This window comes from Aegilops tauschii, chromosome 5 (assembly GCF_002575655.3).
Source record: "Aegilops tauschii subsp. strangulata cultivar AL8/78 chromosome 5, Aet v6.0, whole genome shotgun sequence".
NCBI classification, from domain to species: Eukaryota; Viridiplantae; Streptophyta; class Magnoliopsida; order Poales; family Poaceae; genus Aegilops; species Aegilops tauschii.
In genome coordinates, this window is record NC_053039.3 from 357753508 (window position 1) to 357825596 (window position 72089).

At 47.2% G+C, this 72089-nt stretch overlaps 1 long non-coding RNA gene across 1 annotated transcript; it reads left to right on the forward strand.

Moving 5' to 3' along the window:
• Positions 1–32238: 32238 nt before the first annotated feature.
• On the forward strand, positions 32239–44413 carry LOC120963976 (uncharacterized). The gene is made up of 4 exons (XR_005755663.3): positions 32239–32844; positions 32927–33281; positions 34102–34173; positions 44146–44413. It is a non-coding gene; the product is annotated as an uncharacterized lncRNA (long non-coding RNA).
• The last annotated feature ends 27676 nt before the right edge of the window (positions 44414–72089 follow it).

Sequence of the window (72089 nt, forward strand, 5' to 3'; positions counted from 1 at the left end):
AGATAAGTTGGAATACAGTAGGTTTAACACAAATATAAATAAAGAATGATTTCATTACAGTACCTTGAAGTGGTCTTTTGTTTTCTTTCGCTAACGGAGCTCACGAGATTTTCTGCTGAGTTTTGTGTTGTGAAGTTTTCAAGTTTTGGGTGAAAGATTTGATGGATTATGGAACAAGAAGTGGCAAGAGCCTAAGATTGGGGATGCCCAAGGCACCCCCAATATAATCTAAGGACACCTAAAAGCCAAAGCTTGGGGACGCCCCGGAAGGCATCCCCTCTTTCGTCTACTTCCATCGGTAACTTTACTTGGAGCTATATTTTTATTCACCACATGATATGTGTTTTGCTTGGAGCGTCTTGTATGATTTGAGTCCTTGCTTTTTAGTTTACCCCAATCATATTTTCTATAAACACCTTTTGAGAGACACACACATGATTCGTAAATTATTAGAATACTCTTTGTGCTTCACTTATATCTTTTGAGTTATATAGTTTTTGCTCTAGTACTTCACTTATATCTTTTAGAGCACGATGGTGGATTTTATAAAACTATTGTTCTCTCATGCTTCACTTATATTATTTTGAGAGTCGTAAATAGCATGGTAATTTTCTTAAATAATCCTAATATGCTAGGTATTCAAGAATAGTAAAAACTTTCTTATGAGTGTTTTGAATAATATGAGAAGTTTGATGCTTGATGATTGTTTTGAGATATGGAGGTAGTGATATTAAAGTTGTGCTAGTTGAGTAGTTGTGAATTTGATAAATACCTGTATTGAAGTTTGCAAGTCCCGTAGCATGCACGTATGGTAAACGTTATGTAACAAATTTGAAACATGAGGTGTTCTTTGATTGTCCTCCTTATGAGTGGCGGTCGGGGACGAGCGATGGTCTTTTCCTACCAATCTATCCCCCTAGGAGCATGCGCGTAGTGCTTGGTTTTTGATGACTTGTAGATTTTTGCAATAAGTATGTGAGTTCTTTATGACTAATGTTGAGTCCATGGATTATACGCACTCTCACCTTTCCATCATTGCTAGCCTCTTTGGTACCGTGCATTGCCCTTTCTCACATTGAGAGTTGGTGCAAACTTCGCCGGTGCATCCAAACCCCGTGATATGATACGCTCTTTCACACATAAACCTCCTTATATCTTCCTCAAAACAGCCACCATACCTACCTATTAAGGCATTTCCATAGCCATTCTGAGATATATTGCCATGCAACTTTCCACCGTTCCGTTTATCATGACACGTTCATCATTGTCATATTGCTTTGCATGATCATGTAGTTGACATAGTATTTGTGGCAAAGCCACCGTTCATAATTCTTTCATACATGTCACTCTTGGTTCATTGCATATCCCGGTACACCGCCGGAGGCATTCATATAGAGTCATTCATATAGAATATCAAACGGAGTCCAAACGGAATGAAACCTTCGGGAACGTGATTTTTGGAACGAACATGATCCAGAGGACTTGGACCCTACGTCAAGAAAGCTACCAGGAAGCCACGAGGTAGGGGGGCGCGCCCTCCACCCTCGTGGGCCCCACGTTGCTCCACCGACGTACCCCTTCCTCCTATATATACCTACGTATCCCCAAACGATCAGAGACGGAGCCAAAAACCTAATTCCACCGCCGCAACCTTCTTTACCCGTGAGATCCCATCTTGGGGCCTGTTCCGGAGCTCCGCCGGAGGGGGCATCAATCACGGAGGGCTTCTACATCAACACCATAGCCTCTCCGATGAAGTGTGAGTAGTTTACCTCTGACGTTTGGGTCCATAGTTATTAGCTAGATGGACTCTTCTCTCTTTTTGGATCTCAATACAATGTTCTCCCCCTCTCTAGTGGAGATCTATTTGATGTAATCTTCTTTTGCGGTGTGTTTGTTGAGACCGATGAATTGTGGGTTTATGATCTAGTTTATCTATGAACAATATTTGAATCTTCTGGATTCTTTTATGTATGATTGGTTATTTTTGAAAGTCTCCTCGAATTATCAGTTTGGTTTGGCCTACTAGATTGATCTTTCTTGAAATGGGAGAAGTGCTTAGCTTTGGGTTCAATATTGCGGTGTCCTTTCCCAGTGACAGTAGGGGCAGCAAGGCACGTATTGTATTGTTGCCATCGAGGATAACAAGATGGGGTTTATATCATATTGCATGAGTTTATCCCTCTACATCATGTCATCTTGCTTAAAGCGTTACTCTGTTCTTATGAACTTAATACTCTAGATGCATGCTGGATAGCGGTCGATGTGTGGAGTAATAGTAGTAGATGCAGGCAGGAGTCGGTCTACTTGTTTCGGACGTGATGCCTATATACATGATCATACCTAGATATTCTCATAACTATGCTCAATTCTGTCAATTGCTCAACAGTAATTTGTTCACCCACCGTAAATACTTATGCTCTTGAGAGAACCACTAGTGAAACCTATGGCCCCCGGGTCTATTTTCCATCATATTAATCTTCCAACACTTAGCTATTTCCGTTGCCTTTTATTTTACTTTTATTTTACATTGCATCTTTATCATAAAAATACCAAAAATATTATCTTATCATATCTATCAGATCTCACTCTCGTAAGTGACCGTGTAGGGATTGACAACCCCTTATCGCGTTGGTTGTGAGGATTTATTTGTTTGTGTAGGTGCGAGGGACTCGTGTGTAGCCTCCACTGGATTGATACCTTGGTTCTCAAAAACTGAGGGAAATACTTACGCTACTTTGCTGCATCACCCTTTCCTCTTCAAGGGAAAACCAACGCAGTGCTCAAGAGGTACCATTCATCCAGCCTCCACCGCGCGCTACTCCACCGGTTACTGTTCAACCAGCCCTCTCCACGGGCTCCTATTCAACCACCCCTCTACGGGCTACTATTCATCCAGCCCTCCACCGTCTACTGTTCATCCTGCCCTCCACGGGGTGGTCCTGTTCATCCAGCCCTCCACGGGGTCCTATTCAACCAGCCGCAACCGGCTCGATCTATCGAGGTCCTGTTCATCCAGAGGCAACACCACGAGGTCCTGTTCATCCACCCCAACCGGGAACTGTTCATCCAACCCCCCCCCCCCCGCCCCCACAATGCTCACTGTTCATCCAGAGGCAGCATCGATCGGCTTCAGTTAGCAATAGTAGTGAAGGAATCGCTCGATCGGGTTCAGTTAACAGCCATCGATCGATCGCTCGGGTTCAGTAACACGTAGCCTGCACTGCAATCGCTCGGGTTCAGTTAGAGACCAACGCCTCGCTCGGGTTCAGTTAGAGCCCAATGCCTCGCACACACGCGCCTACGTACGAGAGAAACGCACATCGCTCGGCTCCCGACCACCCACCGTAACCGGGGACTCCCCGATATTTTCCGTGCCCTCGCTTCTACCACGGTTTTTTCCGTCATGGACGGCCCAAAGAATGTCATGCAGCTGCGTCTCCGGCCCGCCCAGGACGAAAAGCCCATTTTTTGTCATGATTTTTTGTCATAGAAGTAGGACCCTACCACATCTATGATGATACCGGGTTTGTCACAATTATCATCACAGAAGTGTCATAAGTATGACAGAAAAGATTTTCGTTCGGCCCAAAATGTCACGGGTGTGTCTTTTTTTTGTAGTGACTCTCAGCTGGAAGATCAGTTCCCAACCGAGTCAAGCGGTTGTGGTACCCAGACATTCCTAGTATGTGTTCACTGACAGAACTGTTCTCCTCCATCTTACAACTAAAGAACTTGTTGGAGACTTCATATCTCTCAACCCAGGCATTTGCGTGAAATATTAACTTCGGCTCTTGGAACATCTCATATGCTCCATGGCGTTCAAGACGCTTTTGAAGTCCTGGTTCTAGGCCGTAAAGCATGGCACACTTAACTATCGAGTAGTCATCAGATCGAGCTTGCCAGACGTTCACAATGTCTGCGTCAGCTCCTGCAGCAGGTCTGTCACCTAGCGGTGCATCAAGGACAAAATTCTTCTATGCAGCAATGAGGATAACCCTAAAAGTACGGACCCAGTCCATGCTGATGCAGACGTTGTGAATGCCTGGCAAACACGGCTTGATGACTACTCAATAGTTCAGTGTTGCATGCTTTACGGCTTAGAACCGGGGCTCCAAAAGCATTTTGAGCACCACGGAGCATATGATATGTTTCAAGAGCTGAAATTGATATTTCAAGCTAATGCCCAGGTTGAGAGATATGAAGTCTCCAAAAAGTTCTTTAGGTGTAAGATGGAGGAGAATAGTTTTGTCAGTGAACACATACTCAAAATGTCTGGGTACCACAACCACTTGACTCAGCTGGGAATTGAGCTCCCAGATGAGTGTGTTATTGATAGAGTTCTTCAGTCACTGCCACCAAGCTATAAAGGCTTCCTGATGAACTATAATATGCAAGGAATGACTAAATCAATTTCCGAGCTCTTCGCGGTGCTGAAATCGGCGGAGGTAGAAATGAAGAAAGAGCATCAAGTGTTGATGGTTAATAAGACAACTAGTTTCAAGAAAAAGGGCAAGGGGAAGAAAGGGAACTTCAAGAAGAACGGCAAGCAAGTTGCCGCTCCCATGAACAAGCCCAAAGCTGGACCCAAGCCTGAAACTAAGTGCTTCTACTTCAACGTAAATGGTCACTAGAAGCGGAACTGCCCCAAGTACTTGGCGGATAAGAAGGATTGCGAAGTGAACAAAGGTATATTTGATATACATGTTATTGATGTGTTCCTTACTAATGCTCATAGTAGCACCTGGGTATTTGATACTACTTCGGTTGGTCATAAATTTAACTAAAAACAGGACTACGGAATATACGAGGATTGCCTAAGGACGAGGTGACAATGCGCGTCGGAAATGGTTCCAAGGTTGACGTGATCGCTGTCGGCATGCTACCTCTACATCTACCTTCGAGATTAGTTTTAGACCTCAATAATTGCTATTTGGTGCCAGCGTTGAGCATGAACATTATATCTAGATCTTGTTTAGTGTGAGACGGTTATTCATTTAAGTCAGAGAATAATGGTTGTTCTATTTATATGAGTAATATCTTTTATGGACATGCACCTTTGATGAATGGTCTATTCTTGTTGAATCTCGACCGTAGTGATACACATATTCATAATATTGATGCCAAAAGATGCAAAGTTAATAATGATAGTGCAACATACTTGTGACACTGCCATTTAGGTCATATTGGTGTAAAACGCATGAAGAAACTCCATGCAGATGGACTTTTGGAATCACTTGATTATGAATCATTTGATACTTGCGAACCATGCCTCATGGGTAAGATGACTAAGACTCCCTTCTCCGAAACAATGGAGCGAGCTAATGACTTTTTGGAAATAATACATACCGATGTATGCGGTCCGATGAGTGTTGAGGCATGCGGTGGGTATCGTTATTTTCTGACCTTCACAGATGATTTGAGTAGGTATGAGTATATCTACTTGATGAAGCACAAATCTGAAACATTTGAAAAGTTTAAAGAATTTTAGAGTGAAGTGAAGAATCATTGTAACATGAAAATAAAGTTTCTACGATCTGATCGTGGAGGCGAATATTTGAGTTACGAGTTTGGCCTTCATTTAAGACAATGTGTAATTGTTTCACAACTCACGCCACCTGGAACACCACAGCGTAATGGTGTTTCCGAACGTCATAGCCGTACTTTATTAGATATGGTGCGTTCTATGATGTCTCTTACCGATTTACCACTATCGTTTTGGGGTTATGCATTAGAGATAGCGGCATTCACGTTAAATAGGGCACCGTCTAAATCCGTTGAGATGACACCGTATGAACTATGGTTTGGCAAGTAACCTAAGCTATCGTTTCTTAAAGTTTGGGGATGCGGCGCTTATGTCAAAAGGCTTCAGCCGGATAAGCTCGAACCCAAAGCGGATAAGTGTGTCTTCATAGGATACCCGAAAGAAACTATTGGGTATACCTTCTACCACAGATGCGAAGGCAAAATCTTTGTTGCGAAGAATTGGTCCTTTCTAGAGAAGGAGTTTCTCTCAAAAGAAGTGAGTGGGAGGAAAGTAGAACTTGATGAGGTAGTTGTACCTGCTCTCAAATTGGAAATTAGTACATCAGAGAAACCTGTTCCCGTGATGCCTAGACCAACCAGAGAGGAAGCAAATGATGATGATCATGAAACCTGAGATCAAGTTACTACTGGACCTCGTAGGTCGTCCAGAACACGTTCTGCACCAGAGTGGTACGGTAATCATGTCCTGGAAGTCATGTTGTTGGACAACGATGAACATACGAACTATGAAGAAGCTATGACAAGCGCAGATTCTGAAAAATGACTCGAGGCCATGAAATCCGAGATAGGATCCACGTATGAGAACAAAGTATGGACTTTCGTGGAGTTGCCCAATGATCGGCAAGCCATTGAGGATAAATGGATCTTTAAGAGGAAGACGGACACTGACGGCAATATCACAGTCTACAAAGCTCGACTTGTTACAAAAAGGTTTTTGACAAGTTCAAGGGGTTGACTACGATGAGACTTTATCACCCTTAGCGATGCTTAAGTCTGTCTGAATCATGTTAGCAATTGCCGCATTTTCTGATTATGAAATCTGGAAAGAGGACGTCAAAACTGCATTCCTTAGCGGGTTTCTTGAGGAAGAGTTGTAGATGATGCAACCGGAAGGTTTTGTTGATCCTAAAGGTGCTAACAAAGTTTGCAAGCTCCAGCAATCCATCTATGGACTGGTACAACCATCTCAGAGTTGGAATAAACGATTTGATGAGGTGATCAAAGCATTTGGTTTTATACAGACTTATGGTGATGCATGTATTTACAAGAAAGTGACTGGGAGCTCTGTAGCATTTCTAATATATGTGGATGACATATTGCTGATTGGAAATGATATAGAATTTCTGGATAGCATAAAAGGATACTTGAATAAGAATTTTTCAATGAAATACCTCGATGAAGCTGCTTATATATTGGGCATCAAGATCTGTAGGGATATATCAAGATGCTTAATAGGGCTTTCACAAAGCACATACCTCGATAAGATATTGAAGAAGTTCAAAATGGATCAGTCCGAGAAAGGGTTCTTGCCTGTTTTGCAAGGTGTGAAATTGAGTAAGACTCAAAGCCCGACCACGGCAGAAAATAGAGAGAGAATGAAAGCCATTCCTTATGCCTCAGGCATATGTTCTATAATTTATGCCATGTTGTGTACCAGACCTGATGTGTGCCTTGCCATAAGTATGGCAGGGAGGTACCAAAGTAATCCAGGAGTGGATCACTGGACAGCGGCCAAGAATATCCTGAAGTATCTGAAAAGGACCAAGGATATGTTTCTCGTTTATGGAGGTGATGAAGAGCTCGTTGTTAAGGGTTACGTCGATGCTAGCTTCGACACAGATCCAGATGACTCTAAGTCGCAAACCGAATATGTGTTTATATTAAATGGTGGAGCTGTTAGTTGGTGCAATTCTAAGTAGAGCGTCGTGGTGGGATCTACGTGTGAAGCAGAGTACATAGCTGCTTTGGAAGCAGCGCATTAAGTAGTCTGGATGAAGGAGTTCATATCTGATATAGGGGTAATACCCAGAACATCAGATCCAATTACAATCTTTTGTGACAACACTGGAGCAATTGACATAGCCAAGGATCCCAGGTTTCACAAGTGAACCAAACACAGCAAGCGACACTCCAACTCCGTTCGCGAATATGTCGAGCATGGAGACATAGAAATTTGTAAAGTACATACGGATCAGAATGTAGCAGACCCGTTAACTAAGCATCTTCCACGAGCAAAACATGATCAACACCAAGACTCCATGGGTGTTAGATTCATTACTATGTAATCTAGATTATTGACTCTAGTGCAAGTGGGAGACCGTTGGAAATATGCCCTAGAGGCAATAATAATGTGGTTATTATTATATTTCCTTAATCATGGTAAAGGTTTATTATTCATGCTAGAATAGTATTGACCGGAAACTTAAATACATGCGTGGATACACAAACAAATATCATGTCCCTAGTGAGCCTCTACTAGACTAGCTCATTGATCAGAGATGGTTAAGGTTTCCCAATCATAGACATGAGTTGTCATTTGATAACAGGATCACATCATTAGGATAATGATGGACAAGACCCAACCGTTAGCATACATATGATTGTTCAGTTTATTGCTACTACTTTCTTAATGTCAAATACATGTTTCTTCGACCATGAGATCATGCAACTCCCGGACTCCGGAGGAATGCCTTGTGTGCCATCAAACGTCACAACGTAACTGGGTGATCATAAAGGCCCTCTACAGGTATCTCTGAAGGTGTTTGTTGGGTTGGCATGGATCGAGACTGGGATTTGCCACTCTGTGTGACGGAGAGGTATCTTTGGGCCCTCTTGGTAATACAACATGAAGAGAAGCTTGCAAGCAAAGTGACTAAGGAGTTAGTTACAGGATGATGTATTACGAAACGAGTAAAGAGACTTGCCAGTAACGAGATTGAACTAGGTATGGAGATACCGATGATCGAATCTCGCGCAAGTAACATACCGACGGACAAAAGGAACTATGTATGTTGTCCTAAAGGTTCGACCGATAAAGGTCTTTGTAGAATATCTAGGAACCAATATGGGCATCCAGGTCCTGCTATTGGCTATTGACTGGAGAAGCATCTCGGTCATATCTACATCATTCTCGAACCCGTAGGGTCTGCACGCTTAACATTCATTGACGATATAGTATGAGTTATGTATGTTGGTGACCGAATGTTGTTCGTAGTCCTAGATGTTTCCTGAAATGTTCGGGTACGAGAACACTTTATTTGGGCCAAGGGGTAAAGCCCACGGGCTTTAGGAAGGTGCAAAAGGTAGTTTTGCGGAGGCCAATGGGCCAGACGCCAGGGACCCTGGCGTCTCGTCCTGGACTCCGAGAAGGAATATTTCCTTGCAGGCTAAACCGACTTTGAGGAGGCTCTTTCTCCAAGATACGACCCTACGGCTCAACATATAAATAGAGGGGCAGGGCTAGCACCCGAAACACATCAAGGTTCACGAAGCCGTGTGCCAGCAACCCCGCTCCCTCTAGTTTATCCACCGTCATAGTTCCGTTGTGCTTTGCGAAGCCCTGCGAAGATTGTTCTTCACCACCACCATCACCATGCCGTCAGGCTGCCGGAACTCATCTACTACTTCGCCCCTCTTGCTGGATCAAGAAGGCGAGGACGTCATCGGGCTAAACGTGTGCTGAACGCGGAGGTGCCGTACGTTCGGTACTTGATCGCGACCGATCGTGAAGGTGTACGACTACATCAACCGTGTTGATAAATGCTTCCGCTTAGCGATCTTCAAGGATATGAAGATGTTCTCCCCCTCTCTTAGCTATGCATCTCAATAGATAGATCTTGCGTGTGCGTAGAAATTTTTTGTTTTCCATGCAACGTTCCCCTTCATCTAGGCTCGTCAAGTTTAACCCAAGTATTCTGCATGTGCAAAACTGGCTTACACCCATTGAATGTGAACGTAGAGTCTATCACACCCGATCATCATGTGGTGCTTCGAAACGATGAACTTTAGCAACGGTGCATACTCAGGGAGAACACTTTTATCTTGAAATTAAGTGAAGGGATCATCTTATAATGCTACCATCGTTCTAAGTAAAATAAGATGCATAAAGGATAAACATCACAGGCAAGCAAAAATATGTGACATGATATGGCCATCATCATCTTGTTCTTTTGATCTCCATCTCCAAAGCAATGGCATGATCTCCACAATCACCGGCGCGACACCTTGATCTCCATTGTTACGGCGGGGTCGTCTCACCAAATATTGCTTCTACAACTATTGCTAACGCATAGCGATAAAGTCAAGCAACTACATGGTGCTTGATTGACACGCAGGTCATACAATAAATTAAAGACAACCCTAAGGCTCATGCCGGTTGTTGTACTCATCGACATGCAAGTCGTGAACTTATTACAAAACCTGATCATCTCATACATCAACATATATCATATCACGTCTTGACCATATCACATCACATCATACCCTGCAAAAACAAGTTAGACGTCCTCTACTTTGTTGTTGCAAGTTTTACGTGGCTGCTACGGGCAACTAGCAAGAACCATTCTTACCTACGAAAAACCACAACGGTAATTATCAAGTTGTTGTTTTAACCTTCTTCAAGGACTGTCGTAGTCATATTCGATTCAACTAAAGTGGGAGAGAAAGACACCCGCCAGCCACCTTTATGCAAAACAAGTTGCATGTTAGTCGGTGGAACCGGTCTCATGTACGTGGACATGTAAGGTTGGTCTGAGCCACTTCATCCCACAATACTGCAGAATCAAAATAAGACATTGGTGGTAAGCAATATGAACATCACCGCCCACAACTCCTTTGTGTTCTACTCGTCCATATCATCTACGCATAGACCTGGCTCTAATGCCACAGTTGGGGAATGTTGCATCAAAAACACAAAAAATTCTACGCACACGCAAGATATATCCATGGAGATGCATAGCTACGAGAAGGGGAGATCATCTACTACCCTTGTAGATCACTAAGCGAAAGCGTTTACAACGAAGTTGATGTAGTCGTACACCTTCATGATCTGTTCCGATCAAGCATTGAACGGACGGCACTTCCGCGTTCACCACATGTTCAGCTCGATGATGTCCTCACCTTCTTGATCCAGTAAGAGGGGCGAAGTAGTAGATGAGTTCCGGCAGCACGACTACATGATGACGGTGGTGGTGAAACTATTTCTGCAGGGCTACGCCAAGCACAATGATTTTGGACGGAGGATGAACTAGAGGGAGAGGGGGCGCCGCACACGGCTTGGGGATTCATGGTGTGTGGCGCCCCCTGTCGGTGTCAAAACCGGCGGATCTCGGGTAGGGGGTCCCAAACTGTGCGTCTAAGGTTGATGGTAATAGGAGACGGGGGACACGATGTTTACCCAGGTTCGAGCCCTCTTGATGGAGGTAATACCCTACTTCCTGCTTGATTGATCTTGATGAATATGAGGATTACAAGAGTTGATCTACCACGAGATCATAATGGCTAAACCCTAGAAGTCTAGCTTGTATGATTATGATTATCTCTATGGACTAAACCCTCCGGTTTATATAAACACCGGAAGGGCCTAGGGTTGTACAGATTCGGTTTACAGAGGAAGGAATCTTCATATTCGAACGCCAAGCTTGCCATCCACGCAAAGGAGAGTCCCATCCGGACACGGGAGGAAGTCTTCTATCTTGTATCTTCATGGCCCATCAGTCTGGCCCACGTCACATAGCCCGGACGCCCGGGGACCCCTTAGTCCAAGACTCCCTCAGTAGCCCCTGAACAAGGCTTCAATGACAATGTGTCCGGCGCGCAGATTGTCTTCGGCATTGCAAGGCGGGTTCCTCCTCCGAATACTTCAAAGTAATCCTCGAACACAGAAAACGTGTCCAGCTCTGCAAAACAAACTCCACATACAGCCGCGAAGAGTATAATATTTAACAAGTCCCATCTACTAAAATCTTTTGTAGTGAGGCGCCAAGTCTCTGCACGGTCATTATGTCGAACCGTTTTCTAGCCTTCCGCTCCGTGTTTTGAGGTGCGGTTTGTCGGATTTCGGGTTCCGGCAAAACCCTTGAGGTTCGAACACTGGGGTGCGCATGAAGATATGTCCCTCCCCCTAGCTCACTCTCGCCACGATCACCAGGCCTAGCACGACGAACCCAGAGAACAAAGGGACACAAGATTTATACTAGTTCGGGCCACCAATGTGGTGTAATACCCTACTCCAGTGTGGTGTGGTGGATTGCCTCTTGGGCTGAGGATGAACAGTTACAAGGGAAGAACAGCCTCCTGAGGAGAGGTGCTCTTGTGCTTGGTGAGCTGGTGTGGTGTCTCTCCAGCTGATCTATATCTGTCCCCGTCTATGGTGGTGGCTAGTCCTATTTAAAGAGGCCCTGGTCCTCTTCCCAAATATTGAGCGGGAAGGGATCCCACAATGGCCAAATTCGAAGGGAGACAACTATTACAAGTTATCCTGACTAAAGGTGGTCTTCGCCTGCAAAAGGCTCTCGTGGTGACGCCGTCTTGGGCTCCACGGTGACCTCCGTCCTGCCGTCCTGCTGGTCTCAGTCTCGTTGCACCGATATGGAAACTTTTCCTGATGCCTCGGGACTCCTCGCCTGCGCTTGCCTCTTTAGCACCAAAGAGGAAACGAGGATACTATGCACGCTGGCGCCCGCCTGGAGCCCTCCTGGTCATGGTCGTCATGGCTTGCGTCACGGGAACCTCGCGAGGTGCCCCTTGCCTTGATCTCTCCACCCCTCGTGAGCCAGCCTGGTGAGGCCGCCCCCGAGGAGGTCTTGCGTCGTCCGCCTCACGAGGCTTGGCCCCTCGCGAGGGACTTGAGTGTTTGCTGGTGAAGATGGGCCGTACAGGGCCGCTAGTGGAGCCACGCCGTGGGCCGCAGCCAGGCAAGTCTGGGGACCCCCGTTCCCAGAACGCCGACAGTAGCCCCCGGGCCCAAGGCGCGCTCGGACTTGGCTTCGAGGCGAAGGCAAGGGGCAAGTGCGGAGTGCCGCGGGCCCCCATAGCGTGCGGCCTTGGTCGACTCGTGGTGATTGATTGGACGTGGGCGTCTCCGCTTCCCCACGCCGCCTCGGCAACTTCCCGACTTGACGAGTCCTTGTTGCATGCAGAGAAAAAGCATTATTACCTGTGATCATCGGGATCGCCGGTTGGTCTTCTCCCGCTATAAATGAGGAGGGGGTAGAGCCCCCATGGCTCATCTCTTCCTGCTCCGCTTGCTCCTTCTCCCTTGCTTCATTGCTAGAAGCGACACCCACGGCGCCGATTCGGAGGTTCTCGGCCGCGGAGAAGGGAAAAAACCCCCACGACGAGCCTGGGCCACTTCCGCCGAAGAAGAGGCCGGCCCACTGCCGCGATGTAGTCGTGAGGCCGGAGGTGTCGATGCCTTGGTGCGAGCGGCCTCCTCCTGGGTACCCACTGCCTCTGTACGCCCAAGCTGAGGGCTCCGGAGGCAGAGGCGGCGAGCGCCGCTGTCCGTGCCGTGGCCGCGGTCGCCGCACCGTGGTGACGCACGCCGTCGCTCCTGGAGCCCACGCCGCGGACTCCTCGCGCGAACTCGTGATGTGGGCGGTGATGCCTCTGTGCGCTTGGATTCGCTTCCCGCAGTTCTTCTCCGCCGAGATGCCACCGAGGGCCCCCCTCGAGCTTTGGCTGCAGCACGCCGACTGCGACGCCCCGGCTATTGGAGCGGAGGTTGAAGCCATTTCCCCAGGCAAGATCTTCATGACCCGCGGCTGGGGTGAGGTTGCTCGAGTCTGCTGTGTGGAAGGCGCCCTCGCCATCCACTTTGAGTACGACGGCGCCTCCACCATGTTCTTCAAGGTATTCGACGAGGAAGGCCGCCGCCTGGAGTGCTGTCCTGGAGGGGGTCATCGGGACGGCGCAGCGACCAGTGCCCAGCCTGACGTCGGCTTCGCCAGCGGCTCTTCCAGCAGCAGCGGTGACGCTTGGGAGTCCAGTGACTCTCCCGAGCCCCACGAGACCCCAGAGGTGAGCGACAACAGCTACGTACCCCCTAGCTCTCACCGGGCCCGGAGCAAGGCCGCAGCATCCGGTCACCGCCGTCGCTGATCTGGATGGGGTTGGCGCCGGCCTCCTATGGCCCATTGTTGATGATGACATCGGCTGCGCTGGCATGTGTAGATAGAGCTCCTAGGAATTCCCTTCTTTTGTTCCCTGCGAGGAATTGAAATGGACCCCGTGGGGGCGTGTAAGGGGTCTGTAATGTCTTCTATTCATATCATCCTTATTATGAAAACTTGCGAACGCATGTCTCGTTTCGGCTCAGTCTCCCCTTTCCAACCCCACGGCAGCCTGGTGCTCTACGCTGACAGGTCCCGGTCCCCAGGCAGGCTGCAGCCGTCGCTGGTATGCCAGGTCGCGATGCCGTGGTCAAGGCCAGGAGGTGAGCGGCCCAAGGTCCAGTAAGATCTCCTGAGGCGCGATGCTCAAGAGGTCCCCTTTAGCGTGCAAGCGGCCACCAAGAGGCAGGAAAGGGCGGCGACATTGCGGTAACAAGGCTGCCACAGGTGAGGATCCTGTGCCGTAGTGCTTGGTCGACCCGGGCGCGAAACTTATCTTGGCAGTCCGGAGCTGGTTCCGTGTGTTGCGCCAGACTTGTGTGTCGGCTGCTGTAGTGCAGCTAGGTTTGGCCCATGCGAGTCTCCTCCTCGCCTCCACGCTCTTCTGTGTGCTCTATGTCCTCAGGTCCTGGCCCTCGAGGGAGCTCAGCCACCGCTGGTATGCCAGGTCGCGATGACGTGGTCAAGGCCAGGGGCTGAGGGCTGGAGAGCCAGTAAGAGCTCCTGAGTCGCGATGCTCAGGAGCCCCCCTTTTAACATGCAAGCAAATCGCGTGGGAGAAGAGGGAGCCCGTGGTACCGCCTGCTGTCATCCTCAGGAAGTCCCTGCAGGTTAGCGCGAAGAGGGACATAGATTGCCACTACGATTACCGGTCTGCCACTGGTCGCTCTGCAAGAGGGTGAAGGCACTGAGGGCCTGGTGAGGTGACGTGCGCGGGGCGTGGCGCAAGTCAGAGCTCGACCGTTCAGATTTGTCGACGTTGCTGGGACGGACTCGGGCACAAGCGTCGTGCCAGCGTGAGTAGCTCCCGTGGTTGGTGATAATCAAGCAGGTGATAACCATAGGTAGATTATGCATGGGAAGCGAAATAGCCTAGGTAAATGCAAGGAAGGTATGCGCCGCCGGGACAGACCCGAGCGGCCTGGGGATGATGCAGCCCGAGGGGCGCCCCCAGCAAGGTAAGCTAAAGATGTAAAAGGATACATGCCGCGGGGACAGGCCCACACGACCTGGGAATGATGCAGCCCGAGGGGCGCTCCCAGCTAAATAAACTCGGGAAATGTCACCTGGTTCTGTTGTTGAAGGGATGTTGGGGTAGCTGAAGATGCGTGGCAAAGGGGTTGCTTCTCACGAGCCACCGGGGCCCTGAGCCTCGGGAGGCTCTGGGGGTCCAGGTTGTTCCTTGAGGACCGTCTCCATCTCCGCCAGGACTGCGTGGTGCCTGGCTTCCTGAGCCGTCAGGAAGCTCCGCAGGTTGCGCTAGAAGGCGGCCGCCATGCTCGGCAGGCCGAATGGCATGCGAACATAGCTATGAGGTGGGCCCTCGCAACATCCCACGCACGAAGGCCAGAAGATCTCGTGAGATGCGGCCCTGTTGAGCCCTGGGATGTCAATGCAGACGCGCAGCCCACCATCCTCGCTTGGATGGGGAGCTGCACCAGGTGGGCGGCAGTCGCCGCGCATAGCTCTTGCTTCTTGAAGCTCTTGGGTAGTCTTGGTGATGAACTCCTAAGCGCCAGGCGCTCCTCACCCGGTACCCTCCTGAGGGAAACGTGTCACAAAGCACGCCTCCACGTCGTGCCCGAGCACCTCCCTCGTGATGTTGGCTAGGTCCGAGGCCCTCCAGAAGAGAGCCCCCGAGCCTCGCTCGAGGATGGCGCGGGCACGCCTTCCTATGTGAGGGAGGGAGGCGCCCTAGGCGCGGGCGCTAATCCTAATGCGGCACCGCTAGAGGCGCCGCTCCCCTGAGGCCCTGTATAGAGTAGCTGCTTCTTCTTCTTGGGGATGACCTCAGGAGGGTACTGCGCACTCTCGTTGTCTGGGTCTTCGATTGCTGCGGCCTGGAAGGCGCGCTCGAGGGAGCACACCGCATCTTTTTCTTCGCAGGGGACTGTGATGATCCCGCCGCTCCCTGGCATCTTGAGGACGTTGTAGCCGTGGTGGGTCACTGCCATGAACTTTGCCAGTGCTGGGTACCCGAGGATGGCATTGTACGGCAGACGGATGTGGGCGACGTCGAAGTCGATGAGCTCGGTGTGGTAGTTGTCGCGCTGTCCGAAGGTGACCAGGAGGCGGACTTGCCCTATCGGGGTGGTGGAGCCATCGGTCACTCCTGAGAAGGGCTTGGTGGGCTGAAGCTGATCGTATGGCACTTGGAGGTTGTCGAATGTCTTGACGGACAGGACGTTAAGCCCTGCACCGCCGTCAACGAGGGTCCTGGTGACTTGTACGTTGCTGATGACGGGTGAACAGAGCATCGGGAGGGCGCCAGCGGTGGCCACGCACTTGAGCTGGTCCGCCGAGTTGAAAGTGATGGCGCACTTGGACCACCTGAGCGAGCGTGTGGCCTCAAGCCTAGGAAGGGCCGCGTTCACCTCGCGAGCAAACTGCTTAAAGATACGCTGGGAGGCTGGGGCCTGAGTTCCGCCCAAGATGCAGGCAATAGCACGCGGTTCCTGGAAGCCCCCAGCCCCCTTCTCGTGAAGGTGATCGTCGTTCCTTCTTGGTGGTGGTGGCAGCGGAGGGAGAAAGCATTGCCCTAAGGGCGGTCCTCGCGGGGTTGATCCCTCCATGCGCCCTCACGAGGCTGATCCTGCCAGCGGTCCTCGCGAGGCCGGCCGTGCAACTCCTGGCGGGGGCTGCGATCGTCCCAGCGTCCTGCGCCTCGTCCCCCTCCTCGGCCGTAGCCCCGGTCGTTGCGCTTGGGGCGTCGACCGAAGCGTCCATCTCGAATGGCTCTGAGCTCTTGACAGTCGTTGGTGTTGTGGCTGTGTACATTGTGGAAGGCGCAGAATGGTCGGCTTCCTTTGGACGACTCGGGTTGGCCGCGAGCACGGCCATTCCCTTACGCTTCACGTCCTTGGCCTTGGTTTTCTTCTCCTCCGGGTCAGTAGCTGGGAGCTCGAGGAGGGAGAGGCGGCCCTCCTCAGCTCTTGCGCACTTGGTCTCCAGGTTGAACAGCTCCAAAGCCATGCATAGCTCCTCGTGGATGGCGAGCTCCTCCTTCATCTTGACGTCATAGACGCCATCAGAAAACGCCAAAATGATGGCCTCGTCCGTCACCTTGGGGTTCTTGAGGCGAACGTTGTTGAAGCGCTGGATGTACTTTTCCAGGGTCTCCTCTGGCTGCTGCCTGACGCATCGTAGGTCGCCCACGGCTGGAGGGCGGTCGCGAGTGCCCTGGAAGTTGGCGATGAAGCGGACGCGCATCTCGTCCCAGGAGGAGATCGAGCCCGGGGGCAGGTTCAGGAGCCACGAGCGAGCGCCATCCTTGAGAGCCATGGGGAACCAGTTTGCCATGAATTTTTTGTCGCCGTTGGCCGCCTCGATGCTCAGCTCGTAGAGCTACAGGAACTCCACAGGGTCGGGGGTGCCGTCGTAGCGAGGAGGATGGTCTGGCTTAAACTTGCCCGGCCAGGCGACGCTACGCAGCTCCGGAGTGATGGCGCAATAGCCTGCTGTGGCCACTGGGGCCCTTTGCAGAGGTGGGGCCTGCCCTTGGTGCCCGCGCACCGCCACAGCAGGCGGCAGGCGGTCTTGTCGTGGTGGCGCTGGGAGCACGGGAGCATTCTCTTGCGGCCGTGGAACTTCTTGGCAGCTTCCTTTTCTCGCGCGGGCGCCCGACGCGGTGGGTCACGCCAGGGGGCCACGCGCCTTGGCGCCAGGGCACCGTCTTCGTGTAGAGGTGGTGGAGGCGCTCCATGAGCCACGTCGCTCATGGCTGGCGGCGGGCGAGGCAGCGAAAGGGAGGGCGCGGGGGAGCCCCCTGCGGCGCTGACAAGCTTGGCGATGCGGTCCAGCCAGTCCTCATAAAGGTCGTCGACGGGGTGCTAGCGCAGGAGCTCGCGCGCCAGGAGCAGCGCGGCCTACGCGTCGGTGGGAGCACGACGAGCATGGGATGATGAGCCGGCTGGGGTCAATGACGGTGTGGCGGTGCAGCAGTCCCACCGCACCGAGGGGTGCAGCGAGGATGCTTGCTGCTCGTTCCCCGCCGGGCCGGTGGCGGCGTTGGCGACGGGTGACGGAGAACGACGGGGAGGCCCGCCGACGGGGGCAGTCTAAGCGACACGGGCTGCGAGGCCGGCCCGGCGCTCAGCGCGGGCTCGGCACGCGTCTGACATGGTCGCGGTGGAACGGTGGAACACGGATTGGCGGAAGGAAAGCTACGGCGCACCCCTACCTGGCGCGCCAAATGTCGGATTTTGGGTTCCGGCAAAACCCTTGAGGTTCGAACACTGGGGTGCGCATGAAGATCTCACCCTCCCCCTAGCTCACTCTCGCCACGATCGCCAGACCTAGCGCGACGAACTCAGAGAACAAAGGGACACAAGATTTATACTGGTTCGGGCCACCAATGTGGTGTAATACCTTACTCCAGTGTGGTGTGGTGGATTGCCTCTTGGGCTGAGGATGAACAGTTACAAGGGAAGAACAGCCTGCTGAGGAGAGGTGCTCTTGTGCTTGGTGAGCTAGTGTGGTGTCTCTCCAGCTGATCTAGATCTGTCCCCCGTCTATGGTGGTGGCTAGTCCTATTTAAAGAGGCCCTGGTCCTCTTCCCAAATATTGAGTCGGAAGAGATCCCACAATGGCCAAATTCGAAGGGAGACAACTAGTACAAGTTATCCTGACTAAAGGTGGTCTTCGCCTACCAAAGGCTCTGGTGGTGACGCCGTCTTGGGCTCCACGGTGACCTTCGTCCTGCCGTCCTGCTGGTCTCGATCTCGGTGCACCGATATGGAAACCTTTGCCTGATGCCTCGGGACTCCTCGCCTACGCTTGCCTCTTTAGCACCAAAGAGGAAACGAGGACACTGCGCACGCTGGCACCCTCCTAGCGCCCGCCTGGTCATGGTCGTCATGGCTTGCGTCACGGGAACCTCGCGAGGTGCCCCTTACCTTGATCTCTCCGCCCCTCACGAGCCAGCCTGGTGAGGCCGCCCCCGAGGAGGTCTTGCATCGTCCGCCTCGCGAGGCTTGGCCCCTCGCGAGGGTCTTGAGTGTTTGCTGGTAAAGATGGGCCGTACAGGGCCGCTGATGGAGCCACGCCATGGGCTGCAGGCACGCAAGTCTGGGGACCCCCGTTCCTAGAACGCCGACACGGTTTCCATTGGCACGTCTTGTCGAAGCAAAGATCGTGTCCCCTTCTCACGAGATCCTCATTAATATGGGCACGGGTAATCCAACCATGTTCGTTGGCGATCCCTTGGGAATAGGCGAACTTTAAGGCCTGTGAGGAGGCGTTCGATATTCCTTTGACTTTATAAAGGGGCACAGATCCGTCTTTCTCCCCCCGCGCCTGCCTCTTTCTCAACCTTCCCAACCCCTAACGCCCAGGATTCAATTTCCTCCATTGTTACCAGGCCCTCTAGTTATGTCCGGATCCATCTCCCCAGGTAGGTGGGCAGCCTCCTCGGTCACTGACTGCGGAAATCCCCCACAGGCTCCCTACTAAAGGGCAGGTCATCCCCACACCAAAATCCGGCTAGAGGGTTGTATTCATCTCCCACTTCCTCCGCGGGCTAAGGTTCGCTCTTCACCCCTTCGTTCGCGGCCTCATGTTCTATTATGGGCTAGATTTTCACGATCTAGCTCCGGACTCTTTTCTTCACATCTCGGCGTTCGTCGTCGTGTGCGAAGCCTTTCTTCGCATCCCCCCACACTTCGGTCTATGGCTCAAGACTTTTAATGTGAAGCCGAAGGTAGCTAACAGGGAACAGGCGGAGTGCAGCGGTGCTATGGTGACCAAGCTTGCCAATACTACCTGGCCAAAAGGTACCTTCGCGCAAACCTCCAACTTATGGCAGCAGGAGTGGTTCTATATCACCGAACCCCGCGGCACTAAATGGGCCGCCGCACTAGTGTTCCGATCTGGCACTCCATTGCGGCTCGCATCATGGATAAATAAGGGGCTAGACTGGGGATCAGCGGATGAAGTACAGACGATGCAAAGTCGTATCCGGAGTATCCTCGAAAGGGATGTTGGTCTTATCAACGTGATCCAAGTGATGCTAGTCCGCCGGATCCTCCCGTGCCAGCGACGACCTCTCCGTATTTGGGAGTTTAATCCAGAAGGACCGCGGACCCTTCAGAAATTCTTAGGCACAACGCACGAAGGGATGTGGAAACTATTCTTCATGACTCGAAAGCAGTGGCCGGACACATCAGAGGACGTCCGTCTCAACTGCAACCATCCGGATACTTCGGTAAGCACCCAATTTCTGACCGCAACTCGGTTGATTATCCCATAGCGATGTACTGAGAGTTTTATCTTTGACCAGAGCTGGATAAAGAAGGCAGAACAGATTAGGTGTTCAGCTCCACTTCCCGAAGACTCGGTCGATCCTGTGTTGATGAGCATGCTGGTCCCCGCGCCGTATCAAGTGCCAGCGCAAGAGGGAAAGAAGAGGAGCGAAGAGGCCGAAAGCGGCCTCCGCTCTGCAGGTATGTCAGACACTATGTCCGGGGAGGCTGAAGCTTCGTCTCCGAAAGACGAAGGGGAAGGAGGAGGTGATATCCCTTCCCCTCATGGGAGGAAAAGGACTACATCCGAAGACTTCGAGGTGGAAGCGCCCAAGAGAGGGAAGGTATCCCTTCCATATGGCTCCGGTTCCGAAGCCGATGTCGTCGCAAGGCACCACTCTAGGGACAAGCCCCTTGCCGAATCATAAGTGAACAAGGACGCTCCAGACATATCCCGTTCTTTTCGGGTTGTAGGGGTAACATTTAAACTATATGCTTGAAGTTCGACCCACAGTCCACCCCGACAGTCCTCCTCATCGGGGGACTTAACTCCTGGGATGATGGAAAGCGAGACGCCTTCTCATGCTTCCTCGCCTCTTAGGGCGGACGACTTCGAGGTGTCATCTCGGAGAATCTCCCCTGACCATCAAGCGGCATGGGGGACGATGAAAACAACGCCCGAGGGTGGTACTTCGATCATCAAGGGTCCAGGGGGCGCAGCCCCTATGGGGGCCAGTAATGAAGGCCCCGATCTATCCGGCTTACGGCCGAAGATGACCCCACGGTCAAGCAGGCGTACCCCTTTGAAGGGAGTGCATATTCCCACAGCAGACTCCAGGAATCCGGAGGTGCCGGATACTTTGATGGGTACATTACAAAGTGTGTCCATCTCAGAGGAACGTCGTACCTTAATGGGTACGGTAGTTGAAAGGGTTCTGTCCGCGAGAAGCGGATTGAATGAAACTTTCATGAGCCTATTGAGAGTCTTCGAGGTATGCAATGTAATAGCTTAACTATTTTTTCATGCACAATGCGCCTGTGTACAGATAGTAGCCCCTGATGCTCTGGTCGGCTTCCACAGGGAGGCGATCAGAGGATCAAAAAAGATATGCTCAGGAAATAACCTAATTAATTTGAACACAGGCTGCTACGTCCATGGCGACCGCCCAAGCTACGGAAGTTGCAGATGTAAAGCAGAAACTGAAGGAAATATGCCCTAGAGGCAATAATAAGGTTATTATTTATTTCCTTATATCATGATAAATGTTTATTATTCATGCTAGAATTGTATTAACCGGAAACATAATACATGTGTGAATACATAGACAAACAGAGTGTCACTAGTATGCCTCTACTTGACTAGCTCGTTGATCAAAGATGGTTATGTTTCCTAGCCATAGACATGAGTTGTCATTTGATTAACGGGATCACATCATTAGGAGAATGATGTGATTGACTTGACCCATTCCGTTAGCTTAGCACTCGATCGTTTAGTATGTTGCTATTGCTTTCTTCATAACTTATACATGTTCCTATGACTATGAGATTATGCAACTCCCGTTTACCGGAGGAACACTTTGTGTGCTACCAAACGTCACAACGTAACTGGGTGATTCTAAAGGTGCTCTACAAGTGTCTCCAATGGTACTTGTTGGGTTGGCGTATTTCGAGATTAGGATTTGTCACTCCGATTGTCGGAGAGGTATCTCTGGGCCCACTCAGTAATACACATCACTATAAGCCTTGCAAGAATTGTGACTAATGAGTTAGTTGCGGGATGATGTATTACGGAACCAGTAAAGAGACTTGCCGGTAATGAGATTGAACTAGGTATCGAGATACCGACGATCGAATCTCGGGCAAGTAACATACCGATGACTAAGGGAACAACGTATGTTGTTATGCGGTCTGACCGATAAAGATCTTTGTAGAATATGTGGGAACCAATATGAGCATCCAGGTTCCGCTATTGGTTATTGACCGGATAGGTGTCTCGGTCATGTCTACATAGTTCTCAAACCCGTAGGGTCCGCACGCTTAACGTTACGATGACAGTTATATTATGAGTTTATATGTTTTGATGTACCGAAGGTTGTTTGGAGTCCCGGATGTGATCACGGACATGACGAGGAGTCTCGAAATGGTCGAGACATAAAGATTGATATATTGGAAGCCTATGTTTGGACATCGGAAGTGTTCCGGGTGAAATCGGGATTTTTCCGGAGTACCGGGAGGTTACCGGAACCCCCCCCCCCCCCCCCCCCGATAACTTAATGGGCCTTATTGGGCCTAGGTGGAAGAGAGGAGAGGAGGCCAGGGCAGGGCCGTGCGCCCCTCCCCCCAGTCCGAATAGGACAAGGAGAGGGGGGCGGCGCCCCCCCTTCCTTCCTCCCCTCCACCTTTTCCCCCTTCCTCTCCTAGTCCAACATGGAAAGGGGGGAGTCCTACTCCCGGTAGGAGTAGGACTCCTCCTGGCGCGCCTCTCCTCCCTTGGCCGACGGCCTCCCCCTTGCTCCTTTATATACGGGGGCAGGGGGCACCTCTCGACACAAAATTGATCAACGATCTTTTAGCCGTGTGCGGTGCCCCCCTCCACCATATTACACCTCGATAATATCGTAGCGGTGCTTAGGCGAATTCCTGCGTCGGTAGAACATCATCATCGTCACCACGCCGTCATGCTGACGAAACTCTCCCTCAACACTCGGCTAGATCGGAGTTCGAGGGACGTCATCGAGCTGAACGTGTGCTGAACTCGGAGGTGCCGTGCGGTCGGTACTTGATCGGTCGGATCGTGAAGATGTACGACTACATCAACCGCGTTGTGTTAACGCTTCCTCTATCGGTCTACGAGGGTACGTGGACAACTCTCTCCCCTCTCGTTGCTATGCATCACCATGATCTTGCATGTGCGTAGGAAATTTTCAAATTACTACGTTCCCCAACAGTGGCATCCGAGCCAGGTTTTATGCGTGGATGTTATGCACGAGTAGAACACAAGTGAGTTGTGGGCGATATAAGTCATACTGCTTACCAGCATGTCATACTTTGGTTCAGCGGTATTGTGAGATGAAGCGGCCCGGACCGACATTACGCGTACGCTTACGCGAGAATGGTTTCACCGTTGCGAGCACTCGTTGCTTAAAGGTGACTGGCGGGTGTCTGTCTCTCTCACTTTAGTTGAACTGAGTGTGGCTACGCCCGGTCCTTGCGAAGGTTAAAACAGCACCAACTTGACAAACTATCGTTGTGGTTTTGATGCGTAGGTAAGAACGGTTCTTGCTAAGCGCGTAGCAGCCACGTAAAACTTGCAACAACAAAGTAGAGGACGTCTAACTTGTTTTTGCAGGGCATGTTGTGATGTGATATGGTCAAGACATGATGCTATATTTTATTGTATGAGATGATCATGTTTTGTAACCGACTTATCGGCAACTGGCAGGAGCCATATGGTTGTCACTTTATTGTATGCAATGCAATCGCCATGTAATTGTTTTACTTTATCACTAAGCGGTAGCGATAGTCGTAAAAGCAATAGTTGGCGAGACGACAACGATACTACGATGGAGATCAAGGTGTCGCGCCGGTGACGATGGTGATCATGACAGTGCTTTGGAGATGGAGATCACAAGCACAAGATGATGATGGCCATATCATATCACTTATATTGATTGCATGTGATGTTTATATTTTATGCATCTTATCTTGCTTTCATTGACGGTAGCATTATAATATGATCTCTCACTAAAATTTCAAGATAAAAGTGTTCTCCCTGAGTATGCACCGTTGCCAAAGTTCGGCGTGCCCAGACACCACGTGATGATCGGGTGTGATAAGCACTATGTCCATCTACAACGGGTGCAAGCCAGTTTTGCACACGCAGAATACTCAGGTTAAACTTGACGAGCCTAGCATATGCAGATATGGCCTCGGAACACTCAGACCGAAAGGTCGAGCGTGAATCATATAGTAGATATGATCAACATAGTGATGTTCACCATTGAAAACTACTCCATTTCTCGTGATGATCGGTTATGGTTTAGTTGATTTGGATCACGTCATCACTTAGATGATTAGAGGGATGTCTATCTAAGTGGGAGTTCTTAAGTAATATGATTAATAGAACTTAAATTTATCATGAACTTAGTACCTGATAGTATCTTGCTTGTCTATGTTAATTGTAGATAGATGGCCCGTGCTGCTGTTCCGTTGAATTTTAATGCGTTCCTTGAGAAGGCAAAGTTGAAAGATGATGGTAGCAATTACACGGACTGGGTCCGTAACTTGAGGATTATCCTCATTGCTACACAGAAGAATTACGTCCTGGAAGCACCGCTGGGTGCCAGGCCTGCTGCAAGAGCAACGCCAGAAGTTATGAACTTCTGGCAGAGCAAAGCTGATGACTGCTCAATAGTTCAGTGTGCCATGCTTTACGGCTTAGAACCGGGTCTTCAACGATGTTTTGAACGTCATGGAGCATATGAGATGTTCCAGGAGTTGAAGTTAATATTTCAAGCAAATGCCCGGATTGAGAGATATGAAGTCTCCAATAAGTTCTACAGCTACAAGATGGAAGAGAATAGTTCTGTCAGTGAGCATATACTCATAATGTCTGGGTATAATAATCACTTGATTCAACTGGGAGTTAATCTTCCGGATGATAGCGTCATTGACAGAATTCTTCAATCACTGCCACCAAGCTACAAGAGCTTCATGATGAACTATAACATGCAAGGAATGAACAAGAAAATTCCCGAGCTCTTCGCAATGCTAAAGGCAGCGGAGGTAGAAATCAAAAAGGAGCATCAAGTGTTGATGGTCAATAAGACCACTAGTTTCAAGAAAAAGGGCAAAGGGAAGAAGAAGGGGAACTTCAAGAAGAACAGCAAGCAAGTTGCTGTTCAGGAGAAGAAACCAAATCTGGACCTAAGCCTGAGACTGAGTGCTTTTACTGCAAGCAGACTGGTCACTGGAAGCGGAACTGCCCCAAGTATTTGGCGGATAAGAAGGATGGCAAGGTGAACAAAGGTATATGTGATATACATGTTATTGATGTGTACCTTACCAGAGCTCGCAGTAGCACCTGGGTATTTGATACTGGTTCTGTTGCTAATATTTGCAACTCGAAATAGGGACTACGGATTAAGCGAACACTGGCCAAGGACGAGGTGACGATGCGCGTGGGAAACGGTTCCAAAGTCGATGTGATCGCCGTCGGCACGCTACCTCTACATCTACCTTCGGGATTAGTATTAGACCTGAATAATTGTTATTTGGTGCCAGCGTTGAGCATGAACATTATATCTGGATCTTGTTTAATGCGAGACGGTTATTCATTTAAATCAGAGAATAATGGTTGTTCTATTTATATGAGTAATATCTTTTATGGTCATGCACCCTTGAAGAGTGGTCTATTTTTAAATGAATCTCGGTAGTAGTGACACACATATTCATAATGTCGAAGCCAAAAGATGCAGAGTTGATAATGATAGTGCAACTTATTTGTGGCACTGCCGTTTAGGTCATATCGGTGTAAAGCGCATGAAGAAACTCCATAATGATGGACTTTTGGAATCACTTGATTATGAATCACTTGGTACTTGCGAACCGTGTCTCATGGGCAAGATGACTAAAACACCGTTCTCCGGAACTATGGAGAGAGCAACTGATTTGTTGGAAATCATACATACAGATGTATGTGGTCCGATGAATATTGAGGCTCGTGGCGGATATCCTTATTTTCTCACCTTCACAGATGATTTAAGCAGATATGGGTATATCTTCTTAATGAAACATAAGTCTGAAACATTTGAAAAGTTCAAAGAATTTTCAGAGCGAAGTTGAAAATCATCGTAACAAGAAAATAAAGTTTCTACGATCAGATCGTGGAGGAGAATATTTGAGTTACGAGTTTGGCCTACATTTGAAACAATGCGGAATAGTTTCGCAACTCACGCCACCCGGAACACCAAAGCGTAATGGTGTGTCCGAATGTCGTAATCGTACTTTACTAGATATGGTGCGATCTATGATGTCTCTTACTGATTTACCGCTATCGTTTTGGGGTTATGCTTTAGAGACGGCTACATTCACTCTAAATAGGGCACCATCGAAATCCGTTGAGACGACGCCTTATGAACTATGGTTTGGCAAGAAACCAAAGTTGTCATTTCTTAAAATTGGGGGTTGCGATGCTTGTGTGAAGAAACTTCAACCTGATAAGCTCGAACCTAAATCGGAGAAATGTGTCTTCATAGGATACCCAAAGGAGACTGTTGGGTACACATTCTATCACAGATCCGAAGGCAAGACATTCGTTGCTAAGAATGAATCCTTTCTAGAGAAGGAGTTTCTCTCGAAAGAAGTGAGTGGGAGGAAAGTAGAACTTGATGAGGTAACTGTACCTGCTCCCTTATTGGAAAGTAGATCATCACAGAAACCAGTTTCTGCGAAACCTACACCAATTAGTGAGGAAGTTAATGATAATGATCATGAAACTTCAGATCAAGTTATTACTGAACCTCGTAGGTCAACCAGATTAAGATCCGCACCAGAGTGGTACGGTAATCGTATTCTGGAGGTTATGTTATTAGACCATGACGAACCTACAAACTATGAAGAAGTGATGGTGAGCCCAGATTCCGCAAAATGGCTTGAGGCCATGAAATCCGAGATGGGATCCATGTATGAGAAGAAAGTATGGACTTTGGTTGACCTGCCCGATGATCGGCAAGCCATTGAAAATAAATGGATCTTCATGAAGAAGACTGACGCTGACGGTAATGTTACTGTCTATAAAGCTCAACTTGTTGCGAAAGGTTTTCGACAAGTTCAAGGGATTGACTACGATGAGACCTTCTCACCCGTAGCGATGTTTAAGTCTGTCCGAATCATGTTAGCAATTGCTGCATTTTATGATTATGAAATTTGGCAAATGGATGTCAAAACTGCATTCCTGAATGGATTTCTGGAAGAAGAGTTGTATATGATGCACCGGAAGGTTTTGTCGATCCAAAGGGAGCTAACAAAGTGTGCAAGCTCCAGCGATCCATTTATGGACTGGTGCAAGCCTCTTGGAGTTGGAATAAACGCTTTGATACTGTGATCAAATCATTTGGTTTTATACAGACTTTTGGAGAAGCCTGTATTTACAAGAAAGTGAGTGGGAGCTCAGTAGCATTTCTGATATTATATGTGGATGACATATTGCTAATTGGAAATGATATGGAATTTCTGGGTAGCATAAAGGGATACTTGAATAAGAGTTTTTCAATGAAAGACCTCGGTGAAGCTGCATATATATTAGGCATCAAGATCTATAGAGATAGATCAAGACGCTTAATTGGACTTTCACAAAGCACATACCTTGACAAAGTTTTGAAGAAGTTCAAAATGGATCAAGCAAAGAAAGGGTTCTTGCCTGTACTACAAGGTGTGAGATTGAGTAAGACTCAATGCCCGACCACTTCAGAAGATGGAGAGAAGATGAAAGATGTTCCCTATGCTTCAGCCATAGGCTCTATCATGTATGCAATGTTGTGTACCAGACCTGATGTGTGCCTTGCTATAAGTTTAGCAGGGAGGTACCAAAGTAATCCAGGAGTGGATCACTGGACAGCGGTCAAGAACATCCTGAAATACCTGAAAAGGACTAAGGATATGTTTCTCGTTTATGGAGGTGACAAAGAGCTCGTCGTAAATGGTTACGTTGATGCAAGCTTTGACACTGATCCGGACGATTCTAAATCGCAAACGGGATACGTGTTTACATTGAACGGCCGAGCTGTCAGTTGGTGCAGTTCTAAGCAAAGTGTCGTGGCGGGATCTACGTGTGAAGCGGAGTACATAGCTGCTTCGGAAGCAGCAAATGAAGGAGTCTGGATGAAGGAGTTCATATCCGATCTAGGTGTCATACCTAGTGCATCGGGACCAATGAAAATATTTTGTGACAATACTGGAGCAATTGCCTTAGCAAAGGAATCCAGATTTCTCAAGAGAACCAAGCACATCAAAAGACGCTTCAATTCCATTCGGGATTTAGTCCAGGTGGGAGACATAGAAATTTGCAAGATACATACGGATCTGAATGTTGCAGACCCATTGACTAAGCCTCTTCCACGAGCAAAACATGATCAGCACCAAGACTCCATGGGTGTAAGAATCATTACTGTGTAATCTAGATTATTGACTCTAGTGCAAGTGGGAGACTGAAGGAAATATGCCCTAGAGGCAATAATAAAGTTATTATTGATTTCCTTATATCATGATAAATGTTTATTATTCATGCTAGAATTGTATTAACCGGAAACATAATACATGTGTGAATACATAGACAAACAGAGTGTCACTAGTATGACTCTACGTGACTAGCTCGTTGATCAAAGATGGTTATGTTTCCTAGCCATAGACATGAGTTGTCATTTGATTAACGGGATCACATCATTAGGATAATGATGTGATTGACTTGACCCATTCCGTTAGCTTAGCACTCGATCGTTTAGTATGTTGCTATTGCTTTCTTCATAACTTATACATGTTCCTATGACTATGAGATTATGCAACTCCCGTTTACCGGATGAACACTTTGTGTGCTACCAAACGTCACAACGTAACTGGGTGATTATAAAGGTGCTCTACAGGTGTCTCCAAAGGTACTTGTTGGGTTGGCGTATTTCGAGATTAGGATTTGTCACTCCGATTGTCGGAGAGGTATCTCTGGGCCCACTCAGTAATACACATCACTATAAGCCTTGCAAGCATTGTGACTAATCAGTTAGTTGCGGGATGATGTATTACGGAACGAGTAAAGAGACTTGCCGGTAACGAGATTGAACTAGGTATCGAGATACCGACGATCGAATCTCGGGCAAGTAACATACCGATGACAAAGGGAACAACATATGTTGTTATGCGGTCTGACCGATAAACATCTTCGTAGAATATGTGGGAACCAATATGAGCATCCAGGTTCCGCTATTGGTTATTGACCGGAGAGGTGTCTCGGTCATGTCTACATAGTTCTCGAACCCGTAGGGTCCGAACGCTTAACGTTACGATGACAGTTATATTATGAGTTTATATGTTTTGATGTACCGAACGTTGTTCGGAGTCCCAGATGTGATCACGGACATGACGAGGAGTCTCGAAATGGTCGAGGCATAAAGATTGATATATTGGAAGCCTATGTTTGGACATCGGAAGTGCTCCGGGTGAAATCGGGATTTTTCCGGAATACCGGGAGGTTACCGGAACCCCCCCCCCCCGGTAACTTAATGGGCCTTATTGGGCCTAGGTGGAAGAGAGGAGAGGAGGCCAGGGCAGGGCCGCACGCCCCTCCCCCCCCCCCCCCCAGTCCGAATAGGACAAGGAGAGGGGGGCGGCGCCCCCCTTCCTTCCTCCCCTCCACCTTTTCCCCCTTCCTCTCCTAGTCCAACATGGAAAGGGGGGAGTCCTACTCCCGGTATGAGTAGGACTCCTCCTGGCGCGCCTCTCCTCCCTTGGCCGGCGGCCTCCCCCTTGCTCCTTTATATACGGGGGCAGGGGGGCACCTCTCGACACACAATTGATCAACGATCTTTTAGCCGTGTGGGGTGCCCCCCTCCACCATATTAGACCTCGATAATATCGTAGCGGTGCTTAGGCGAAGCCCTGCGTCGGTAGAACATCATCATCGTCACCACGCCGTCGTGCTGACGCAACTCTCCCTCAACACTCGGCTGGATCGGAGTTCGAGGGACGTCATCGAGCTGAACGTGTGCTGAACTCGGAGGTGCCGTGCGTTCGGTACTTGATCGGTCGGATCGTAAAGACGTACGACTACATCAACCGCGTTGTGTTAACGCTTCCGCTATCGGTCTACGAGGGTACGTGGACAACTCTCTCCCCTCTCGTTGCTATGCATCACCATGATCTTGCGTGTGCGTAGGAAATTTTTGAAATTACTACGTTCCCCAACAGAAACTTGAGTTAGCGGATGAAGACCTCACTCGTATTAACAGGCGGCTCGACGAGGCGCAAGGTATGTGTTTGGGCAGCTTGTTTATGCATGTATACTAGTATGAGCACGAGGCTGAAAATCATATACTGTGACATGCATAACTGTAGATGATGCTGCCGAAGTTGAGACCCTTCAGGCTGAACTTGCCGGGGCCAAGGAGCAGGCCAGAGTGAGTGACGCAGCTGCCAAGAAGGCGTATGCGGATTTAAAGGCCGAACAAGCCGCTCAGCGCCAACGCCAGGAGAGAATATCTACCATGGAGCGGGAGCTGAAGGATGCCACTAGAAGATGCAAATCCCTCGAGGAGGATAACAAAGCCAAGGCAGCGAAACTCAACAAAGCCTTACTAGAGGCGAAAGAAGCGCGATCCGAATATAGAGCGCCTCGAGAGGAAATCCGACAGGCTGGGGTGATAGCGGCTGGTAAGTCCTTTCTTTTACTAACTAAGTTCGGTGACCCAAAGTATGCTCACCTTAACCAAATGTGGAGTTCTCCAGACGCGTTCTTGGATCTGCCAAAGAGTGTTTCCCATACGGCGCAGTTCTTCCAAGCACAGGAAGGACGTGCTACGGAGAGGCTTTTCTGGTCGCAATTCAACGTGGCTAGGCGTCCGGCGCTGCTGAATGAACAGATGGCCCAGTGGGCCGAGCTACACAAGATGTCCGGAGCAGCCATCAAGGACGTCGTGGTTTGGCTATGGCCAGCCGAACCCAATCCGACTTGCTACTTTGGTTTGGTGCAGCGTCTTGTCGATGCAGTGCCGCGTATTGACGCCGTCAAGCGGTCGGTGTGCATAGAAGGTGCCCGGATGGCCTTCGCCCGTGTCAAGATGTATTGGGAAAAGATGAAGGCCACCGATGTTGCAACCAAGGGTCCGCATGGAGGCAAGGACCATCGCACGCCGGAGCATTATTTGGAGGACGTCCTAGAGGGCGCCCGCTTGATAGAGAATTAGTGCTCGAAGGATATTATATTTGAATAAATGTACCAAAATTGTGAAAACAATATTATGATACGTTAAAGCTGTGTTATATACATTTGCCATTATTTCCTCATGTGCGGTCGTTTCTTATAACCTGAAAGTTTGCCAATCGTCGGCTTCGGCCCCCTCGCATATAATACGGAGGTGTTCGGAATAGCACCTGATCACTCTTAATCCAACGTCTTGGTCTGGAACGGAGGTGTCCATGCGGCGAACTAGGCACTCGGGCAATAGGACTTTAACACCTTCACTTAGACATAGGAGTTTTACGGTAGGTCTACGATGTAGCCCCTGGTATGTACGCAGTTATCCAAATACGACTGCGTTACATAGGTGACCAGAAAAACGGTCCTTCGTGTAATACGGAAGAAATCGCAAAAGATTCTGATAAGTCACCGAGTGGTTGACCAGCTCGCGCCGCATCATGACAGTTAGTTTTCGGCTTTCTCTACTGAGGTGTTTGACCAGGCGAACCGGAAACACAATCGCAGTAGTTCTCCCTTTACTACCCTAGCCGATAAGACGGAACGTAGGGTAGCAAGCACAGGAGCCGGGCAACCCAACTATTGACCAAAGACATGATTCGGAGCTGATGCATATAATGCCAAACTCATGACGCCGAAGTATGCTATTGTAACGCCCCGAGACCGACGCTCCAGATGCCTTCCTTGTTTTGCGAGTCAGTTATGTTTTTTATTTGTTTGTTGCATCTCATCATGGCATCATCCACATTGCATCGGCACTCGTTGCCGTCATTGTTTTTAAAAACTTGGATCCGCTCATAGTTGCCGTGTCCCCCCTTGCTTTCGTTGACCGTTTTGAGACCAACCACACTTGCAACGTTGCTCCTCGTTTTCTCTCTTGTCTTCTCCGGGGCCTTTTGTCAGACACTTTGTCTTTGTCGACCCCTCTCAGACCACCCCTCGCGCGCGTCCGAAAATTGTCCCGAACCCGACCCGGGTTGTGTTACCGTTGGGTCCGGATCATCCCCAAACATCTATAAAACATCTCTGTTTTCTTTATTGGACTCCACAGCCTATTTTTCTCGACCGTTCAATTTTGATCGGAGGGTTCGTTTTGCCTTAAGCTAGTCCACCTAGCTATTTAAACAGCCTAACCCTAGTTTTTAGAAGGCTTGTCCCATCCACCTATTCTCGAGACGCCGCCACCCACCTCCCTTTTCTTCATCGGGATCTCCTCATTCCCCCCCGATCCAATCCACCAGCCTCTGCCTCTGCTCGATCTCCACCGCAAGCCGCAGCCGCCCCTCCTGCTCCCTCCTCGATCTAGATCGAGAGGGGTTCGATCCCCTGCCTCTGCCCGAGCTCCTCCCGCAGCACCCCATCACCCTCGACCCTGCCTCGTCGGCCGGTCGACACCGGCGACAGGAACATCGCCGGAGATGAGTGCCCCGACAGCCCCGCGACCCCTCCTCCCCCTCCTGCGATTTCCCCCCTCTCTCTCTCTCACGGTGGCCATCTCTCTCTCCTTCACAGGAACGAGCAGGAGCTCGCCAAGCTCCATGGCGCCGCCTCCTCTGCTTCTTCCCGCGCGCATGAGCCCAACGGGAGAGGAGCTCCTCCATGCCGTGTCTGCCTCCCTCCGCCTGCCAATTCCCTGAACCGCCAGGTCCGCAGGAGCCAAGCTCGTCGACGGCTTCCTCCAGGTCCGGCCGGACTCCCTCCAACCAGCGCCTCCCCGCCGCCTTGCACGCCCACGCCACCGGCGACCAGGACCAGGCCGTCCCCGGTCCGCACCCTACCCCTCCTTCTCTTTTCCTTCTTTCCCTGGTTCGTCTCTCTCCCTCACCCCGCGGTCTCTCTTTCTTCAGGGAGAACAGGAACAAGCCCGCCATGGCCGTGCCTGACCTGCGCCAAGCTCCGCCGCCTCCCTGCCAAGTCCGTTCCGCCGGAGTCCCTTGAAGCAGCCGCGCTGGATCTCATCTCCAGCCCCGTCCGCGACCTCCCCGACCCGTGCCGCCGCGAGCCACCTCCTTCCCTTGGATCCTCGCCGCCTTCGCCCTGCTCGCCTCCTCTGCTTCGTTGGAGTAGGGAGGACGACGCACCTCTGCTCGCTGCGTTGACCGCGCCTTCCTCGCCTACGTGGACCGCGACCACGACTTAGGCCCAGCGCGCCAGCCTCCCTTGCCGGCCTCACCTCACCGTCGAACCGGGCCGTGGCCCATGGTGAGCAGCCCCCCAACGCCCTCCTGTTTCTTTTTTTCCCGCTATTGGGCCAGTACTTCTGGCCCGCGTATGTTTTTTTTAGGTCCAGCGATTTTAGCTATTATCCCAGGAACGTCTGTTTTACAGAAAAGTCCCTCTAGATCATGCATTTAATAACTCACAAATGGTGCATCGTTTAAAATGATTTTAATATGTAAAATGCTTAGAATTCTGTCTAGTTTCACATTATGCCACTCTCATCCATGTTTAAAATGTTTAAATTGCTGTTTGATTAAATTTTCTCAAATGCCATGCTAAAATGATTTATTTCATAACTAATTAACCGTAACTCGGAATTTAATAAACTTTATATGTAAATGGGGTGGAAAAATGCCTAGTTTAACATGGTGCACTTTATTTTGCTGTTTAACAACTCTAAAATTGTGTTTAGGGCAGAACAGTAGTAAATTCGAAATATGCATATGAGGATTTTCCGGAATTCTTATTTGTTGTTCCGGCCTCATTTAAATTGCCTAAAATGTGTAGTTTACTTATGTCTCACCTCTTGCCATGTTAAACAACATTTAATATTGTTGGGTACATAAATGGGAGAGAACTAAATAATTGATGTGGTGTTCTGTCAATATGCAACTCGTTGCATATTGAGCTCCACTTAATTTGTAGTATTGTTTGTTGCACTCTGCCATGCCATGCCTCATTAAACCGGACATGCATCATATACTTGATTTTGCATCATGCCATGTGTATGTGGTGGTTGTTTACTATGTTGTTTGTTTCTTTCCGGGTTGCTTCTCTCGTTACCTTCGGTTTCGTTCCGGAGTTGTGAGGACTCGTTCGACTACGTCCGTTTGTCTTCTTCATGGACTCGTTCTTCTTCCTTGCGGGATCTCAGGCAAGATGACCATACCCTCGAAATCACTTCTATATTTGCTTGCTAGTTGTCCGTTCTATTGCTATGTTGCGCTACCTACCACTTGCTATATCATGCCTCCCATATTGCCATGTCAAGCCTTTAACCCACCTTTCCCAGCAAACCGTTGTTTGGCTATGTTACCGCTTTTGCTCAGCCCCTCTTATAGCGTTGCTAGTTGTAGGTGAAGATGAAGTTTGTTCCATGTTGGGACATGGATATTGTTGGGATATCACAATATCTCTTATTTAATTAAAGCATCTATATACTTGGTAAAGGGTGGAAGGCTCGGCCTTATGCCTGGTGTTTTGTTCCACTCTTGCCGCCCTAGTTTCCGTCATACCGGTGTTATGTTCCTTGATTTTGCGTTCCTTACGCGGTTGGGTGATTTATGGGACCCCCTTGACAGTTCGCTTTGAATAAAACTCCTCCAGCAAGGCCCAACCTTGGTAGTACCATTTGCCTACCTAAGCCTTTTTCCCTTGGGTTCTGCAGACTCAAGGGTCATCTTTATTTACCCCCGGGCCAATTCTCCTCCGAGTGCTGGTCCAAACCGAGTGATGTCCGGCGCCCCCTGGGCAACCAGGGTCTATGCCAACCCGACGTCTGGCTCATCCAGTGTGCCCTGAGAACGAGATATGTGCAGCTCCTATCGAGATTTGTCGGCACATCGGGCGGCTTTGCTGGTCTTGTTTTACCATGTCGAAATGTCTTGTAAACCGGGATTCCGAGACTGATCGGGTCTTCCTGGGAGAAGGTTTATCCTTCGTTGACCGTGAGAGCTTATAATGGGCTAAGTTGGGACACCCCTGCAGGGTATTATCTTTCGAGAGCCGTGCCCGCGGTTATGTGGTAGATGGGAATTTGTTAATATCCGGTTGTAGAGAACTTGACACTCGACTTAATTTAAAATACATCAACCGCATGTGTAGCCGTGATGGTCTCTTTTCGGCGGAGTCCGGGAAGTGAACACGGTTTTTGGGTTATGTTTGACGTAAGTAGGAGTTCAGGATCACTTCTTGATCATTGCTAGCTTCACGACTGTTCCGTTGCTTCTCTTCTCGCTCTTATTTGCGTATGTTAGCCACCATATATGCTTAGTGCTTGCTGCAGCTCCACCTCATTACACCATCCTTTCCTATAAGCTTTAATAGTCTTGATCTCGCGGGTGTGAGATGTTGGGGATCGTAGCAGAATTTAAAAAAAAATTCCTATGTTCACCAAGATCCATCTATGGAGTATACTAGCAACGAGGGGAAAGGAGTGCATCTACATACCCTTGTAGATCGCGAGCGGAAGCGTTCCAATGAACGAGGTTGATGGAGCCGTACTCGCCGTGATCCAAATCACCGATGATCGAGTGCCGAACGGACGGCACCTCCGCGTTCAACACACGTACGGAGCAGCGACGTTCTCCTCCTTCTTGATCCAGCAAGGGGGAAGGAGAGGTTGATGGAGATCCAGCAGCACGACGGCGTGGTGGTGGATGTAGCGGGGTCTCGGCAGGGCTTCGCCGAGCTTCTGCGAGAGGGAGAGGTGTTGCAGGGGAGGAGGGAGGCGCCCAAGGCTGTTGTGTTACTGCCCTCCCTCCCCCCTTTATATAGGCCCCCTGGGAGGGGGGCGCCGGCCAAGACCCATCTGGAGGGGGGGCGGCGGCCAGGGGGGGAGACTTGCCCCCCAAGGCAAGTGGGGCGCCCCCCCCACCCTAGGGTTTCCAACCCTAGGCGTAGGGGGGAGGCCCATGGGGGGCGCCCCAGCCCACTAAGGGCTGGTTCCCTTCCCACTTCAGCCCATGGGGCCCTCCGGGATAGGTGGCCCCACCCGGTGGACCCCCGGGACCCTTCCGGTGGTCCCGGTACAATACCGATGACCCCCGAAACTTTCCCGGTGGCCGAAACTTGACTTCCTATATATAATTCTTCACCTCCGGACCATTCCGGAACTCCTCGTGATGTCCGGGATCTCATCCGGGACTCCGAACAACTTTCGGGTTTCCGCATACTCATATCTCTACAACCCTAGCGTCACCGAACCTTAAGTGTGTAGACCCTACGGGTTCGTGAGACATGCAGACATGACCGAGACGCCTCTCCGGTCAATAACCAACAGCGGGATCTGGATACCCATGTTGGCTCCCACATGTTCCACGATGATCTCATCGGATAAACCACGATGTCGAGGATTCAATCAATCCCTTATACAATTCCCTTTGTCAATCGGTATGTTACTTGCCCGAGATTCGATCGTCGGTATCCCAATACCTTGTTCAATCTCATTACCGGCAAGTCTCTTTACTCGTACCGCAATGCATGATCCCGTGACTAACGCCTTAGTCACATTGAGCTCATTATGATGATGCATTACCGAGTGGGCCCAGAGATACCTCTCCGTCATACGGAGTGACAAATCCCAGTCTCGATCCGTGCCAACCCAACAGACACTTTCGGAGATACCCGTAGTATACCTTTATAGTCACCCAGTTACGTTGTGACGTTTGGCACACCCAAAGTACTCCTACGGTATCCGGGAGTTGCACGATCTCATGGTCTAAGGAAAAGATACTTGACTTTGGAAAAGCTCTAGCAAACGAACTACACGATCTTTGAGCTATGCTTAGGATTGGGTCTTGTCCATCACATCATTCTCCTAATGATGTGATCCCGTTATCAATGACATCCAATGTCCATAGTCAGGAAACCATGACTAGCTGTTTGATCAACGAGCTAGTCAACTAGAGGCTTACTAGGGACACGTTGTGGTCTATGTATTCACACATGTATTACGATTTCCGGATAACACAATTATAGCATGAACAATAGACAATTATCATGAACAAAGAAATATAATAATAACCATTTATTATTGCCTCTAGGGCATATTTCCAACAGTCTCCCACTTGCACTAGAGTCAATAATCTAGTTACATTGTGATGAATCGAACACCCATTGCGTCCTGGTGTTGATCATGTTTTGCTCTAGGGAGAGGTTTAGTCAACGGATCTGCTACATTCAGGTCCGTATGTACTTTACAAATATCTGTGTCTCCATTTTGACCACTTTCATGAATGGAGTTGAAGCGACGCTTGATATGCCTGGTCTTCCTATGAAACCTGGGCTCCTTCGCAAGGGCAATAGCTCCAGTGTTGTCACAGAAGAGAGTCATCGGGCCCGACGCATTGGGAATCACCCCTAGGTCGGTAATGAACTCCTTCATCCAGACTGCTTCCTGTGCTGCCTCCGAGGCTGCCATGTACTCCGCTTCACATGTAGATCCCGCCACGACGCTTTGCTTGCAACTGCACCAGCTTACTGCTCCTCCATTCAAAATATACACGTATCCGGTTTGTGACTTCGAGTCATCCAGATCTGTGTCGAAGCTAGCGTCGACGTAACCCTTTACAACGAGCTCTTCGTCACCTCCATAAATGAGAAACATATCCTTAGTCCTCTTCAGGTACTTCAGGATATTCTTGACCGTTGTCCAGTGTTCCATGCCGGGATTACTTTGGTACCTTCCTACCAAACTTACGGCAAGGTTTACATCAGGTCTGGTACACAGCATGGCATACATAATAGACCCTATGGCCGAGGCATAGGGGATGACACTCATCTTTTCTCTATCTTCTGCCGTGCTCGGGCATTGAGCCGTGCTCAATTGCACACATTGCAATACAGGCAAGAACCCCTTCTTGGACTGATCCATATTGAACTTCTTCAATATCTTGTCAAGGTACGTACTCTGTGAAAGACCAATGAGGCGTCTTGATCTATCTCCATAGATCTTGATGCCTAATATATAAGCAGCTTCTCCAAGGTCCTTCATAGAAAAACACTTATTCAAATAGGCCTTTATACTTTCCAAGAATTCTATATCATTTCCCACCAATAGTATGTCATCCACATACAATAAGAGAAATGCTACAGAGCTCCCACTCACTTTCTTGTAAGCACAGGCTTCTCCATAAGTCTGTGTAAACCCAAACGCTTTGATCATCTCATCAAAGCGAATGTTCCAACTCCGAGATGCTTGAACCAGCCCATAGATAGAGCGCTGGAGCTTGCATACTTTGTTAGCATTCTTAGGATCGACAAAACCTTCCGGCTGCATCATATACAACTCTTCCTTAAGGAAGCCGTTAAGGAATGCCGTTTTGACGTCCATCTGCCATATCTCATAATCATAGTATGCGGCAATTGCTAACATGATTCGGACGGACTTCAACTTCGCTACGGGTGAGAAAGTCTCATCGTAGTCAACCCCTTGAACTTGTCGATAACCCTTAGCGACAAGTCGAGCTTTATAGATGGTCACATTACCATCCGCGTCTGTCTTCTTCTTAAAGATCCATTTATTTTCTATGGCTCGCCGATCATCGGGCAAGTCAGTCAAAGTCCATACTTCGTTTTCATACATGGATCCTATCTCGGATTTCATGGCTTCTAGCCATTTGTCGGAATCCGGGCCCGCCATCGCTTCTTCATAGTTCGAAGGTTCACCGTTGTCTAACAACATGATTTCCAGGACAGGGTTGCCGTACCACTCTGGTGTGGAACGTGTCCTTGTGGACCTACGAAGTTCAGCAGTAACTTGATCCGAAGCTTCATGATCATCATCATTAACTTCCTCCCCAGTCGGTGTAGGCACCACAGGAACATCTTCCCGCGTTGTGCTACTTTCCGGTTCGGAAGGGGTGACTATCACCTCATCAAGTTCCACTTTCCTCCCACTCAATTCTTTCGAGAGAAACTCTTTCTCCAGAAAGGACCCGTTCTTTGCAACGAAAATCTTGCCTTCGGATCTGAGGTAGAAGGTATACCCAATAGTTTCCTTAGGGTATCCTATGAAGACGCATTTTTCCGACTTGGGTTCGAGCTTTTCAGGTTGAAGTTTCTTGACATAAGCATCGCATCCCCAAACTTTTAGAAACGACAGCTTAGGTTTCTTCCCAAACCATAATTCATACGGTGTCGTCTCAACGGATTTCGACGGAGCCCTATTTAAAGTGAATGCGGCTTTCTCTAAAGCATATCCCCAAAATGAGAGCGGTAAATCGGTAAGTGACATCATAGATCGCACCATATCCAATAGAGTGCGATTACGACGTTCGGACACACCGTTTCGCTGAGGTGTTCCAGGCGGCGTGAGTTGTGAAACGATACCACATTTCCATAAGTGCACACCAAATTCGTGACTTAAATATTCTCCACCACGATCTGATCGTAAGAATTTTATTTTTCTGTCACGTTGATTCTCAACCTCACTCTGAAATTCCTTGAACTTTTCAAAGGTTTCAGACTTGTGTTTCATTAGGTAGACATACCCATATCTACTTAAGTCATCAGTGAGAGTGAGAACATAACGATATCCTCCGCGAGCCTCAACACTCATTGGACCGCACACATCGGTATGTATGATTTCCAATAAGTTGGTTGCTCGCTCCATTGTTCCGGAGAACGGAGTCTTGGTCTTCTTACCCATGAGGCATGGTTCGCACGTGTCAAATGATTCGTAATAAAGAGACTCCAAAAGTCCATCTGCATGGAGCTTCTTCATGCGCTTGACACCAATGTGACCAAGGCGGCAGTGCCACAAGTGTGTGGGACTATCGTTATCAACTTTACATCTTTTGGTATTCACACTATGAATATGTGTAACATCACGTTCGAGATTCATCAAGAATAAACCATTGACCAGCGGGGCATGACCATAAAACATATCTCTCATATAAATAGACAAACAATTATTCTCGGATTTAAATGAGTAGCCATCTCGAATTAAACGAGATCCAGATACAATGTTCATGCTCAAAGCTGGCACTAAATAACAATTATTGAGGTTTAAAACTAATCCCATAGGTAGATGCAGAGGTAGCGTACCGACGGCGATCACATCGACCTTGGAACCATTCCCGACGCGCATCGTCACCTCGTCCTTCGCCAGTCTCCGTTTATTCCGTAGTTCCTGTTTTGAGTTACAAATATGAGCAACCGCACCGGTATCAAATACCCAGGAGCTACTACGAGTACTGGTAAGGTACACATCAATTACATGTATATCACATATACCTTTGGTGTTGCCGGCCTTCTTGTCCGCTAAGTATTTGGGGCAGTTCCGCTTCCAGTGACCACTTCCCTTGCAATAAAAGCACTCAGTCTCAGGCTTGGGTCCATTCCTTGGCTTCTTCCCGGCAACTGGCTTACCGGGCGCGGCAACTCCCTTGCCGTCCTTCTTGAAGTTCTTCTTACCCTTGCCCTTCTTGAACTTAGTGGTTTTATTCACCATCAACACTTGATGTTCTTTTCTGATCTCCACCTCCGCTGATTTCAGCATCGAATATACCTCAGGAATGGTCTTTTCCATCCCCTGCATATTGAAGTTCATCACAAAGCTCTTGTAGCTTGGTGGAAGCGACTGAAGGATTCTTTCAATGACCGCGTCATCCGGGAGATTAACTCCCAGCTGAGACAAGCGGTTGTGAAACCCAGACATTCTGAGTATGTGCTCACTTACAGAACTATTCTCCTCCATTTTACAGCTGAAGAACTTGTCGGAGACTTCATATCTCTCGACCCGGGCATGAGCTTGGAAAACCATTTTCAGCTCTTCGAACATCTCATATGCTCCATGCTTCTCAAAACGCTTTTGGAGCCCCAGTTCTAAACTGTAAAGCATGCCGCACTGAACGAGGGAGTAATCATCAGCACGTGATTGCCAAGCGTTCATAACGTCTTGGTTCTCTGGGATTGGTGCTTCACCTAGCGGTGCTTCTAAGACATAATCTTTCTTGGCTGCTATGAGGATGATCCTCAGGTTCCGGACCCAGTCCGTATAGTTGCTGCCATCATCTTTCAGCTTGGTTTTCTCTAGGAACGCGTTGAAGTTGAGGACAACGTGGGCCATTTGATCTACAAGACATAGTGTAAAGATTTTAGACTAAGTTCATGATAATTAAGTTCATCTAATCAAATTACTCAATGAACTCCCACTCAGATAGACATCCCTCTAGTCATCTAAGTGAAACATGATCCGAGTTAACTTGGCCGTGTCCGATCATCACGTGAGACGGACTAGTCAAGATCGGTGAACATCTCCATGTTGATCGTATCTTCTATACGACTCATGCTCGACCTTTCGGTCCTCCGTGTTCCGAGGCCATGTCTGTACATGCTAGGCTCGTCAAGTCAACCTAAGTGTATTGCGTGTGTTCCGAGGCCATGTCTGTACATGCTAGGCTCGTCAACACCCGTTGTATGCGAACGTTAGAATCTATCACACCCGATCATCACGTGGTGCTTCGAAACAACGAACCTTCGCAACGGTGCACAGTCAGGGGGAACACTTTCTTGAAATTATTATAAGGGATCATCTTACTTACTACCGTCGTTCTAAGCAAATAAGATGCAAAACATGATAAACATCACATGCAATCAAATAGTGACATGATATGGCCAATATCATTTGCTCCTTTGATCTCCATCTTCGGGGCACCATGATCATCTTCGTCACCGGCATGACACCATGATCTCCATCATTGTGTCTTCATGAAGTTGTCACGCCAACGATTACTTCTACTTACATGGCTAACACGTTTAGCAATAAAGTAAAGTAATTTACATGGCGTTATTCAATGACACGCAGGTCATACAAAATAATAAAGACAACTCCTATGGCTCCTGCCGGTTGTCATACTCATCGACATGCAAGTCGTGATTCCTATTACAAGAATATGATCAATCTCATACATCACATATATCATTCATCACATCTTCTGGCCATATCATATCACATAGCACATGCTGCAAAAACAAGTTAGACGTCCTCTAATTGTTGTTGCAAGTTTTTACGTGGCTTGTAGGTTTCTAGCAAGAACGTTTCTTACCTACGTATGACCACAACGTGATATTCCAATTTCTATTTACCCTTCATAAGGACCCTTTTCATCGAATCCGTTCCGACTAAAGTGGGAGAGACAGACACCCGCTAGCCACCTTATGCAACTAGTGCATGTCAGTCGGTGGAACCTGTCTCACGTAAGCGTACGTGTAAGGTCGGTCCGGGCCGCTTCATCCCACAATGCCGCCGAAACAAGATAAGACTAGTAGCGGCAAGAAGAATTGGCAACATCAACGCCCACAACTACTTTGTGTTCTACTCGTGCATAGTAACTACGCATAGGCCTGGCTCATGATGCCACTGTTGCGGATCGTAGCAGAATTTAAAAAAATTTCCTACTCTCACCAAGATCCATCTATGGAGTATACTAGCAATGAGGGGAAAGGAGTGCATCTACATACCATTGTAGATCGCGAGCGGAAGCATTCCAATGAACGAGGTTGATGGAGTCGTACTCGTCGTGATCCAAATCACCGATGACCGAGTGCCGAACGGACGGCACCTCCGCGTTCAACACACGTACGGAGCAGCGACGTTCTCCTCCTTCTTGATCCAGCAAGGGGGAAGGAGAGGTTGATGGAGATCCAGCAGCACGACGGCGTGGTGGTGGATGTAGCGGGGTCTCGGCACGGCTTCGCCGAGCTTCTGCGAGAGGGAGAGGTGTTGCAGGGGAGGAGGGAGGCGCCCAAGGCTGTTGTGTTACTGCCCTCCCCCCCCCCCCCCGCCTTTATATAGGCCCCCTGGGAGGGGGGGCGCCGGCCAAGACCCATCTGGAGGGGGGGCGGCGGCCGGGGGGGAGACTTGCCCCCCAAGGCAAGTGGGGCGCCCCCCACCCTAAGGTTTCCAACCCTAGGCGCAGGGGGAGGCCCATGGGGGGTGCCCCAGCCCACTAAGAGGGCTGGTTCCCTTCCCACTTAAGCCCATGGGGCCCTCCGGGATAGGTGGCCCCACCCGGTGGACCCCCGGGACCCTTCCGGTGGTCCCGGTACAATACCGGTGACCCCCGAAACTTTCCCGATGGCCGAAACTTGACTTCCTATATATAATTCTTCACCTCCGGACCATTCCGGAACTCCTCGTGACGTCCGGGATCTCATCCGGGACTCCGAACAACTTTCGGGTTTCCGCATACTCATATCTCTACAACCCTAGCGTCACCGAACCTTAAGTGTGTAGACCCTACGGGTTCGGGAGACATGCAGACTTGACCGAGACGCCTCTCCGGTCAATAACCAACAGCGGGATCTGGATACCCATGTTGGCTCCCACATGTTCCCCGATGATCTCATCGAATGAACCACGATGTCGAGGATTCAATCAATCCCTTATACAATTCCCTTTGTCAATCGGTATGTTACTTGCCCGAGATTCGATCGTCGGTATCCCAATACCTTGTTCAATCTCGTTACCGGCAAGTCTCTTTACTCGTACCGCAATGCATGATCCCGTGACTAACGCCTTAGTCACATTGAGCTCATTATGATGATGCATTACCGAGTGGGCCCAGAGATACCTCTCCGTCATACGGAGTGACAAATCCCAGTCTCGATCCGTGCCAACCCAACAGACACTTTCGGAGATACCCGTAGTATACCTTTATAGTCACCCAGTTACGTTGTGACATTTGGCACACCCAAAGTACTCCTACGGTATCCGGGAGTTGCACGATCTCATGGTCTAAGGAAAAGATACTTGACATTGGAAAAGCTCTAGCAAACGAATTACACGATCTTTGAGCTATGCTTAGGATTGGGTCTTGTCCATCACATCATTCTCCTAATTATGTGATCCCGTTATCAATGACATCCAATGTGCATAGTCAGGAAACCATGACTATCTGTTTGATCAACGAGCTAGTCAACTAGAGGCTTACTAGGGACACGTTGTGGTCTATGTATTCACACATGTATTACGATTTCCGGATAACACAATTATAGCATGAACAATAGACAATTATCATGAACAAAGAAATATAATAATAACCATTTATTATTGCCTCTAGGGCATATTTCGAACATGAGATTGCTGAGTCCTCATGACTCACCAGATACTTCCAAACAGTTGCAGGTGCCGACGATCCCAGTGCAGGCGATGCTACCCAGCTCAAGTGAGAGCTCGATGAAGTACTTGGTCGTTACTATGTTTCTCTTCCTGTTGATCAATAGTGGAGCCCAGTTGGGATGATCGGGGATCTAGCAGTTGGGTTGTCTTCTTTTCTTTTGGTTCCGTAGTCGGACCTATGTGTGAATTCTGATTGTTGTATGATTTATTTATGTATTGTGTGAAGTGGCGATTGTAAGCCAACTCTTTATCCCATTCTTGTTCATTACATGGGATTGTGTGAAGATGACCCTTCTTGCGATAAAACCACAATGTGGTTATGCCTCTAAGTCGTGCCTCGACACGTGGGAGATATAGTCGCATCATGGGCGTTACAGCTATAGAGCTGTTCGGACTTTTTCGGCAACCCATATGTTGCCGTATGAAGCCCCTGGAGATTTGTGCCGAGGTGTCTGCGTGAAACAACCGAAGAAGCAAGGTACGCTTGTATGCGGAAAAGCAAATACTGAGGATTATGTTCACTAAAATCTGATTGATACGTCGAACGTAATCTTACAGATTATGACACCTCCACCCCGGCCATTTTACGTGCCAGGGGTCAAGGGCTGAGGCAAAAAGGCTTTGTACAGGTTTCAAATAGAGTTTTTGGTCTACAAAAAATCATGTGGACCTCCTGTCGCACGTCTGCGCCGCCTGTGCCTCCGCGAAAAGGCTTGCTTAGAGGGAACAGTCCCTGGCTATTTGTAGGAAAACCGGGCTCATAGAGAGTCTTTTCAGGTCCATAGGACGGACAGGTATTGATTCGCCTGTGGTAAAAAAGGTAAAAATAATAGTTAGAAAAAGGAGAAAAGGCTAAAGTCCGGACGAACCGCTTTGTAGGCCTGTCCGTATTATGCATCCACCGATTACCATGGTATTTTGAGTGCATAATTATGTATGCGCGGTGCCAAGTCCGCGGGTGCAAGAGGCGAACGACGGAGGCGGAGCTGCTAATCCAGCTCCAAAATTGACCGGTCCTGTGTAGTAGAGGCCGGCGGTTTAATGACCGATGAGGTATGCGGCTTGAGGAGGCTGTTTTGTACTTCGACTGTGATTGCCGCAGTGTGCCCCTCAGTGCGGAGGGAGCGTTCCTTGTTTCCGTTGACCGTTATGGTGCTGCGTGGACCGGGCATCTTAAGCTTGAGATAGGCGTAGTTTGGGACCGCATTGAAACGAGCAAAAGCGGTCCGCCCGAGCAGTGCGTGGTAGCCAATGCGGAATGGGACAATATCGAAGATGAAGTCTTCGCGTCGGAAGTTTTCCGGTGAACCGAAGACGACTTCCAGTGAGATTGAGCCTGTGCCGTGGGCTTCGACGCCGGCTATTACTCCCTTGAAGGTAGTTGTGGTGGGCTTTATCCTTGAAGCATTAATGCCCATTTTGCGGACAATGTCTTGACAGAGCAAATTGAGGCTACTGCCGCCATCCATGAGGACTTGCGTGAGATGGAATCTATCGATAATTGGATCAAGGACCAGAGCTGCCGAACCTCCGTGACGGATACTTGTTGGGTGGTCCTCGTGATCAAAATTGATCGAGCAGGCCGCCCTTGGGTTGAATTTTGGGGCGTCCGGCTTCATGGCGTGGTTGCCTCGTAGTTCGTGCTTGCGCTCCCTTTCAGAGTTATGCGTCACGTATATCATGTTTACGGTTTTTACTTCAGGGGGAAATTGCTTCTGTCCCTCGGTGCTCGGTAGGCGAGCCTCCTGATACGTCTCCAACGTATCGATAATTTTTTATTGTTCCATGCTATTATATTATCTGTTTTGGATGTTTATGGGCTTTATTAAACACTTTTATATTATTTTTGGGACTAACCTATTAACCCAGAGCCCAGTGCCAGTTTCTGTTTTTTCCCTTGTTTCAGTGTTTCGCAGAAAAGGACTATCAAACGGAGTCCAAACGAAATATACCCTAAAACCAGGAACGCCCTCCACCCTCGTGGGCCCCTCGTGGCTCCCCTGACCGACTTCTTTCGCCCATATATATCCATATACCCTAAAACCATCGGGGAACAGAATAGATCGGGATTTCCACCGCCGCAAGCCTCTATAGCCACCAAAAACCAATCGAGACCCTATTCCGACACCCTGCCGGAGGGGGGATCCCTCACCGGTGGCCATCTTCATCTTCCCGGCGCTCTCCATGACGAGGAGGGAGTAGTTCACCCTCGGGGCTGAGGGTATGTACCAGTAGCTATGTGTTTGATCTCTCTCTCTCTCTCATGTTCTTGAGGTGATACGATCTTGATGTATCACGAGCTTTGTTGTTATAGTTGGATCTTATGATGTTTCTCCCCCTCTACTCTCTTGTAATGGATTGAGTTTTCCCTTTGAAGTTATCTTGTCGGATTGAGTCTTTAAGGATTTGAGAACACTTGATGTATGTCTTGCATGTGCGTATCTGTGGTGACAATGGGATATCACGTGATTCACTTGATGTATGTTTTGGTGATCAACTTGCGGGTTCCGTGACCTCGTGAACTTATGCATAGGGGTTGGCACACGTTTTTGTCTTGACTCTCGAGTAGAAACTTTGGGGCACTCTTTGAAGTTCTATGTGTTGGTTGAATAGATGAATCTGAGATTGTGTGATGCATATCGTATAATCATACCCATGGATACTCGAGGTGACATTAGAGTATCTAGGTGACATTAGGGTTTTTGTTGATTTGTATCTTAAGGTGTTATTCTAGTACGAACTCTATGATAGATCAAACGGAAAGAATAGCTTCGTGTTATTTTACTACGGACTCCTGAATAGATCGATCAGAAAGGATAACTTTGAGGTGGTTTCGCAACCTACAATAATCTCTTCGTTTGTTCTCCGCTATTAGTGACTTTGGAGTGACTCTTTGTTGGATGTTGAGGGATAGTTATATGATCCAATTATGTTATTATTGTTGAGAGAACTTGCACTAGTGAAAGTATGAACCCTAGGCCTTGTTTTAACGCATTGCAATACCATTTGTGCTCACTTTTATCATTAGTTACCTTGTTGCTTTTATATTTTCATATTACAAAAACCTATATCTACCATCCATATTGCACTTGTATCACCATCTCTTCGCCGAACTAGTGCACCTATACAATTTACCATTGTATTGGGTGTGTTGGGGACACAAGAGACTCTTTGTTATTTGGTTGCAGGGTTGTTTGAGATAGACCATCTTCATCCTACGCCTCCCACAGATTGATAAACCTTAGGTCATCCACTTGAGGGAAATTTGCTACTGTCCTACAAACCTCTGCACTTGGAGGCCCAACAACGTCTACAAGAAGAAGGTTGTGTAGTAGACATCAAGCTCTTTTCTGGTGCCGTTGCCGGGGAGGTTAGTGCTTTAAGGTATATCTTTAGATCTTGCAATCAAATCTTTTAGTTTCTTGGTTTATCACTAGTTTAGTCTATAAAAGAAAACTACAAAAAATGGAATTGAGTTTGCCTCATACGCTTCATCTTTTTAATATCTTTCGTGAGTATGATGGAAAGGAAAATTGTACCAAGGTGCTAGAAGAGGAAGTCTATAAAATGTTTGGCACTAAATCTTTGAATGATGAGCATGATTGCAATGTTGTTAGTATGAATTCTTTGAATACCCATGATGCTAATGATATGCAAAGCCACAAGCTTGGGGATGCTATGTTTGATGAAGATGATATGTTTAGTCCCCCAAGTTTTGATGAGCAAATTTATTATGATGAAAGTATTCCTCCTATCTATGATGATTATTGTGATGGCACGTATGCTATAAAGAATAAAGATAACCATGAAACTTGTCATCATGATTTTGATTTTCAATTGAATTATGCTTCACATGATAGTTATTTTGTTGAGTTTGCTCCCACTATTCCGAATGAGAAGAATTTTGCTTATGTGGAGACTAATAAAATTTCTATGCTTGTAGATCATGAAAAGAATGCTTTAGGTGTTGGTTATATTATTGAATTCATTCATGATTCTACTGAAGATTATTATGAGGGAGGAATGTATGCTTGTAGGAATTGCAATAATGTCAAGTTTCCTCTCTATGTGCTTAAAGTTTTGAAGTTATGCTTGTTTTGCCTTCCTATGCTAGTTGATTATTGTTCCCATGAGTTGTTTCCTCACAAAATCCCTATGCATAGGAAGTGGGTTAGACTTAAATGTGCTAGTCATATTCTTCATGATGCTCTCTTTATGTTTCAATTCTTATCTTTTATGCGAGCATCATTGAAATCATCATGCCTAGCTAGGGGCGTTAAACGTTAGCGCTTGTTGGGAGGCAACCCAATTTTAATTTTTGCTCTTTCTTTTTGGTTCTGTTTAGTAATAAATATTTGATCTAGCCTCTGGTTAGATGTGGTTTTATTTTTTAATTAGTGTTTGTGCCAAGTAACATCTATAGGATCTTCTTGGATGATAATTATTTGATCTTGCTGAAAATTCCAGAAACTTTCTGTTCACAAAAACAATTGTTTAAAATCACCAGAACGTGATAAAATACTGATTCCAATTTCAGAAGATCAATAATCAAATTATCTAAGTCGTCCTATTTTTGTAGATTTTTATGAGTTCCATAAGTTTGCGTTAGTTACATATTACTACAGACTGTTCTGTTTTTGACAGATTATGTTTTTCGTGTGTTGTTTGCTTATTTTGATGACTTTATGGCTAGTAAAATAGTTTATAAACCATAGAGAAATTGGAATAAAGTAGATTTAACACAAATACAAATAAAGAATGAGTTCATTACAGTACCTTGAAGTGGTGTTTTGTTTTCTTTCGCTAACGGAGCTCACGAGATTTTCTGTTAAGTTTTGTGTTGTGAAGTTTTCAAGTTTTGGGTAAAGATTCGATGGACTACGGAATAAGGAGTGGCAAGAGCCTAAGCTTGGGGATGCCCAAGGCACCCCAAGGTAATATTCAAGGACAACCAAGAGCCTAAGCTTGGGGATGCCCCGGATGGCATCCCCTCTTTCGTCTTCGTTCATCGGTAACTTTACTTGGAGCTATATTTTTATTCACCACATGATATGTGTTTTGCTTGGACCGTCATTTTATTTTCTTTTGTTTTGCTTGCTGTTTGAATAAAATACCAAGATCTTAAATTATTAAATGTTAGAGAGTCTTCACATAGTTACATAATTATTCAACTACTCATTGATCTTCACTTATATCTTTCGGAGTAGTTTGTCGTTTGCTCTAGTGCTTCACTTATATCTTTTAGAGCACAATGGTGGTTTTATTTTGAAGAAATAGATGAACTCTCGTGCTTCACTTATATTATTTTGAGAGTCCTAAACAGCATGGTAATTTGCTTTGGTTATGAATTTAGTCCTAATATGATGGGCATCCAAGATGGATATAATAAAAACTTTCATATATAAAGTGCATTGAATACTATGAGAAGTTTGATTCCTTATGATTGTTTTGAGATATGAAAATGGTGATATTAGACTCATGCTAGTTGAGTAGTTGTGAATTTGAGAAATACTTGTGTTAAAGTTTGTGATTCCCGTAGCATGCACGTATCGTGAACCGTTATGTGATGAAGTCGGAGCATGATTTATTTATTGATTGTCTTCCTTATGAGTGGCGGTCAGGGACGAGCGATGGTCTTTTCCTACCAATCTATCCCCCTAGGAGCATGCGCATAGTACTTTGTTTCGATAACTAATAGATTTTTGCAATAAATATATGAGTTCTTTATGACTAATGTTGAGTCCATGGATTATACGCACTCTCACCCTTCCACCATTGCTAGCCTCTCTAATACCGCGCACCTTTCGCCGGTATCATACACCCACCATATACCTTCCTCAAAACAGCTACCATACCTACCTATCATGGCATTTCCATAGCCATTCCGAGATATATTGCCATGCAGCTTACCACCGTTCCGTTTATTATGACACGCTTCATCATTGTCATATTTCTTTGCATGATCATGTAGTTGACATTGTATTTGTGGCAAAGCCACCGTTCATAATTCTTTCATACATGTCACTCATGAGTCATTGCACATCCCGGTACACCGCCGCAGGCATTCATATAGAGTCATATTTTGTTCTAGGTATCGAGTTGTAATTCTTGAGTTGTAAGTAAATAAAAGTGTGATGATAATCATTATTAGAGCATTGTCCCAGTGAGGAAAGGATGATGGAGACTATGATTCCCCCACAAGTCGGGATGAGACTCCGGACTAAAAAAAGAGGCCCTAAAAAAAGAGAAAAGGCCCAAACAAAAATACAAAAAATACAAAAAAAATGAGAGAAAAAGAGAGAAGGGGCAATGCTACTATCCTTTTACCACACTTGTGCTTCAAAGTAGCACCATGATCTTCATGATAGAGAGTCTCCTATGTTGTCACTTTCATATACTAGTGGGAATCTTTCATTATAGAACTTGGCTTGTATATTCCAATGATGGGCTTCCTCAAATTTCCCTAGGTCTTCGTGAGCAAGCGAGTTGGATGCACACCCCCCCTTAGTTTCTTTTGTTGAGCTTTCATACACTTATAGCTCTAGTGCATCTGTTGCATGGCAATCCCTACTCACTCACATTGATATCTATTGATGGGCATCTCCATATCCCGTTGATACGCCTAGTTGATGTGAGACTATCTTCTCCTTTTTGTCTTCTCCACAACCACCATTCTATTCCACCTATAGTGCTATGTCCATGGCTCACGCTCATGTATTGCGTGAAGATTGAAAAAGTTTGAGAACATCAAAAGTACGAAACAATTGCTTGGCTTGTCATGGGGTTGTGCATGATTTAAATATTTTGTGTGATGAAGATAGAGCATAGCCAGACTATATGATTTTGTAGGGATAGCTTGCTTTGGCCATGTTATTTTGAGAAGACATGATTGCTTTGTTAGTATGCTTGAAGTATTATTATTTTTATGTCAATACTAAACTTTTATCTTGAATCTTTCGAATATGAACATTCATGCCACAATAAAGAAAATTACATTAAGAAATATGTTAGGTAGCATTCCACATCAAAAATTCTGTTTTTATCATTTACCTACTCGAAGACGAGCAGGAATTAAGCTTGGGGATGCTGATACGTCTCCAACGTATCTATAATTTTTGATTGTTCCATGCTATTATATTATCTGTTTTGGATGTTTATGGGCTTTATTAAACACTTCTATATTATTTTTGGGACTAACCTATTAACCCAGAGCCCAGTGCCAGTTTCTGTTTTTTCCCTTGTTTCAGTGTTTCGCAAAAAAGGAATATCAAATGGAGCCCAAACGGAATGAAACCTTCGGGAGAGTTATTTTTGGAACGGAAGCAATCCAGGAGACTTGGAGTATACGTCAGGGAATCAACAAGGAGAGCACGAGGCAGGGGGCGCGCCTACCCCCCCCCCCCCCAGGCGCGCCCTCCGCCCTCGTGGGCCCCTCATGGCTCCCCTGACCGACTTCTTTCGCCTATATATATCCATATACCCTAAAACCATCGGGGAACAGAATAGATCGGGAGTTCCGCCGCCGCAAGCCTCTGTAGCCACCAAAAACCAATCGGGGCCCTGTTCCGGCACCCTGCCGGAGGGGGGATCCCTCACCGGTGGCCATCTTCATCATCCCGGCGCTCTCCATGATGAGGAGGGAGTAGTTCACCCTCGGGGCTGAGGGTATGTACCAGTAGCTATGTGTTTGATCTCTCTCTCTCTCTCTCGTGTTCTTGAGGTGATACGATCTTGATGTATCGCGAGCTTTGCTGTTATAGTTGGATCTTATGATGTTTCTCCCCCTCTACTCTCTTGTAATGGATTGAGTTTTCCCTTTGAAGTTATCTTGTCGGATTGAGTCTTTAAGGATTTGAGAACACTTGATGTATGTCTTGCATGTGCGTATATGTGGTGACAATGGATATCACGTGATTCACTTGATGTATGTTTTGGTGATCAACTTGCAGGTTCCGTGACCTCGTGAACTTATGCATAGGGGTTAGCACACGTTTTCGTCTTGACTCTCCAGTAGAAACTTTGGGGCACTCTTTGAAGTTCTATGTGTTGGTTGAATAGATGAATCTAAGATTGTGTGATGCATATCGTATAATCATACCCATGGATACTCGAGGTGACATTAGGGTTTGGGTTGATTTGTATCTTAAGGTGTTATTCTAGTACGAACTCTATGATAGATCGAACAGAAAGAATAGCTTCGTGTTATTTTACTATGGACTCTTGAATAGATCGATCAGAAAGGATAACTTTGAGGTGGTTTCGTACCCTACAATAATCTCTTCGTTTGTTCTCCGCTATTAGTGACTTTGGAGTGACTCTTTGTTGGATGTTGAGGGATAGTTATATGATCCAATTATGTTATTATTGTTGAGAGAACTTGCACTAGTGAAAGTATGAACCCTAGGCCTTGTTTTAACGCATTGCAATACCGTTTGTGCTCACTTTTATCATTAGTTACCTTGCTGTTTTTATATTTTCAGATTACAAAAACCTATATCTACCATCCATATTGCACTTGTATCACCATCTCTTCGCCGAACTAGTGCACCTATACAATTTACCATTGTATTGGGTGTGTTGGGGACACAAGAGACTCTTTGTTATTTGGTTGCAGGGTTGTTTGAGAGAGACCATCTTCATCCTACGCCTCCCACGGATTGATAAACCTTAGGTCATCCACTTGAGGGAAATTTGCTACTGTCCTATAAACCTCTGCACTTGAAGGCCCAACAACGTCTACAAAAAGAAGGTTGTGTAGTAGACATCACCTCCTCTTCTTCACTGTCACTGGGCGGCCCCTTCCCTCTGTGTTCGGCATTGAGCTTGCCGGCTTGTTTGAAAACCCAACATTTTCCGTTGGTGTGGTTGGCGGGTTTGTCGGGGCTGCCATGGATCTGACAGGGCCGATCCAGTATCTTGTCTAGACTGGATGGACCATCTCTATTTGCCTTAAATGGCTTCTTCTGTTGGCCGGTTTTGGAGCCACTAAATCCGGCGTTGACCGACGTGTCTTGGGTTCATGCATTATTGTTGCGACGCTTGTCTTTATTGCGTCATGGCTTGCCATTGCCGTCCCTGACTTCGGAGGTGCCAGGATCGCTAGCGCTATTGCTTCGACGAGCGAGCCAGCTATCCTCTCCCGTGCAAAAGCGGGTCATTAGTGCGGCGAGAGCTGCCATGGACTTGGGCTTTTCTTGGCCGAGGTGGCGAGGGAGCCACTCGTTGCGGACGCTATGCTTAAAGGCCGCGAGTGCTTCGGCATCCGGACAGTCGACAATTTGGTTCTTTTTAGTTAGGAACCTTGGCTGACTCTCCGGGCTGTTGAACTATGTGACTTAAGTCATCGGCATCCGGAGGTCGGACGTATGTACCTTGGAAGTTGTCGCGGAAGGCGTCTTCCAAGTCCTCCCAGCTGCCAATAGAGTTTTCTGGCAGGCTGTTTAACCAGTGCCGAGCTGGTCCCTTGAGTTTTAGCGGGACGTATTTGATGGCATGGAGATCATCACCGCGGGCCATATGAATATGGAGAAGAAAGTCCTTGATCCATACCGCGGGATCTGTGGTTCCATCATATGATTCGATATTCACGGGTTTAAACCCTTTTGGGAATTCGTGCTCCATTACTTCATCAGTGAAGCAGAGGGGGTGTGCGGCGCCTCTATATCGGGCCAAGTTGCAACGTAACTTGGATGGAGTCCGTCTGCGGTTTTTGGCCCGGACGTGGTTATACCTGTCATGTCCGGCTAGATATCCGTCGTCGCGCGTCGGGCACACCCCCGCGATCCGTAGATCGATCTGGTCTGACCTGCCCTATTTTCCAGGTCCTGCCGCAGGTCATATGTATATCCCTGAGCTGTTGTGTCTCTACCTGTACGGCGAGGTGGTATGTACTGGTGTTCGGTTTGAGTTGTCGTTTTGTTCCGGCCACATGGTGGTCGGTCAGCTGCGTTGCACACTGATGGTATGGGCTCCAGTGCCTCGTCATCGAATTGAGGTAGCAGTTTACGCTTCGGGTAAATTTTGGTTGGGCGCTCGAGGCCGTATTCCTCTGCTGCCAGGACATTTGTCCACCTGTCGTTGAGTAGGTCTTGATCAGCTTGAAGCTGCTGCCGCTTCTTTTGCAGGCTCCTTGCAGTGGCTATTAGCTGGCGCTTAAAGCGCTCCTGGTCGAGAGGTTCCTCAGGCACGATAAAGTCTTCGTCACCGAGGCTCACCTCGTCCTCGGAGAGTGCAAGGTAATTACTGTCCTCCGAGGCTTCGTTTACGGCCTGTTCATCAGGGATAACTTGCCCATCTTCTCGATCGCCCTGTTCGGAGGTTGGATCGACGGGGTTTTCTTGGTCTTCGGCATCGTTCGGAGTATTGTTGTCTCTCGTGCCGGTGTTGCTGTCTTTTCCATGGCGTGATTTAGAGCGGCGCCGCTGACGCCGGCGCTTTGGTTATATCTCAGGAGGTTTATCCTCGATTGTATCTTTCTCGTTATCGCCGTTACCCTCGTTGGGTGTCTCCACCATGTACATGTCATACGAAGAGGTGGCCGTCCAGCGTCCAGTAAACGACGGATTTTGGGCCTGCACCTCTCTCGCATTGTCGTCCATACCGTCGATGTCTTCGGAGCCGTAATCGAGCATGTCAGTTAAGTCATCGGTAGTGGCTATGAAGTGGGTGGTGGGTGGGACGTGAAATTCCCTGCTCTTAGCCCCTAGTCCGGGTTGGGCGTAGTTCGGACGTTGCTCCTCTGTAATGACGAGGGATTGCATCAAGTCTAGAGCCTCACTCAAAGGCGAGGTTTGGTCGGGGAGAGGAGAGTCCGTGGAGTACGGCGGGAAGGAGACTTCTTGGCAGAGCTCGCACGATGCTGACTCCGAGGGTTCGAAGCCAATGTCCGGAGAAGAGTCCGGCATCCTTATGGTTGCCAGCGACACTACTTCCTCCGGTTCTCCCGTACTGGGCTTAGTGGCCGCGGATAGTCTGGCGGGCTCACGAATCCCATCTTTGGACCTGGAAATGCGCTCCGGATCTAAGGCCAGAGCGGAGGTTGGGGTCGTGAACCCTTGGAAGATCAAGTCTCCTGGGATATCACCGACATAGTCCAGATTTCCAAAGCTAATTTGGTGTCCTGGGGCATAGCTGTCGATCTGCTCTAGATGGCCAAGCGAGTTGGCCCGTAGCGCGAAGCTGCCGAATACGAAGATCTGGCCGGGGGGGAAGCCTCCCTCCGGGCAGCATCGTTGTAGATGATTGACGGAGCCACCGAACCTTCTGATGACGACACAGTGGAACTCTCAATGAAAGCACCAATGTCGGTGTCAAAACCGGCGGATCTCGGGTAGGGGGTCCCGAACTGTGCGTCTAAGGTTGATGGTAACAGGAGACGAGGGGCACGATGTTTACCCAGGTTCGGGCCCTCTTGATGGAGGTAATACCCTAATTCCTGCTTGATTGATCTTGATGAATATGAGGATTACAAGAGTTGATCTACCACAAGATCGTAATGGCTAAACCCTAGAAGTCTAGCATGTATGATTATGACTATCTCTACGGACTAAACCCTCCGGTTTATATAGACACCGGAAGGGCCTAGGGTTGTACAGAGTCGGTTTACAGAGGAAGGAATCTTCATATTCGAATGCCAAGCTTGCCATCCACGCAAAGGAGAGTCCCATCCGGACACGGGAGGAAGTCTTCTATCTTGTATCTTCATGGCCCATCAGTCCGGCCCACGTCACATAGCCTGGACGCCCGGGCACCCCTTAGTCCAGGACTCCCTCACCCCCTCCCCTCCTCTCATATATATAGGTGGAGGGGAAAGGGAGGCTGCCTAGGCACGCCCCCAAGGCGGCTGGCGGCCGCCCTGGACTCCTGCCCTAGGCGACCCCCTTTCCTTCTTTATGGGGTGGAGGAGATGGCAAGGGGGCGGCGGCTGCCGTGCCTTGGGCACCCCCCTTTCCTTCCTAGAGGGCCGGCGGCTAGGTGGTGGGCGCGCCAACCCCCTTGTGGGCTGGTGTGCTCTCTCCCTTGGCCCGTTTGGCCCAATAACATCCTGAGGCTTCCCGAAACCCCTTTCGGCGATCCGTTAAATATCCGATGCATTCCGAAACTCTTCCGTAGATCTATACCTCCGGACCATTCCGGAGATCCTCGTCATGTCCGTGATCTCATCCGGGACTCTGAACAACATTCGCTCACCAACATACATAACTCATATAATACTATATCGTCAAAGCACGTTAAGCGTGCGGACCCCAAGGGTTCGAGAATGATGTAGGCAAGACCGAGAAAATTCTTCGGTCAATAAATGATACCGGGACCTGGATGCCCATAATGATTTCTACATATTCTACGAAGATCTTTATCGGTCGAACCTTTATGACAACATACTTAGTTCCCTATGCCTGTCGGTATGTTACTTGCCCGAGATTCGATCATCTGTATCTGAATACCTAGTTCAATCTTGTCACTGGCAACTCTATTTACTCGTTCCGTAATACATCATCTTGTAACTTACTCCTTAGTCACTTTGCTTAATAGCTTCTTGTGATGTTGTATTACCGAGAGGGCCCAGAGATACCTCTCCGTCATACGGAGTGACAAATCCCAATCTCGATTCACGCCAACTCAACAGACACCTTCAGATATACCTATAGAGAATCTTTATGATCACCCAAGTACGTTGTGATGTTTGATAGCCCATAAAGTATTCCTCCGGTATCCGGGAGTTGCATGATCTCATGGTCGAAGGAATATGTATTTGACATTAAAAAAAGCAGTAGCAAAAACTGAATGATCATATGCTATGCTAACGGATGGGTCTTGTCCATCACATCAATATCCTAATGATGTGATCCCGTTATCAAGTGACAACTCATGCCTATGGTTAGGAAACCTTAACCATCTTTCATCAACGAGCTAGTCTAGTAGAGGCTTACTAGGAACACGGTATTTGTTTATGTATCCACACATGTATTTAGTTTTCCGCTTAATACAATTCTAACATGAATAATAAACCTTTATCATGATTAAGGAAATATAATAATAACCACTTTATTATTGCCTCTAGGGCATTTTTCCAACAGCCAGGACTAGGTCCGGCCCTCCACGCAATGTGCAGGAGTGCAAAGGGCGATGGGCCCAAGGCCCCATAGCACTTAGGATGTAGATCGGCATGCTGACCTCTATGGAGAGCCTAGGTTGGACTACGACATGTTGATCTTCCGAAGTCGGGTAATACCCAGGAAAGTGTGTCCGGCCAGAGGTGATTGAGCATATCGGGTAATGTGGTGCACCCCTACAGGGAAGTAACTTATTTGAATAGTCATGTCCATGGTAACAGGACGACTTGGAGTTGTATTCCGACCTCTTACAACAACCGGATACTTGGTAAAACACACCCAGTTAAGTGACAGACACAACCCGGTGATCGCTCCCTCACCGGGAGACGAGGAGAGGATCTCCGGGTAGGATTATTGCTATACAATGATACTTGTTACCATTCTCTTATACTGCTTCAAGATGGTGGCTACGAAAGACAAATCTTCGATAGGATGAGATTCTCCCCCTTTCTTCTGGCATTCTGTAGTTTAGTCCACAAATACTACACCTTTTATTGGTACCGATGCATATGTAGTGTAGATCTGATGTAAGTCTTGCGAGTACTTTGGATGAGTACTCACAGTTGCTTTGCTACCCCTTTTCTTTCGACCCGGTTGCTGCAACAGATGGTAACACCGTGGATGCAGGTTATCCCATAGGAGCCTACTACTTGGAGACCGACGACCAGGAGTAGTCCAGAGGTCCCAGGCAGGAGGCCTCGCGTTTCGATCTAGTTTCTTCGTTTTGCTCAGCCTTCTTTAGGCAAACTTGTCTAACTATGTATGTACTCAGATAATATTTGCTTGATAATTTATGTATTCGGGTCCTCGTGGCCCCTAGCTTGTAATATAAAGATTGATGTTTATCCTTTGTGTCATAGAGTTGTGTTGTGATATCTTCCTGTGAGTCTTTGATCTTGATCGTGCATGTTTGTGTGTATGACTAGTGCACGATTGAATCGGGGGCGTCACGATAGTGTAGTTTAATTAAGATGGACTAGTGGCACAATAATAGTACAAAATCATGCCATGCATTTTATGTGAATGTTGGTATTGCTCAACTTCTGGACTAGAGGCATGTATGGTGTAGTATTTGGACCAACTCGTAAGTGCCCTCAAATGACTCAACAGCATTAACAAAGGAGATAAGATAATTCTTCTCCTCCCAAGTAAGCTTGGAGCCAGCAGTGTAATAGGTCTCGTCTACTATATTCCGTATTTTTCTTCAAGATAGAAAATAAGCTGTAGATTTTAATTGAAATGTTAAGTTAGGAGTGAATAACAAATATTTTAAGATAGATTACTTAACAAATTTGTTTAATAAACTCAAACAGAAAAAACATAGGAATCATGTCTATTTCCACCCAAATGTCTTGATCAAAATGGGGAAAGGGGCCTTGAAATATGCCAATATGAAAGGTTATAATCATACCCTCCTCAAACCCGTAAGCCTTGCATAATGCTTTCCAATTAGTCCGATCAAAATATGTCTGATCTAATTCATTGTAGATCCTAACTTCAAAAACTAAACCATGTTTCATCTTCAGGTAAACAGTCCTTTCAACAATGGCATTTGTGTCTTCGACCTGCAACTTCTCTAGGAAAAAAGGCCTTGCATAGCAGGGGATGCACTAGTAGGATTGGAAAAAAATTACACATTAAAACAAACATCTTGAGACATGTTTAGTTAGGAAGGAAATATGTGTAGAAATTACCGTATAATATTTGTAGTCCTCTTTAAGCTTTAGCGAGAAGTACCTATCATCCTCTAGATGAGGGTCGTCGCACATACCCCCGCTATCAGAACAGTAGGGGGCTCGGGGATCCCATCGAGCTCATCCTCGTTCATTTTTTGTATTCATAGATGGAAGATTAAAAATCAACAAAAAATCATAATGGTAATACGTGCAATCACACATTACCAACACTCCGTGTGCCGCCACGACGAGGTAAGGCCATTGTATCTTGACCATGTTGGCTTTTGCATCAGGAGCGCCCACTTTCTACAAATTGAAGACAATATGAATCACAAACAAATGGAGACGGCTCATCTGTAAGCAAATTAAACCTACATATAGCAATCTTTATATAAAGATAAAAGTTACTTTTAGAAGCATCGATCATAGCTAGAGATCACATAAAGGCAGTGCAACACTAGTTTACAGCATGAAATTAAGTTCACACAGATCATATAGATCACATAAAGTTAGTGCGGCACTAGTTCACAAGCAAATGCTTAGCTCTGCCCAGAGATATCCTCGTCTCCAATCATCTTCTTTATCTTGGCTAGGGCGGTCTTCGCAGTTTCGGCGGTTGTACGTGCAATCGCGGTAGCTCCTCGCGCTCTTCTTGTGGCTCCTCATGCAAGATAGCAAGATGTTGCATCTCCGTAGGTGTATTCAACACTCTTGGTGGCTAGTACATTGCCCTCCACAAAGGAGAGCGCGACCTCCATGTAATGAGCCACCCTTGAGACGGAGTCTACAACTGCAGGGGTCATAATGACGCGTCTTGGCTTCTCCATCTAATTCATATTAAAAAGCTTGACATTTAGATAAACCACAATTTCATTGGTAGGAACTATATAACAAGATATAACAGTCAATGTGTTGTATGAAAAAAATCAGCATGACTTTTGCTAGTAATTCGACATATTGAGTGCCAAAAAATTGGCGAAACGAAACTTATTCAATATTTCCCACAATGTTGGCACTCCTTATGAACACTTTCATCATGAATAAATAGATAGTACTAACTTTTTCTTGTATAAATAATATGCTACGCCCAAAAAATGAACATCTTCAATCTACATCTACAATAAACACTATCTACGCCCAAAAAATCTACATCTAGTACTAACTTTTCTAGTACAAGAACAACAACAATCTAAATACACTATAGAAGAGAAAGATGTGGTTTAACTGGTCGGACGAAGAAGACGGAGAGGTTGAGGATGTCGAGGATGCGGCGAACGTTGGAGTCGGCGAAAGGCGAGGGCGACGATGACGGCGGGGACGTTTGAGGTGGCGGCGGATAATGATGACGTTCAATGCGGCGGCGATGGACTGCGAAGGTGATGGGGACGACGAGGACGAGGGGAGCGGCACCGACCTGGTAGGTGCCAAAGGGCGAGCGCGACGGTGGCGACGTCCAAGGCCGCCACGACGATGGCGAAGGCGCCGACGGGCGAGAGAGACGGGGGTGAAATATTTTTGGATAAGCTAGATGTGGATGGCTACGTGCACGTAGGGCTTAGAAACCGTAAACTACGAATAGTGACGGGCGCGACAATGCACCCGCCACAGCTAAGTCGAGGTGGCGGGCATAGGAAACTACCTGCCACATCATGTTAGGCACCCGACACTGCTATTTTTTGAAATTTTTGAACATCCATGACGCGAGTTGCCGAAAGACATGTGTGGCGGGTTATATTTTCCGCATGCCACAGCTATCTGATGGAGCAGTGGCAGGCGTACCGTGGCGCCCACCACCAAAGGTTTTCACGAGGCAGGGATCTTGAAGACACTTCACCTGTGTCGGGTACGACATAGTGCCCGTCACTATTGTAACAAGAGCAGTGGCGGGTCCATTTTAGTACACACGAGAGCTACTGCTCCAACGTAGCAGTGGTGGGTTTTATACTGCGGCCGCCACAAATTTGAGTTCACCTATAAGCCCTTTCCGAGTAGTGCATGCAAAAAAACAGGAACTAGCACTAGGCACTAGATCAATATGTTAGTCCTAAAAATAATATAAATTGTCGCCAAAAGTATGTAAAAGTTTTAAACTAATGGAACAATAAAAAATTATAAATACGTCGGAGACGTATCAAACCCCTCCTAGCACACTCTATATAAGCCAGGAGGGAAGCACTGGGCTGAAGGTTGAGCATTCACAGCTTGTAACTTATGCTAAGAGCTAAGAGCACCAATTGAGTAGGGTATTACTTTCACCGAAGAGGGATGATACATCTCCGTTGTATCCACTTTTCCTAACGCTTTTCCTCTTGTTTTGGACTCTAATTTGCATGATTTGAATGAAACTAACCCGGACCGACGCTGTTTTCAGCAGAACTACCATGGTGTTGTTTTTGTGCAGAAATAAAAGTTCTCGGATTGGAATGAAACTTTGCGAGGAATTTTTATATAATAAAAGAGAATTTCTGGAGCCAAGAACCACCGGAGGGGGCACCTGGGGTGGGCACAACACATCAGGGTGCCCAACCCTCCCCCCTCTCCAGGCGTGCCCAGGTGGGTTGTCCCCACCTGGTGGCCCCGCAGACTCCAACCCTAATACTATAAAATCACATATTTGGAGAAAAAATCAGGGATAAAGAATTATCACGTTTCATGAGACGGAGCCGCGGCCACCTCTTGTTCTTCATCAGGAGGCCAGATCTGGAGCCCGTTTAGGCTCCGGAGAGGGGGATCTTCGATCTTCGTCATCACCAACCCTTCTCCATCGCCAATTCCATGATGCTCCCCACCGAGAGTGAGTAATTCCTTCGTAGGCTCGCTAGTCGGTGAGGAGTTGGATGAGATTCATCATGTAATCGAGTTAGTTTTGTTAGGGCTTGATCCCTAGTATCCATTATGTTCTGAGATTGATGTTGTTATGACTTTGCCATGCTTAATGCTTGTCACTTTGGGCCCGGGTGCCATGATTTCAGATCTGAACTGTTTATGTTATCACCATTATATCTATGTTATAGATCCGATCTTGCAAGTTATAGTCACCTAGTACATGTTATGATCCGGCAAACTCGGAGTGACAGAAGTCAGGACACTTCCCGGTGATGACCGTAGTTTGAGAAGTTCATGTATTCACCGTGTGTTAATGCTTTGTTCCGGTTCTCTATTAAAAGGAGGCCTTAATATCCCTTAGTTTCCAATAGGACCCCGCTGCCACGGGAGGGTAGGACAAAAGATATCATGCAAGTTCTTTCCATAAGCATGTATTACTATTTACGGAATGCATGCCTACATTATATTTATGAACTGGAGCTAGTGCTGTATCGCCCTAGGTTATGACTGTTATATGATGAATATCATCCAACGAATTCATCTATCCAATGCCTACGAATCTCTCTTATATTGTTTCTGCTAAGTTACTACTACTGTCTTATTGCACTTGCTACAAAATCATTGCTATCACTGTTACTGTTACTATTGCTGTTGCTACTACAATCAAAACTATCATACTACTTTCCTACTGATCACTTTGCTACAGATAATTAATCTCTAGGTGTGGTTGAATTGACAACTCAGCTGCTAATGCTTGCAAATATTCTTTGGCTCCCCTTGTGTCGAATCAATAAATTTGGGTTGAATACTCTACCCTCGAAAACTTTTGCGATCCCCTATACTTGTGGGTTATCAAGACCTTTTTCTGGCGCCGTTTCCGGACCATAGCTATATTTGTTGAGTCACTTGGGATTATTATCAAATTATCACTATGAAGAATTTGAAGGATGCTAAGACTAAGATTTTTCCCTCTAAGATGAAGGAAGGTAAGGAACTGCCATCTAGCTCTGCACTTGATTCACCTTCTGTTATAAGTAGACTTGCAACAACACCACATGTTATTAATCCTGATATGTCGCAAGTTATTGATGATGTTATTTCTGCTATGAATGATATTCATGATGATGCTAGTACCTTACTTGATGATAATGTGCCACTAGGTGAATTTTGTGATGAACAACTTGCTAGAACTAAAGCTTTTGAGAATGCTGAAACTGATGAAATTGTTGAGACTGATGAAGAGCTTGAAACTGAAAATCTTGAAACACCTATTAGACCTAGCTCTCCTAGATTTGAATTGTCAAAAGTACCTGAAGGTTATGTTATGGATAAGGATATGGCTAGAGATTTTTTATGCTTGCAATGATAGGGATGATCTTAAGAAATTATTATGCAAACTGAAAGAGAAGTCTTTGAATGCTAGAATCAAATGTGACCCCCAGTTTGCTACTTCTCCTATCTTTGTTGATGATAAGGATTATGAATTCTCTATTGACCCAGAGTTAATTACTTTGGTTGAATATGATCCTTTCCATGGTTATGAAACTGAAACTGTTGTGGCAGATCTTACTAAGTTGAATGACATAGCCACCCTTTTTGCTCATGACGAGAAGATTCGCTATTATTATATTCTCAAATTATTTCCGTTCTCATTAAAGGGTTATTCTAAGGCTTGGTATAATACTCTTGCTCCTGGTTGTGTGCGTAGACCCCAGGATATGATTTATTACTTCTCGGAAAAATATTTTCCTGCTCATAAGAAACTAGTTGCCTTACAGGAAATATTTAACTTTGCGCAAATTGAAGAAGAGAGTCTCCCACAAGCTTGGGGGAGGCTTCTCCAATTGCTTAATGCTTTGCCAGATCATCCTCTTAAGAAAAATGAAATACTTGATATCTTCTATAATGGACTAACCGATGTTGGGGAACGTAGTAATTTCAAAAAAAAATCCTACGCACACGCAAGATCATGGTGATGCATAGCAACGAGAGGGGAGAGTGTTGTCCACGTACCCCCGTAAGCGGAAATGTTATGACACCGTGGTTGATGTAGTCGTACGTCTTCACGATCGACCAATCCTAGTACCGAAAGTATGGCACCTCCGCGATCTGCACACGTTCGGCTCGGTGACGTCCCACGAACTCGCGATCCAGTAGAGTGTCGAGGGAGAGCTTCGTCAGCACGACGGCGTGCTGACGGTGATGATGAAGCTACCGGCGCAGGGCTTCGCCTAAGCACTGCAACGATATGACTGAGGTGGATTATCGTGGAGGGGGGCACCGCACACGGCTAAAAGATCAATGATCAAATTGTGTGTCTATGGGGTGCCCCCTCCCCCGTATATAAAGGAGTGGAGGAGGGGGAGAGGGCCGGCCTCCTAGGCGCGCCCAAGGGGGGAGTCCTACTCCCGGTGGGAGTAGCATTCCCCCTTCCCTAGTTGGAGTAGGAGAGGGAAGGAAGGGGAGAAGGAGAGAAGGAAAGGGGGGCCGGAACCCCTCCTAATTCGGATTGGGCTTGGGGGGCGCGCCTTTCCACTATGGCCCATTAAGGCCCATTGACTCCCCGGGGGGTTCCGGTAACCCCCCGGTACTCCGGTATATGCCCGAACTCTCTCGAAACCTTTCCGATGTCCAAACATAGTCATCCAATATATCGATCTTTATGTCTCGACCATTTCGAGACTCCTCGTCATGTCCGTGATTATATCTGGGACTCCGAACTACCTTCGGTACATCAAAACACATAAACTCATAATACCGATCGTCACCGAACATTAAGCGTGCGGACCCTACGGGTTCGAGAACTATGTAGACATGACCGAGACTCATCTCTGGTCAATAACCAATAGCGGAACCTGGATGTTCATATTGGCTCCTACATATTCTACGAAGATCTTTATCGGTCAAACCGCATAACAACATACGTTGTTCCCTTTGTCATCGGTATGTTACTTGCCCGAGATTCGATCGTCGGTATCTCAATACCTAGTTCAATCTCGTTACCGGCGAGTCTCTTTACTCCTTCCGTGATGCATCATCCCGCAACTAACTCATTAGTCACATTGCTTGCAAGGCTTATAGTGATGTGCATTACCGAGAGGGCCCAGAGATACCTCTCCGACAATCGGAGTGACAAATCCTAATCTCGATCTATGCTAACTCAACAAGTACCATCGGAGACACCTGTAGAGCACCTTTATAATCACCCAGTTACGTTGCGATGTTTGGTAGCACACAAAGTGTTCCTCCGGTATTCGGGAGTTGCATAATCTCATAGTCATAGGAACATGTATAAGTCATGAAGAAAGCAATAGCAATATACTAAACGATCAAGTGCTAAGCTAACAGAATGTGTCAAGTCAATCACATCATTCTCTAATGATGTCATCCCGTTAATCAAATGGCAACTCATGTCTATGGCTAGGAAACTTAACCATCTTTGATTCAACGAGCTAGTCAAGTAGAGGCATACTAGTGACACTCGGTTTGTCTATGTATTCACACATGTACTAAGTTTCCGGTTAATACAATTCTAGCATGAATAATAAACATTTATCATGATATAAGGAAATATAAATAACAACTTTATTATTGCCTCTAGGGCATATTTCCTTTAGTCTCCCACTTGCACTAGAGTCAATAATCTCGATTACATAGTAATGATTCTAACACCCATGGAGTCTTGGTGCTGATTATGTTTTGCTCGTGAGAGAGGCTTAGTCAACGGGTCTACAACATTCAGATCCGTATGTATCTTGCAAATCTCTATGTCTCCCTCCTTGACTTGATCGCGGATGGAATTGAAGCGTCTCTTGATGTGCTTGGTTCTTTTGTGAAATCTGGATTCCTTTGCCAAGGCAATTGCACCAGTATTGTCACAAAAGATTTTCATTGGACCCGATGCACTAGGTATGACACCTAGATCGGATATGAACTCCTTCATCCAGACTCCTTCATTTGCTGCTTCCGAAGCAGCTATGTACTCCGCTTCACACGTAGATCCCGCCACGACACTTTGCTTAGAACTGCACCAACTCACAGCTCCACCGTTCAATATAAACACGTATCCGGTTTGTGACTTAGAGTCATCCATATCAGTGTCAAAGCTTGCATTGACGTAACCATTTACGACGAGCTCTTTGTCACCTACATAAACGAGAAACATATCCTTAGTCCTTTTCAGGTATTTCAGGATGTTCTTGACCGCTGTTCAGTGATCCACTCCTGGATTACTTTGGTACCTCCCTGCTAAACTGATAGCAAGGCACACATCAAGTCTGGTACACAGCATTGCATACATGATAGAGCCTATGGCTGAAGCATAGGGAACACCTTTCATTTTCTCTCTATCTTCTGAAGTGGTCGGGCATTGAGTCTGACTCAACTTCACACCTTGTAGCACAGGCAAGAACCCTTTCTTTGCTTGATCCATTTTGAACTTCTTCAAAACTTTGTCAAGGTATGTGCTCTATGAAAGTCCAATTAAGCGTCTTGATCTATCTCTATAGATCTTAATGCCCAATATATAAGCAACTTCACCAAGGTCTTTCATTGAAAAACTCTGGTTCAAGTATCCTTTTATGCTATCCAGAAATTCTATATCATTTCCAATCAACAATATGTCATCCACATATAATATTAGAAATGCTACAGAGCTCCCACTCACTTTCTTGTAAATACGGGCTTCTCCAAAAGTCTGTATAAAACCATATGCTTTGATCACACTATCAAAACGTTTATTCGAACTCCGAGATGCTTGCACCAGTCCATAAATGGATCGCTGGAGCTTGCACACTTTGTTAGCATCCTTTGGATCGATAAAACCTTCAGGTTGCATCATATACAACTCTTCTTCCAGAAATCCATTCAGGAATGCAGTCTTTACATCCATTTGCCAAATTTCATAATCATAAAATGCAGCAATTGCTAACATGATTCGGACGGACTTAAGCATCGTTACAGGTGAGAATGTCTCATCGCAGTTAACTCCTTGAACTGGTCAAAAACCTTTCACAACAAGTCGAGCTTTGTAGACACTGACATTACCATCAGTGTCAGTCTTCTTCTTGAAGATCCATTTATTTTCGATGGCTTGCCGATCATCGGGCAAGTCAACCAAAGTCCATACTTTGTTCTCATCATGGATCCCATCTCAGATTTCATGGCCTCAAGCCAGTTCGCGGAATCTGGGCTCATCATCGCTTCCTCATAGTTCGTAGGTTCGTCATGGTCAAGTAACATGACCTCCAGAACAGGATTACCGTACCACTCTGGTGCGGATCTTACTCTAGTTGACCTATGAGGTTCGGTAGTAACTTGATCTGAAGTTACATGATCATCATCATTAGCTTCCTCACTAATTGGTGGAGTCACACGAATAGATTTCTGTGTTGAACTTCTTTCCAATAAGGGAGCAGGTATAGTTACCTCATCAAGTTCTACTTTCCTCCCACTCACTTCTTTCGAGAGAAACTCCTTCTCTAGAAAGGATCCATTCTTAGCAACGAATGTCTTGCCTTCGGATCTATGATAGAAGGTGTACCCAACAGTCTCCCTTGGGTATCCTATGAAGACACATTTCTCCGATTTGGGTTTGAGCTTATCAGGATGAAGCTTTTTCACATAAGCATCGCAGCCCCAAACTTTAAGAAACGACAACTTTGGTTTCTTGCCAAACCACAGTTCATAAGGTGTCGTTTCAACGGATTTAGATGGTGCCCTATATAACGTGAATGCAACCGTCTCTAAAGCATAACCCCAAAATGATAGCAGTAAATCAGTAAGAGACATCATAGATCGCACCATATCTAGTAAAGTACGATTACGACGTTCGGACACACCATTACGCTATAATGTTCTGGGTGGCGTGAATTGCGAAACTATCCCGCATTGTTTCAAATGAAGACCAAACTCATAACTCAAATATTCTCCTCCACGATCAGATCGTAGTAACTTTATTTTCTTGTTACGATGATTTTCCACTTCACTCTGAAATCCTTTGAACTTTTCAAACGTTTCAGACTTATGTTTCATCAAGTAGATATACCCATATCTGCTCAAATCATCTGTGAAGGTGAGATAATAACGATACCCGCCGCGAGCCTCAACATTCATCAGACCACATACATCAGTATGTATGATTTCCAACAAATCTGTTGCTCGCTCCATTGTTCCGGAAAATGGAGTTTTAGTCATCTTGCCCATGAGGCATGGTTTGCAAGTACCAAGTGATTCCAAAAGTCCATCAGAATGGAGTTTCTTCATGCGCTTTACACCAATATGACCCAAATGGCAATGCCACAAATAAGTTGCACTATCATTATCAACTCTGCATCTTTTGGCTTCAATATTATGAATATGTGTGTCACTACTATCGAGATTCAACAAAAATAGACCACTCTTCAAGGGTGCATGAGCATAAAAGATATTACTCATATAAATAGAACAACCATTATCCTCTGATTTAAATGAATAACCGTCTCGCATCAAACAAGATCCAGATATAATGTTCATGCTTAACACTGGCACCAAATAACAATTATTCTGGTCTAAAACTAATCCCGAAGGTAGATGTAGAGGTAGCGTGCCGACCGCGATCACATCGACTTTGGAACCATTTCCCAAGCGCATCGTCACCTCGTCCTTAGCCAATCTTCGCTTAATCTGTAGTCCATATTTCGAGTTGCAACTACTAGCAACATAACCAGTATCAAATACCCAGGTGCTACTGCGAGCATTAGTAAGGTACACATCAATAACATGTATATCACATATACCTTTGTTCACCTTGCCATCCTTCTTATCCCCTAAATACTTGGGGCAGTTCCGCTTCCAGTGACCAATCCCTTTGCAGTAGAAGCACTCAGTCTCAGGCTTAGGTCCAGACTTGGGCTTCTTCACTTGAGCAGCAACTTTCTTGCCGTTCTTCTTGAAGTTCCCCTTCTTCCCTTTATCCTTTTTCTTGAAACTGGTGGTCTTGTTGACCATCAACACTTGATGCTCCTACTTGATTTCTACCTCCGCAGCCTTTAGCATTGCGAAGAGCTCGGGAATTGTCTTATCCATCCCTTGCATGTTATAGTTCATCACGAAGCTCTTGTAGCTTGGTGGCAGTGATTGAAGAATTCTGTCAATGACACTATCATCAGGAAGATTAACTCCCAGTTGAATCAAGTGATTGTTATACCCAGACATTTTGAGTATATGCTCACTGACAGAACTATTCTCCTCCATCTTGTAGCTGTAGAACTTATTGGAGACTTCATATCTCTCAATCCGGGCATTTGCTTGAAATATTAACTTCAACTCCTGTAACATCTCATATGCTCCATGACACTCAAAACATCGTTGAAGTCCCGGTTCTAAGCCGTAAAGCATGGCACACTGAACTATCAAGTAGTTATCAGCTTTGCTCTGCCAGACATTCATAACATCTGGCGTTGCTCCTGCAGCAGGTTTGGCACCTAGCGGTGCTTCCTGGACGTAATTCTTCTGTGCAGCAGTGAGGATAATCCTCAAGTTACGGACCCAGTCCATGTAGTTGCTACCATCATCTTTCAACTTAGCTTTCTCTAGGAACGCATTAAAATTCAACGGAACAACAGCACGGGCCATCTATCTACAACAACATAGACATGCAAAATACTATCAGGTACTAAGTTCATGATAAATGAAAGTTCAATTAATCATATTACTAAAGAACTCCCACTTAGATAGACATCCCTCTAATCATCTAAGTGATCATGTGATCCATAGCAACTAAACCATGTCCGGTTATCACGTGAGATGGAGTAGTTTTCAATGGTGAACATCACTATGATCATATCTACTATATGATTCATGCTCGACCTTTCGGTCTCAGTGTTCCAAGGCCATATCTGCATATGCTAGGCTCGTCAAGTTTAACCCGAGTATTCTGCGTGTGCAAAACTGGCTTGCACCCGTTGTATGTGAACGTAGAGTTTATCACACCCGATCATCACGTGGTGTCTCGGTACGACGAACTTTCGCAACGGTGCATACTCAGGGAGAACACTTGTACCTTGAAATTTAGTGAGAGATCATCTTATAATGCAACCGTCGAACTAAGCAAAATAAGATGCATAAATGATAAACATCACATGCAATCAATATAAGTGATATGATATGGCCATCATCATCTTGTGCCTTTGATCTCCATCTCCAAAGCATCGTCATGATCACCATCATCACCGGGGCGACACCTTGATCTCCATCGTAGCATCGTTGTCGTCTCGCCAACTATTGCTTCTATGACTATCGCTACCGCTTAGTGATAAAGTAAAGGAATTACATGGGGATTGTATTTCATACAATAAAGCGACAACCATATGGCTCCTGCCAGTTGCCGATAACTTCGTTACAAAACATGATCATCTCATACAATAAAATTTAGCATCATGTCTTGACCATATCACATCACAACATGCCCTGCAAAAACAAGTTAGACGTCCTCTACTTTGTTGTTGCAAGTTTTACGTGGCTGCTACGGGCTGAGCAAGAACCGTTCTTACCTACGCATCAAAACCACAACGATTTTTCGTCAAGTATGTGATGTTTTAACCTTCAACAAGGACCGGGCGTAGCCACACTCGATTCAACTAAAGTTGGAGAAACTGACACCCGCCAGCCACATGTGTGCGAAGCACGTCGGTAGAACCAGTCTCGCGTAAGCGTACGCGTAATGTTGGTCTGGGCCGCTTCATCCAACAATACTGCCAAATCAAAGTATGACATGCTGGTAAGCAGTATGACTATTATCGCCCACAACTCACTTGTGTTCTACTCGTGCATATAACATCTACGCATAAACCTTGCTCTGATACCACTGTTGGGGAACGTAGTAATTTCAAAAAAATTCCTACGCACACACAAGATCATGGTGATCCATAGCAATGAGAGGGGAGAGTATTGTCCATGTACCCTCGTAGACCGTAAGCAGAAGCATTATGACAACGCGGTTGATGTAGTCGTACGTCTTCACGATCGACCGATCCTAGTACCGAAAGTACGGCACCTCCGTGATCTGCACACGTTCGGCTCGGTGACGTCCCACGAACTCGCGATCCAGCAGAGTGTCGAGGGAGAGCTTCGTTAGCACGACAGCGTGATGAAGGTGATGATGAAGCTACCGGTGCAGGGCTTCGCCTAAGCACTGCAACGATATGACCGAGGTGGATTATTGTGGAGGGGGGCACCGCACACGGCTAAAAGATCAATGATCAACTTGTGTGTCTATGGGGTGCCCCCCTCCCCCGTATATAAAGGAGTGGAGGAGGGGGAGAAGGCCGGCCTCCTAGGCGCTCCCAAGGGGGGAGTCCTACTCCCGGTGGGAGTAGGATTTCCCCTTCCCTAGTTGGAGTAGGAGAGGGAAGGAAGGGGGAGAAGGAGAGAAGGAAAGGGGGGCCGGACCCCCTCCCAATTCGGATTGGGCTTGGGGGCGGGGGCGCGTCCCCACCTTGGCTGCCTCCTCCTCCTTTCCACTGTGGCCCATTAAGGCCCATTGACTCCCTGGGGGGTTCCGGTAACCCCCCGGTACTCCGGTATATGCCCGAACTCTCTCGAAACCTTTCCGATGTCCAAACATAGTCATCCAATATATCGATCTTTATGTCTCGACCATTTCGAGACTCCTCGTCATGTCCGTGATCATACCCGGGACTCCGAACTACCTTCGGTACATCAAAACACATAAACTCATAATACCGATCGTCACCGAACATTAAGCGTGCGGACCCTACGGGTTCGAGAACTATGTAGACATGACCGAGACTCATCTCTGGTCAATAACCAATAGCAGAACCTGGATGTTCATATTGGCTCCTACATATTCTATAAAGATCTTTATCGGTCAAACCGCATAACAACATACGTTGTTCCCTTTGTCATCGGTATGTTACTTGCCCGAGATTCGATCGTCGGTATCTCAATACCTAGTTCAATCTCGGTACCGGCAAGTCTCTTTACTCATTCCGTAATGCATCATCCCGCAACTAACTCATTAGTCACATTGCTTGCAAGGCTTATAGTGATGTGCATTACCGAGAGGGCCCAGAGATACCTCTCCGACAATCGGAGTGACAAATCCAAATCTCGATCTATGCCAACTCAATAAGTACCATCGGAGACACCTGTAGAGCACCTTTATAATCACCCAGTTACGTTGTGACGTTTGGTAGCACACAAAGTGTTCCTCTGGTATTCGGGAGTTGCATAATCTCATAGTCATAGGAACATGTATAAGTCATGAAGAAAGCAATAGCAATATACTAAACGATCAAGTGCTAAGCTAACGGAATGGGTCAAGTCAATC